Raw genomic sequence first — 72089 nt, 5'->3', positions numbered from 1 at the left:
CGCCCTGACGGGTCATTTGCGGGTGGTATGTTTGAATCTGCAAACATCTTACTTGATGCTCTGATGCCACAAGATGCACACACTGACGATGGAGACGAGGAGACGAGCCGGCTGCGAGCCCTTGCGGCATCGCCGCTGGACGTGCCCGACTCTCCGGAACCCAATATGATTGAGATATCGGACGTATTTGACCGCCTCCCGGATGGCAAAGCGCCGGGTATTGATTGCATAAATATTGAACTAGCAAAACGAGTATGGTCACTTGCATCCTATGAATTGACCAGGCTATATGCCGACTGCATGAATAGGGGGGTCTTCCCTAAATGTTGGAAAAGTGGCCTACTTACGATCATTCCAAAAGCTGGCCCACGTCCTCCCTATGACCCCAAGGCCTATCGACCTATTACCCTACTACCAATTCTCGGGAAAGTTTTGGAGAGGCTCATATCAGAAAGGATAGAGAATCACATAAGAGAACACTGCCCTATCTCTGTAAGACAGTTTGGGTTTAGACCTGGGAAATCTACCGAGGATGCGGTCAGATGCGTCCTACAGCATGTAAGAGATGATAAGAGCGAAGATATAATGGTTGGCATATTCCTTGACATTGCTGGCGCATTCGATAACGCATGGTGGCCTCTAATTCTGCATAAGCTAAGGCTTAGGCAAATCCCTGAGAATCTATATGCCCTTATTCAGAGTTACCTCTCTGATAGGAACATAACTACATATGGACCCAACCTGATACACAGGAAGACCACCATGGGCTGTCCCCAAGGCTCTGTTCTGGGCCCTCTGCTCTGGAACATTGTATTTGACGATGTTTTATCGTTGCCACTACCTCAGAGCTGCTCGCTTGTTGCGTACGCCGACGACCTACTTCTAATAGTGGAATCGTCGAGCCGTGCGGACCTCGAACGTGTAGCCACGGATGCCCTGGCTTGCATCCTCCGCTGGGGATATGAAAATAAACTTACCTTCGCGACTAACAAAACAGAAGCTGTCCTCCTCAAGGGCAGCAACAGAATAAACATCACCAGGAGGGCCCCCACAATTCGCTTCGGAGATGAGAACATTAAATTTTCACGCCAGGTCAAATACCTTGGAATAATTCTTGACGAAAAGTTGACTTTCCTAGAGCATGCTAAGACGAGCGTAGCAAAAGCTAATGCGGCCTATCAAAAGCTGGCGCGCATGGCCGGCAGCAATTGGGGCCTAAAGCCAAGAGCTTTAAAAATTGCTTACGGGGCTATCTTTGTGGGAATCGCCGGGTATGCTTCCGGCGTTTGGCACACGAGGGCGTCTTCCGCTCACGTTCAGAGGGCGCTACTAAGCGGTCAGCGTGCAGCTCTGATATCAATGACAAAGGCATACCGTTCAACGTCGACAGACGCACTGGCGGTGCTTGCGGGGGTTCTACCCCTCGACTTGCACGTCCAAGTTAGAGGCGCAATCACTCTTCTTCTAAGGGGATTGCAAACCGAACTCGGAGGTGTCATACTGACACCTCCACAGAGAATCGAGGGCGTAAAATACAGATCCACTGTATCAGAAATGGTTCATAAACATGCATATGCAATATGGCAAGCAAGATGGGTGGCCTCCCGCAAGGGCCGGCTTACTTTTGCTTATTTTCCAGATGTGGCAGTACGTTGTAACACCAGGAGACTGATGCCAGGACACTGTACCAGCCAATTTATAACTGGACATGGCGATTTCGCGGCCAAGCTGGTGGAGCTTGGTTTGGCGGATAGGGCGGAGTGTTCATGTGGGAATGCCATACAGGATGCTGAACACATTCTGTGGGAGTGCCCCAATATGAGCTCCGAACGAGCGGAACTGTTTGCCAGGGTTCGTCCCCATTCGGGCCCAATTGGACACGCGGATATAGTATCAACCGAGGCTAATTTTGAGGCCTTTAATAACTACACAAGAGCGTACGTGGAGCGGGCCTTGCCCGACTCCTCTTGCGACTCACAAAATTAAGATGATAAAATTACTTTGGTGCCATATTAACTGTCTAAGTTAACTAAGAATAGTTTAACTTTAACTTTCTTTCTGCACTGCGGTGCTTGGTTGAATCAGTCCCGTGCGGTTCCGCTCGGGACACCAAATGAGGGTGTAAACTCAGTAATTTGCTTGGCACGAAGAAGAGACATGCTTAGGCGACTGCGCTAAAACGCGGCCGCGTGGACTTGTCGGAGGTGGTGGGCGTAGTCAAGGTGTCCCTTGTCACTCGCAGTTTGTTCTTCAGGTTTCAGCGGAGCGGAGATCAGATCAGTAATCGCTGCAGAATAATAGTGTCGTGTTTCGTGTTACGGGCAGCGGGTGGTTCGAGTTTTTCTCACCCTCTGAAAACTTTTCATTTGAATTCTTTTATATTATTCCTTGTACTGTATAAAATTTAAATTAAAAAAAAACAATAGGACGTCTGAAATATTGCGAACAAAATGTGTCAATATATCGAAAATCTGTTTTGAAAAAATAATATTGCTAGTGGGATTGCCCGCGGTTCCTCGCTGAAACAGTGGAAGCGTTAAAAACTGTGAAAACAATAAACACAAACAATAAGTGCCTAAAATTAGTGAAAGTGATTTGAAGGCTTAATGCCACGAGCCATCGAAACCTGAGGACGATATCGCTCGCCTCCGGGCAGTTTGTGGGCTCACATTAAGTACACAAGGTGAAAAAAGACACAACTTAACATTATTATTAGGGACATTCTCGTTACACGGCCGGTGGTTCGCCACCGTTCCGTATTTACGCCGTACGGCGTTTAAAGCGAGCTTTTATTGAAGCTGCGTATTGTGACTTTTCGAACGCTTTGGTGCGTCTAAGTTCCACGGACCGCTAGACAAATAAACTATAGTTACAAGTGACAAGTGTAATGGGTAACCCTAAGGGTGCCCCATAGATGCGGGCGCTACCAGGGCTACGCTGAGAAAGCGGAAGTCTGACCTTGCCGAGGGGGCTGGCGACTCTAGTTCGGTCTCCAAGGCCAAGGGGAAAAAAAGCGACAAGAACAAGGAACCTTTCCTCAGATCGGCGTCCACCTCTCAAGAGGAGTTGAGTCCTGATGTAACCAGCATCCTCAGCGAGTCCCAAGAGGTGGCGTCGCGCATAACTCTGGCGATAAAGAGGGCTGTGGGTATTCTTACCCGGGATTCCCGCGTCCCTAGAGCCACCATCAACGAGGCATCAACTGAGCTTCAAAAGGCGATCACGGAGTCGTGGGCCATGGCAATTGACTTATAGGCACATAAGGCGATAGTCAAGGACCGAGCTTTGCTGACCAGGGCCATCACTCAAGCCCCCGCTGTGCCTTCCACATCTCTATGGAGTGATATCGCCCGGAGAAATGCTCAGCCCTTAAGAGCCCATAATCCATGGCCAACCGTTCCCCCGAAGACGGCAGCCAGACCGGGCGTCCTGTTTTTCCCCACTAAGGAAGGACAGGAGTCAATAACTACCAAAGAGGTCGTCAAAAAGGCGATCTCCCCTGAGGCACTGGGAGTTCACATCACGGGGGTCAGAATGATCCGAGGCGGTGGGGTCATTGTGCACCCCAAATCCGCTGAGGAAGCTTAGCGCCTAGTGGAGGCTCCTGGACTGATTCAGGCTGGACTTAAGGCGCAAGTTGCGACTAGAAAGATCCCGAGGGTCATTATTTTCAACACGCCTAGTAATACCTCAGAAAACGAGCTCCGACAAGCCATAGTGGACAACATCAGTGATACACTGAATCTGATACACTCCTTAAGTGTTCGAAGTGTCATCTCTATGGACATATGGCAAAACACTGCTCGGCAAAGGCTGCCACATGTGGACACTGCGCGGCTGAGGGACATGATCGAGCTGACTGTCCTAGTCTTGAGGCTCCACCTAAATGTCCTGCGTGCGCGCGATTTAAGAGACCCAGCCAGCATGCGGCTAACGACCCCGAGTGTCCTGCACGATTGCACGCGGTCACGCAGGAGAGAAGCCGGACTGACTACTCGCCCCAATGATCCTGTTTGGTCAGCTGAACGTGGGTAGGGGCAGGGCCGCTACGGCGGACCTCCTGCGTACGGCTAAGGACTTGAACCTTGACGTGCTGCTCATCCAGGAGCCGTATAATTACGGCCCCAACCGTGGCCTGAGCGGAGGGCGAATTGTGCAGGCCGGTTCTGGGGCCCATGCGTGCTTGTACGCACTGGACCCCGCGCTGGCTGTGTTGCATCTCTCCCACCTGTCCAGCGACCTCTTCGCGGTAGCGGAGATTGTCGATAACAGAGGACACTCCTATATAGTAATTTCAGTCTATTTTAAATTCAGCTCCTCCACTCTGTTATGTTCGGAGCAGCTGGAAAGGATTCTAATTGCTTGAGGCGGCAAGCAAATCATAATAGGGGCAGACGCAAATGTCCAATCCTGGCTCTGGGCCCCCTCGGGACCGAGAGCCGGGAGGGACAGCCCCGAGCCACTGGAGGAGCTCTTAGCGACTTACGATCTAACGGTACAGAACGACCCTAACGGGCCGGCCACTTTCTGGACCAACAATGGCCAGGCTCATATAGATGTCACTTTGACATCGAGTGGCGTTGACAGGCTCGCCGTGGACTGGGTGACCTATCTCGGGATTATACTGGACAACAAACTGAGCTTTGAGACGCACGCCACTGAGGCGGTCGCTAAGGCACGTGCAGCCTTCCAAAAGATGACTCGCATGGCTGGATGCGACTGGGGCCTCAAACCGCGGGCGCTGAAGATTGCATATGGTGCTGTCTTCATGGGCATTGCGGGCTATGCCTCCAGCGTTTGGCACACCCAAGCAGTGCGGCCTTGCGTTCGGAGAGCACTGCTTAGCGGCCAGAGGACGGCGCTGATCGGACTGACTAAGGCGTACCGAACGGTGAGTACTGACGCTCTGGCGGTCCTTGCGGGGGTCCTGCCGCTTGACATGCACGTCCAACTGAGAGGGTCGGTTTCCCTCCTTAAGAGGGGAATCAGCACTACACTCAACGGTGTCCCTCTGACACCGCCACTGAGAACCGAGGGCGTGACAAACTTAGTCTTTGAAGCCGTTTACACGGCGTGGCAGGCGAGATGGGTGGGCTCGACCAAGGGCCGCCAGACATACAAATTTTTTCCTAACGTTAAAGAAAGATTTATGACCAGGAGATTACTACCGGATCATTGGACCAGTCAATTCATGACTGGTCACGGAAATTTTGCGTCCAAGTTGCAGGAGTTTGGCTTAGCGGGACATGGCTCGGGGTGCACGTGTGGGCATTGGTGGCGGCCGAGGCTATTTTTGAGGCCTTTAGTAGATTCGCCAGAGCGTACGGAGAGCGGGACAACCCCGCTTCTTCTCACGACTCTTCTTAACTTCATTGATAGTTGCCAAGAACCATTTCAATTCATGTTTGCAAGCACTTCGGTGCCAGGCTGTATCACCAGTCCCGTGCGGCTCCGCTCGGGACAAATGAGGACTTAAAATCATTTTGAATGGCACACCGTAGTAGCATGGTAAGCAGTTGCGCATCATCGCAGCAGCATATCCATGTCGAGGTGGGAGGAGCGGAGTTTAAAACATGTCCCTTGTCACTGGTGCAAAGAATGTCGCCGATTTCATCAAGAAGGCGCTTGAAACAATTAAGAATGACAAAAGGTCTACAAACGCCACATACAACGCGGTCAATACCGAGCTCGAAAAGATCATGACCGAGACATGGGCTATGGCCATAGAATTAGAGGCTTGTAAGGCAGTAATTAAGGATAGAGCCTCGCCTTTAACGCAGCCCAATGGAAACATATCTAGACCAGCCCACTCTAACAACCAGAATAACGATAACATGAACCCCGAATCATGGAGCGTAGTAACACGCAAAGGCCTGCATCCAAAAACAACACACACCCAGGTGACACAACACACCAGGGCTCCACGTGAGTGGCCGGCCATTCCCACCTCTGCCCCCAGACCCGCGGTCCTTTTCTTCCCCACATCCGAAGAGCAAGACTCAGCCAAAACAAAGGAAATAATCAGAAAGACCATCGCACCGGACAAACTTAAAATTCAAATCACCGGAATTAGGAATATAAGAGGAGGCGGAGTAATCGTCCACCCGAAATCCGATAACGAAGCAAAAGTATTAATGGCCGCACCAGGACTATCCGAAGCCGGACTAAGAGCCCAGATTGCCGATAAAAAACAACCAAGAATAATAATATTCAGTGTGCCATCGGAAACCATCGAAACAGACCTTAAAGAGGCGATTGTTAACAATGTCAGCAACATCTGCCCAAATGAGGAAGAAAAAGCAAGCATAAAATTAAGCCATAAAACAGGCCCCAGAGCGACTACCTGTCACATGGTGATGACGGTTTCGCCCAGAATACGCGAGGCTCTTCTGGCAGAGGGGCGTCTCTACATGGGATGGGAGTCGTTCCCCTTGAGAGACTTTTGTGGCGTACTCAAATGTCACAAGAGTCACTTATACGGCCATATGGCCTCCAGATGCTCCGCCAAAGTGATAACATGTGACCATTGTGCCTCTGAGGGACATGATAGAGCAGCCTGTCCCAAAACTAATGATCCACCCAAGTGCCCGGCGTGCACCAGATTTAAGAAGGCTAGCAACCATTCCCTGAGCGACCCTGATTGCCCTGCCCGCCTACATGCTGTGGCTGTGGAACACAGTCGAACTAACTACCAAGCCACAAAATGATCCGTTTCTTAGCAACTTAGGGCCACTACGGCTCTACCGATTGATACGCCGAAATCCTCCAAGCCAACATCGGCTGAAATTGGCGACATATTCGACCGCCTCCCGGGTGGCAAAGCGCCGGGAATTGATTGTATTAACAATGAAATAGCCAAAAGGGTTTGGTCACTAGCATCCTTCGAATTGACCCGACTGTATGTCGACTGCTTGAGTGGGGGGGTCTTCCCCGATTGCTGGAAAAGTGGCCTCCTTATAATCATACCAAAATCTGGTCCACGTCCTCCTTGTGACCCTAAGGCCTATAGACCGATCAAGTCCTCGAGAGGCTCATATCCAGTAGGATAGAGAACCACATAATGGAACACTGCCCCATCTCGGACAAGCAGTTCGGCTTCAGACCGGGGAAGTCGACCGAGGACGCGGTCAGATATGTTTTAAACCAGGTGACGAATGCACGTGGGAATGTGATGGCCGGAATATTCCTTGATATAGCGGGTGCTTTTGACACCGCATGGTGGCCTCTTATTCTGTCCAAGCTTAGGCTTAGGCGAATCCCCGGGGACCTATATGCTATAATTCAGAGTTACTTTACTAACAGAAAGGTTACATACAACTATGGCCCCAGCCTGATACACAGAAAGACCACCATGGGGTGCCCTCAAGGCTCTGTTCTGGGCCCTCTGTTATGGAACCTTCTGTTCGACGACGTATTGGACTTACCATTACCTCAGGGCTGCTCGCTTGTGGCGTACGCCGACGATCTGCTTCTATTAGTGGACACGTCGAGCCGTGCGGACATCGAACGCGTAGCTACCGATGCTTTGGCTCGCATCCTCCGCTGGGGATCAGAGAATAAACTCACTTTCGCGCCCAATAAGACCGTAGCTGTCCTCCTCCAAGGCAGTGAAAGAATAAATATTACCAAGCGGCCCCCCACAATCCGCTTTGGGGATACGAACATTAAATTTGAGAAGTCTGTAACCTATCTTGGTAATAAACTCGACGAAAAATTAACCTTCCTTGAACATGCAAAGACGAGCGTAGCTAAGGCAAATGCGGCCTATCAGAAGCTGGCGCGCATGGCCGGCAGTAATTGGGGTCTTAAGCCTAGAGCTCTAAAAATTGCCTACGGGGCTATCTTTGTGGGAATCGCTGGATACGCTTCCAGCGTTTGGCACTCGAAGGCATCCAAGGCACACGTTATGAGGACGCTGCTTAGCGGTCAGCGTGCAGCCCTGATCTCATTGACAAAGGCTTACCGTACAACATCGACAGATGCACTGGCGGTTCTTGCGGGGGTGCTACCCCTCGACTTGCACGTCCAAGTTAGAGGCGCGATCACCCTCCTTCTGAGGGGTTTGCAAACTGAACTCGGAGGTGTCCTTCTGACGCCGCCACAGAGAATCGAGGGCGTGGCATACAGAGTTACTGTATCTGAGCTAGTGTACAAGCATGCATATGCAATATGGCAAGCGAGGTGGGTGGCCTCCCGCAAAGGCCGGCTTACTTTTTCCTACTTTCCAGATGTAGCAGAGCGCTGTAAAACGAGGAGACTGATGCCTGGACACTGTTCGAGTCAATTCCTAACAGGACATGGCGATTTCGCGGCCAAGCTGGTGGAGCTTGGTGTGGCGGATAGGGCGGAGTGTTCATGTGGGAATGCCTTACAGGATGCTGAACACATTCTGTGGGAGTGCCCCAATATGAGCTCCGAACGAGCGGAACTGTTTGCCAGGGTCCGTCCCCATTCGGGCCCGATTGGACACGCGGACATGATTTCAGCCGAGGCCAATTTTGAGGCCTTTAATAAATTCACAAGAGCGTACGTGGAGCGGGCATTGCCTGACTCTTCTTACGACTCACAAAATTTATTGCCAATGTTAACTGTCTAAGTTAACTAAGACTAGTTAATCCTTAACTTTTCTTCTGCACTGCGGTGCCTGGTTGTATCAGTCCCGTGCGGTTCCGCTCGGGACACCCAATGTGGGAAGTAAATTCAGTAATTTGCTTGGCACGAAGAAGAGACATGCTTAGGCGGCTGCGCTAAAACGCGGTTGCGTGGACTTGTCGGAGCTGGCGGGCGTAGTTACGGTGTCCCTTGTCACTTCGTGCGGGACTTGAACGTGTGGCGTCGGGTGCTCTGGCTAAGATCTCCGAGTGGGGCACCTTGAACAGATTAACATTTGCGCCCGCAAAAACTGAAGCTGTCCTCCTCAAGGGCAGTTCAAGGATCAACATCACCAGGCGACCGCCTTCTGTCTGCTTTAATAACACCCCGATCAGGTTTTCCCTCAGGGTGACCTATCTCGGGATTATACTGGACAACAAACTGAGCTTTGAGACACACGCTACTGAGGCGGTCGCTAAGGCACGTGCAGCCTTCCAAAAGATGACTCGCATGGCTGGATGCAGGTTGCAGTTGCAGGAGTTTGGCTTGGCGGGACATGGCTCGGGGTGCACGTGTGGGCATGACCAGCAGGACGTCGAGCATGTGCTGTGGGATTGTCCACTCTTGGAGACCGAGCGAGCGGAGCTGTTTGCCCGGGTCCGCCCCCATTCGGGCTTAGTGGGACACGCAGACTTGGTGGCGGCCGAGGCTAATTTTGAGACCTTTAGTAGATTCGCCAGAGCGTACGGAGAGCGGGACAACCCCGCTTCTTCTCACGACTCTTCTTAACTTCATTGATAGTTGCCAAGAACCATTTCAATTCATGTTTGCAAGCACTTCGGTGCCAGGCTGTATCACCAGTCCCGTGCGGCTCCGCTCGGGACAAATGAGGACTTAAAATCATTTTGAATGGCACACCGTAGTGGCATGGTAAGCAGTTGCGCATCATCGCAGCAGCATATCCATGTCGAGGTGGGAGGAGCGGAGTTTAAAACATGTCCCTTGTCACTATCTGCTTATTATAATTGATTGTATTTTCGTAGTAATTGAAAAGAGAAAGATTTAAAAACAAAAATATAAATATTATTATATGTATCTGAGTGCGAGTGGGATGCCCGCTGACCTCGCACGGTCTTAAGTGCCAAGCAATAACTATAAGTGAAAGTGCCAAAACAAAAATAAAGACAAAATAACTGTGGTAATAAGACGTGGTGTCGGTTCCTGACGCCACGCTAGCGCAAGTTTGTGCGCCTAACAGCATTATCAGTAAAAACAAAACAAAACAAAACAAAACAAAACAAAAAACAAACAATAACAGTAACAAGTGAAATCAAGCACATTATAAATCAGTGATATGGGCAACCCTAAGGGGGACCCCATGGATGTGGGCACATCCAGGGCTTCGCTAAGAAAGCGAAAATCCGACCTTGCCGAAGGGGCTGGGGATTCTAACTCAGTCCCTAAGGCCAAGGGGAAAAAAGCGGATAAGGATAAGGGGCCGAATCTTAGATCTGCCTCGACCTCCCAGGAGGAGCTGAGCCCTGCAACCAACAGCATACTGACCGAATCGCAGGATATCGCGTCAAGGATAACGATCGCTATTAAAAAGGAGGTGGGAATCTTGACCAACGACTCCCGCGTCCCTAGAGCCACCATCAACGAGGCTTCGACTGAACAACAAAAGGCGATCACGGAGTCATGGGCCATGGCAATTGACTTGGAGGCACACAAGGCGATAGTCAGAGACCGAGCTTCACTAACCAAGGCCATCGCTCAAGCCCCCCCCGCTGTGCCTTCTACATCATTATGGAGTGATATCGCTCGGAGGGATGCTCAGCCCACTAGAGCCCATAATGCGTGGCCAACTGTTCCCCCGAAGACGGCAGCCGAACCGGGTGTAATGTTCTTTCCCACCAAGGAGGGACAGGAATCCAAAACAACCAAAGACGTCGTCAAAAAGGCGATCTCCCCCGAGGCCCTGGGCGTTCACATAACTGGGGTCCGGATGATTCGAGGCGGCGGAGTTATAGTGCATCCCAAATCCGCTGAGGAAGCCAAGCGCTTCCTCGGGCCCCGGGACTCGCCCAAGCTGGCCTTAAGGCTCAAGCTGCAACCAAGAAGATTCCGAGGGTGATCATCTTTAATACTCCTAGTGACACCACTGAAGGCGAACTCCGCCAAGCAATTGTTGACAATACCTCTGACTCCCTCACTTTGACAGAGAGTGAGAAAAACGACATCAAGATTAGTCACAAAGCCGGCCCAAGGGGGGAGAAGTGCCATATGGTGCTGTACGTACCTGGTAAGGTGCACGAGGCGCTTCTGAAGGAGAGCAGGCTCTTTCACGGCTGGGAGTCTTTCCCTGTACGGGACTTTTGCGGCGTACTCAAGTGCGCGAAATGCCACCTCTATGGACACATGGCGAAACACTGTTCGGCGAAGGCTGTCACTTGCGGGCATTGCGCTGCGGAGGGACACGACAGGGCGGACTGTCCTGCTCTTGAGGCGCCACCTAAGTGTCCTGCTTGCTCCCGATTCAAGAGGCCCAGCCAGCATGCGGCTAATGACCCAGAGTGTCCGGCACGACTGCACGCTGTCACGCTGGAGAGAAGTCGGACCGACTACTCGCCCCAATGATCCTGTTCAGTCAACTTAACGTGGGTAGGGGCAGGGCCGCTACGGCGGACCTCCTGCGGACAGCTGAAGACATGAGACTTGACGTTCTGCTCATTCAGGAGCCGTATAATTACGGCCCCAACCGTGGCCTGAGTGGAGGGCGAATTGTCCAGAGCCAGTTCTGGGGCCATGCGTGCTTGTACGCACTGAACCCCGCGCTGGCTGTGTTACACCTCTCTCATCTTTCTAGCGACCTCTTCGCGGTGGCGGAGATTGTCGATAACAGAGGACACTCTTACATAATTATATCAGCTTATTTTAAACACAGCTCCTCTACTCTGTTATGTTCGGAGCAGCTGGAAAAGATCTTAATTGCTTGCCGCGGCAAACAAATCATACTGGGGGCAGACGCAAATGTCCAATCCTGGCTCTGGGCCCCCTCGGGACCGAGAGCTGGGAGGGACAGCCCCGAGCCACTCGAGGAGCTCCTGGCGACCTATGATCTCGCGGTCCAAAATGACCCTAACGGGCCGGCCACTTTCTGGACCAACAACGGCCAATCTTATATAGATGTCACTTTGACATCAAGTGGCGTTGGCGGGCTCGCCGTGGACTGGAAGGTCCACACTGACGCGTCCGCTAGCGATCACCGTCTGATCACATTTTCGTTACAGACTGAGAGAGGTGTCAACCCTGTGAGCCAACCCGAGGGCGCACTGCTTCCCAGGCGCTTTCGGCCGAGCGGAGGGAAATGGGATGGGTTTGATGCCGAAATGTGCAGAAGGCTCGATAAATTAGAGCCTGGTTACTCACTGCTGGACATTAACCATAGGGCTGATACAATCACCCAATGTATTACTGGCTCTGCGGAAGCCACCTTGGGACGGACCACCCTGAGACCGCCCAATTTGACCCCGTGGTGGACGCCCGGACTTTCTGAGCTCAAGCGCCTGATGAAGCGCGCCCTGAGGAAACTGCAGAAGGCGAGGAAGCCTCGACCTCACCCTGTTGGCGATGACCGGCTCCTGCTTTTGCAGGGTGCCCATAGATCCGCCAGAGCATTATTAAAAAGGCAAATAAATATCACTAAGAGGGACCACTGGAGAAATTTTGTCACGGACATGGGGGGACACGACCCGTGGGGGCCGCCTTTCCGGGTGATGAAGCGGAGCTCACGCTCCGGCGGAGTCGCCTCGGCTATGCGGCGCCCCGGGGGTGGATTTGCGACAGATTTCGCGGAATCCACTGCCATCCTGTTGGATGCTTTGATGCCGCAGGACCTGCTGGACAAGGAGGACGAGAGGACGACCCGGCTTCGCGCCGAGTCCCTTCTCCCCTTGGAAACCCCGAGATCACGACCACCAAACAGGGCAGAGATTGGAGACTTGTTTGACCGACTCCGAGGCGGTAAAGCGCCGGGACTGGATTTTATAAATAACGAAATTGCCAAGAGAACATGGCTCTGGGCGTCCCACGAGCTCACTAGTCTGTACGTTGACTGCATGAGAGAGGGCATATTCCCGGATTGCCGGAAACATGGTCTCCTTAAGATCATTCCGAAGGTGGGCTTGCGACCCCCTCATGATCCGAAGGCCTATAGGCCGATAACACTCCTCCCGGTCCTGGGGAAAATACTTGAGCGTTTCGTCTCCGTTAGATTGGAAATGCATTTGGTGGAGTCTTCCCCTCTCTCTGTGAGACAGTTTGGCTTTAGACCTGGGAGGTCGACTGAGGATGCGGTCAGACTCGTCCTTGATACTGTGAATGGTACAGAGGAGAGCCTCGTGGCGGGCATCTTCCTCGATATAGCTGCTGCATTTGACACCGCATGGTGGCCCCTCATTCTGGATAAGCTCCGGCTTAGACGAATTCCCGGGGACCTATTTGCCTTGATACAATCATACTTCAATAATAGATATATAACATATGACTCTGGCCCCAGCCTGGTCAACAGGAGGGCCACCATGGGATGTCCTCAGGGTTCTGTACTGGGCCGACTATTGTGGAATATCTTATTCGATGACATCCTTGATCTGCCGCTGCCTCGGTGCTGCACGCTCGTCGCGTACGCCGACGATCTCCTGCTTCTAGTGGATTCGTCGAGTCGGGCGGGACTTGAGCGTGTTGCATCGGGGCCCTGGCAAGGATTTCTGAGTGGGGCACCTTGAATCGATTAACCTTTGCGCCCGCAAAAACGGAGGCTGTCCTCCTCAAGGGCAGCTCCAGGATCAATGTCACCAGACGACCGCCTTCCATTAAATTCAATAATGTCCCGATCAGGTTCTCCCTCAGGGTGACCTATCTCGGATTGTCCTTGACCATAAATTGAACTTCGAGTCTCATGCGATTGGAATAGTCGCCGAGGCTCGTGCAGCCTTCCATAAGATGTCACGTATTGCCGGATGCGACTGGGGCCTGAAACCGCGGGCGCTGAAGATCGCCTATGCTGCCATTTTCATGGGCATTGCGGGCTATGCCTCCGGCGTGTGGCACACCAAAACGGTGCAGCTCCGCGTTCGGAGAGCACTGCTTAGCGGCCAGAGGACGGCGCTGATTGGTTTGACAAAAGCGTACCGAACGGTTAGTACTGACGCTCTGGCGGTCCTTGCGGGCACTCTCCCGCTCGATTTGCACGTCCAATTGAGAGGATCAGTTACCCTCCTTCTGAAGGGAACCAGTACCATACTCGCCGGCATCCATCTGATGCCGCCACCGAGAATCGAGGGCGTGAGTTACAGAACTACTGTAACAAACTTTGTCTATGAAGCCGCTTACACGGCATGGCAGACGAGATGGGCGTGCTCATCCAAGGGCCGCCAGACTTACAAATTTTTTCCTAATGTAAGAGAGAGATGTATGACAAGAAGACTATTACCGAACCATTGGACCAGCCAATTTTTAACTGGACATGGGAAATTCGCGGCCAAGTTGAACGAGTTTGGCTTGGCGGGACATGGCTCGGGCTGCTCGTGTGGACATGACCAGCAGGACGTCGAGCATGTGCTGTGGGATTGTCCGCTCTTGGGCCCCGAGCGAGCGGAGCTGTTTGCCAGGGTTCTCCCCCATTCGGGCCCAATAGGACACGCAGACTTGGTGGCAGCCGAGGCTAATTTTGAGGCCTTAAGTAGATTCGCCAGAGCGTACGGAGAGCGGGACGACCCCGCGTCTTCTCACGACTCTTCTTAAAATCATTGATAGTTGCCAAGAACATTCTCAATTCATGTTTGCAGCACTTCGGTGCTAGGCCGCATCACCAGTCCCGTGCGGCTCCGCTCGGGACAAATGAGGAGTAAAATCTTTTGAAAGGCACACCGTAGTGGCATGGGAAGCGGCAGCGCATCATCGCAGCCACATATCCATGTCGAGGTGGGAGGAGCGGAATTCACAACATGTCCCTTGTCACTTTTGACAAAATACTTACAGCTTGCAAAGGTCAACAAATTATTATAGGGGCAGATGCAAATGTCCAATCATGGCTCTGGTCCTATCTGGGACCGAGACCTGGGAAAGACAGCCCCGAGCCACTCGAGGAGCTTCTGGCGAAGTTTGATCTGTCGGAACTAAATGACCCCTTTGGGCCGACCACCATCTTCACAGTTAACGGAGAATCACATATTGATGTAACTCTAACATCAAGTGGCGTTACTACACGCGTCGTGGGCTGGAAAGTCCACATGGACGCGTCAACTAGCGACCACCGACTGATCACATTTTCGATTGGGCTTGAGAGAGGTGCTGCCCCCTTGGGTCAACTTGAAAGAGCCCTGCTTCCCAGGCGCTTTAAAAGGAGCGGTGTTTTATGGGATAACTTCGACCTGGCACTAAACAAAGGCCTCGATTCCATGGCAACTTCAAAACCCACCCAAGACATGAGCGTCAGAGCCGATAAATTCTCCCAACTCATTGTTGAAACGGCAGAAACCACAATTGGCAGAACCACTCAGGGACCTCCTAACCTGTCGCCCTGGTGGACTCCTAAGCTTACGCAGCTAAAACACAGCAACAGGAAAGCAAGACGGCGCCTTCAAAAACTCCGCCGCAGAGCTAATATACCTAACTTGGAACCTGCTGAAGTTGAGTACAGGAAAACAAGGCTCGCATTTAAAAATTGCCTTAACAAAACCAAAAAGCTACACTGGCGTGAATTCGTTTCCACAATGGGCGGACATGACCCTTGGGGTCCACCTTTCCGGGCGATGAAGTCCAGCCTTCGGCTGAACGGCGTCACCTCCGCAATGCGCCGCCCAGATGGCTCCTTTGCCACAAATGCCCTGGAGTCGGCTGAGATTTTACTAGATGCACTCATGCCGCAGGACAACCATGACAATGAAATTAGTCTAGAAATTAGTAATAGAAATCAGCTAAGGGCCAATACGGCTCTACCGTTGAACACGCCGAAATCCCCCAAGCCTACCTCGGCCGAAATTGGCGACATATTTGACCGCCTCCCGGGTGGCAAAGCCCCGGGAATTGATTGTATTAACAATGAAATAGCCAAAAGGGCATGGTCACTAGCATCCTTCGAGTTGACCCGACTGTATGTCGACTGCCTGAGTGGGGGGGTCTTCCCCGATTGCTGGAAGAGTGGCCTCCTGATAATCATACCAAAATCTGGCCCACGTCTTCCTTGTGACCCTAAGGCCTATAGACCGATCACTTTGCTCCCCATATTGGGGAAGGTCCTCGAGAGGCTCATATCCAGTAGGATAGAGAACCACATAATGGAACACTGCCCCATCTCAGACAGGCAGTTCGGCTTCAGACCGGGGAAGTCGACCGAGGATGCGGTCAGATATGTTTTAAACCAGGTGACGAATGCACGTGGAAATGTGATGGCCGGAATATTCCTTGATATAGCGGGTGCTTTTGACACCGCATGGTGGCCTCTTATTCTGTCTAAGCTTAGGCTTAGGCGAATCCCCGGGGACCTCTACGCTATAATTCAGAGCTATTTCACTAACAGAGATGTAACTTACAACTATGGCCCCAGCCTGATACACAGGAAAACCACCATGGGGTGCCCTCAAGGCTCTGTTCTGGGCCCTCTGCTATGGAACCTTCTGTTCGACGATGTATTGGACTTACCATTACCTCGGGGCTGCTCGCTTGTGGCGTACGCCGACGATCTGCTCCTATTAGTGGACACGTCGAGCCGTGCGGACCTCGAACGTGTAGCTACCGATGCTTTGGCTCGCATCCTCCGCTGGGGATCAGAGAATAAACTCACTTTTGCGCCCAATAAGACCGTAGCTGTCCTCCTCCAAGGCAGTAAAAGAATAAATATTACCAAGCGACCCCCCACAATCCGCTTTGGGGATACGAACATAAAATTTGAAAAGTCTGTGACCTATCTTGGCATTAAACTCGACGAAAAATTAACCTTCCTTGAACATGCAAAGACGAGCGTAGCTAAGGCAAATGCGGCCTATCAGAAGCTGGCGCGCATGGCCGGCAGTAATTGGGGTCTTAAGCCTAGAGCTCTAAAAATTGCCTACGGAGCTATCTTTGTGGGAATCGCTGGATATGCTTCCAGCGTTTGGCACTCGAAGGCATCCAAGGCACACGTTATGAGGACGCTGCTTAGCGGTCAGCGTGCAGCCCTGATTTCATTGACAAAGGCTTACCATACAACATCAACAGATGCACTGGCGGTTCTTGCGGGGGTGCTACCCCTTGACTTGCACGTCCAAGTTAGAGGCGCAATCACCCTCCTTCTGAGGGGTTTGCAAACTGAACTCGGAGGTGTCCTTCTGACGCCCCCACAGAGAATCGAGGGCGTGAAATACAGAGCTACTTTATCTGAGCTAGTATACAAGCATGCATATGCAATATGGCAAGCGAGATGGGTGGCCTCCCGCAAAGGCCGGCTCACTTTTTCTTATTTTTCAGACGTAGCGGAGCGTTGCAGAACGAGGAGACTGATGCCTGGACACTGTTCCAGTCAATTCCTGACAGGAAATGGCGATTTCGCGGCCAAGCTGGTGGAGCTTGGTGTGGCGGATAGGGCGGAATGTTCATGTGGGAATGCCTTACAGGATGCTGAACACATTCTGTGGGAGTGCCCCAATATGAGCTCCGAACGAGCGGAACTGTTTGCCAGGGTCCGTCCCCATTCGGGCCCGATTGGACACGCGGATATGATTTCAGCCGAGGCCAATTTTGAGGCCTTTAATAAATTCACAAGAGCGTACGTGGAGCGGGCATTGCCTGACTCTTCTTACGACTCACAAAATTTATAAGTTAGAAAAAATATTTGGTGCCACGTTAACTGTCTAAGTTAACCAAGACTAGTTAAAGCTTAACTTAACTTTTCTTTCTTTTTGCACTTCGGTGCCTGGTTGTATCAGTCCCGTGCGGTTCCGCTCGGGACACCCAATGAGGGAGTAAATTCAGTAATTTGCTTGGCACGAAGAAGAGACATGCTTAGGCGACTGCGCTAAAACGCGGCCGCGTGGACTTGTCGGAGGTGGCGGGCGTAGTTACGGTGTCCCTTGTCACGGATAGTCACGATACGTCATTACAATTTTTGTGACTCGGGTTTTTTTTTAATATTTTTACTCTGGAAATGGCGTTTTAAATTGACTTTCCTCATTTGGCATACACCCTTTGGAACGGACCAAGCCAAAGGATTTGAATAAATTATTGCGAGTGGGATTGCCCGCGGTTCCTCGCTGAAACAGTGTATAACAATAAAACTGTAAAAACAATAAACAATAAGTGCCAAATAGTGAAAGTGACTTGAAGGCTTAATGCCACGAGCTATTTGAAACCTGAGGACGATAATACTCGCCTCCGGGCAGTTAGTGGGTTTACACTAGGAAAGCAAAGTGAAAAAGGACATAAATTAACGTTATTCTTAGTGACTTTTTCGTTACGTGGCCGGTGGTTTGCCACCGTTCCATACTTACGCTATAAGCGTTACGGCGAACTTTTTTCGAAGTCGCGCATAGTGACTTTATTTTGAACTTTCTAGTGTGTCTAAGTTCCTATAGGCCACTAGATCATAGCGACAAGTGATAAGTGATGGGTAACCCTAAGGGTGACCCCGTTGATGTGGGCGCTTCCAGGGCTTTGCTGAGGAAGCGGAAGTCTGACCTTGCCGAGGGGGCTGGCGATTCTGGTTCAGTCCCCAAGGCCAAGGGAAAAAAGAGCGAGAAAAGCAGGGAACCTTTCCTGAGATCGGCGTCCACCTCTCAAGAGGAGCTGAGTCCTGACGCGACCAGCATCCTCAGCGAGTCCCAAGAGGTGGCGTCGCGAATTACGTTGGCCATCAAGAGGGCGGTGGGTATTCTTACCCGGGATTCCCGCGTCCCCAGAGCGATGATAAACGAGGCCTCCATTGATCTCCAGAAGGCCATCACGGAGTCCTGGGCCATGGCTATCGACCTCGAGGCCCACAAAGCAATCGTGAGGGACCGAGCAGCCTTGACCAGAGCCATCACACAGACCCCGAATGCGCCCACCAAGTCCCTGTAGAGTGACATCGCGCGTAAGGATGCCCAACCAGCAAGAGTCCCTGCTGCGTGGCCACCTGTCCCCCCCAACACAGCTGCTAGGCCTGGTGTCATGTTCTTCCCGACAAAAGAGGGTCAGGAGTCCAGCACTACTAAGGAGGTCGTCAAAAAGGCGATCTCTCCTGAGGCCTTGGGGATTCACATCACGGGGGTTCGAATGATCCGGGGTGGCGGAGTTATCGTCCACCCCAAATCTGCCGAAGAGGCCAATCGCCTTGTGGAGGCTCCCGGACTTGTTGAGGCTGGGCTCAAGGCACAAGTTGCTGCGAAAAAACTTCCGAGGGTAATCATTTTCAACACCCCGAGCAACATGTCTGAAAGCGAACTCCGTCAGGCAATTGTGAAAAACACCAAGGACACTGTCACCATGACTGAGGCGGAGCAAAGGGAGATCAGGCTCAGTCACAAAGCCGGACCCAGGGGCGAAAAATGCCATATGGTACTATATGTACCGGGCAAGATACACGAGAAACTCACGATCGAAAACCGATTGTTCTACGGATGGGAATTCTACCCCGTGAGAGACTTCTGCGGTGTATTGAAGTGTGCCAAGTGCCACCTCTTCGGGCACATGGCTAAACATTGTTCCGCTAAGACCGCCACATGCGGACACTGTGCCGCGGAGGGGCACGACAGGGCGGACTGTCCAAACATTGAGGCTACTAGCAAATGCCCTGCGTATACGCGCTTCAAGAAGCCTAACTCTCGCGCGGCTAACGACCCCGAATGTCCGGCACGACTACACGCCATCACGCAGGAAAGAAGCCGGACCGACTACTCGCCCCAATGATCTTGTTCGGTCAGTTGAACGTGGGTAGGGGCAGAGCCGCCACGGCGGACCTCCTGCGAACAGCTAAAGACTTGAACCTTGACGTGCTGCTCATCCAGGAGCCGTATAATTACGGCCCCAACCGTGGCTTGAGCGGAGGGCGAATCGTCCAGGCCAGTTCTGGGGCCCATGCGTGCTTATACGCGCTGAACCCCGCGCTGGCTGTGTTGCATCTCTCTCACCTGTCCAGCGACCTCTTCGCCGTGGCGGAGATTGTTGATAACAGAGGACATTCCTATATAGTAATTTCAGCCTATTTTAAATACAGCTCCTCTACTCTGTTATGTGCGGAACAGCTGGAACAAATATTAATTGCTTGCTGCGGCAAACAAATCATAATAGGGGCAACGCAAATGTCCAATCCTGGCTCTGGGCCCCCTCGAGACCGAGAGCTGGGAGGGACAGCCCCGAGCCACTGGAAGAGCTCCTAGCGACTTACGATCTAACGGTACAAAACGACCCTAACGGGCCGGCCACTTTCTGGACCAACAACGGCCAGGCTCATATAGATGTCACTTTGACATCGAGTGGCGTTAACAGGCTCGCCGTGGACTGGAAGGTCCACACTGACGCGTCTGTTAGCGATCACCGTCTGATCACATTTTCGTTACAGACTGAGAGAGTTGCCACCCATGTGAACCAACCCGAGAGCGCCCTGCTTCCCAGGCGCTTTCGACCGAGCGGAGGGAAATGAGATGGGTTTGACGCCGAGATATGCAGAAGGCTCGACCGTCTCGATCCGGGTTACTCTGGACTTGACGCTAACTGCAAGGCCGCTGCCATCACCAAATGCATCACTGACTCTGCGGAAGCTGCATTGGGACGGACCACCCTGAGACCGCCCAACTTGGCTTCGTGGTGGACGCCAAGGCTCTCCGAGCTGAAGCGTCTCATGAAGCGTGCCCTCAGGGCATTGCAGAAGGCGAGGAAACCCCGTCCTCATCCTGTTGACGCTGACCGGCTCTTGCTCTTGAAGATTGAGAGCACTGTTGGCGAAGCCTAAGCATCAATTGAGGCTTGGAGTAAACTAAATAGACTATCATTCGCACCTTCCAAGACAGAAGCCATTGTCCTCAAAGGACCGGGACGACTAAGCTGCTCGAGACCACCCACAGTCCGATTCAGTGACACGAGAGTGAAAGTGTCGAAGATCGTCACCTATGTAGGCGTCAAAATGGACACTTTATTAAATTTCCAACACCACGCTGAAACCCAAGTCTACAAGGCTGGGGTGGCCTTCCAGAGGGTCGGCCGCATGGCTGGTGAAGGATGGGGCTTAAGAGTAAGGGCGCTCAAGATCGCCTACGGCGCCATTTTTATGGGGATCGCAGCCTATGGCGCCAGTGCCTGGTGCCCGCGCATCCCCAAGAGTGTCAAACTTAGAGTCTCTCTTTTAAGAGGACAGCGCAGCGCGCTCCTGTCCATTACCAAGGCCTACCGTACAACCTCTACCGACGCGCTCCCGGTCCTGGCCGGTATTCTCCCACTTGACCTGCACATTCAGGTCAGCGGCGCCTCAATGTAGCTCCTCAAAGGCGAGGAGGCCGACGTTGGTGACTTTCATCTCGTCCCCCCCCCCCCCTCGACAAGCCGGCGAGGGATTAGCACTATTGAGGCGCAAAATTAGACTCATGTCGCTTGACGCGGCCATTAAGACCTGGCAGCGAAAGTGGGACGAATCCACCAAGGGCCGGCACACATACAGCTTTTTTCCAGACATCCAGTGGCGAATGGAGATAACCAAGTATTTGACTCCAGACCATTACACCAGTCAATTTGTGACTGGTCATGGTGGTTTCGCTGGCAGGCTCTTTGAGCTTAGACTTGCAAGCCATCCGACATGTCCATGCGGATGGGAGGTACAGGATGCCAATCACATCCTATGGGAGTGTCTGAGTATGTGCTCCGAACGGGAGGAAATGTTCAGGTCGGTCCAACCAGCTGTTGGACCCATCGGCCCGTCCGACCTGGTTGCTACTAAGGCCATCTTGCATTCAAAAAATTCTCGGCGTCTTACTACGGGCGTGAAGATCTCTTCACATAAATTTTGCTGCCTGTATGATTAGCTTCGTTCTTTGATATAATAAAATAGTAGCTTCTTTTTCTTTTAAGTAATTTCTATGTGCTTTTTCTCTCCCTGGCACTTTGCATTAGAGTAAACTCAGTAAACTCAGTCAGAGCTCACTTTGAGCGTAGCAACCTAAGTCTTGGGCATCTTCTCCCAGGACACTCCCAGGCCAATTTTTAGATGCTTCACATCACCAATTGATGGGTCCCGTGATACTCTCGATTAAGACCGAGTGTGGTGCGGGGCGGGTTTTGGTGGAGGGAATTTAAATTCAATGTCCCTTGTCACACCCCCATTCGGGCCCAGTGGGACACGCAGACTTGGTGGCGGCCGAGGCCAATTTTGCGGCATTCAGTAGATTCGCCAGAGCGGGATAACCCCGCGTCTTCTCACGACTCTTCTTAACTTCATTGATAGTTGCCAAGAACTTTTTCAATTCATGTTTGCAGCACTTCGGTGCTAGGCTGCATCACCAGTCCCGTGCGGCTCCGCTCGGGACAAATGAGGACTTAAAATCATTTTGAATGGCACACCGTAGTGGCATGGTAAGCAGTCGCGCATCATCGCAGCCGCATACCCATGTCGAGGTGGGAGGAACGGAGTTTACAACATGTCCCTTGTCACAGAGGGCCAAGATTCAGATAAAACTAGAGACGCCGTCAAAAAGGCAATAATTCCAGACCAACTGAAAGTACAGATCACGGGCCTTAGGAAAATAAGAGGGGGCGGTGTAATCGTCCACCCTCGAACTGAAAACGAAGCAAAATTATTGTTGACAGCTCCGGGCCTGAAAGAAGCTGGGTTAAAAGCACATGTTGCTGGCAAGAGATTACCCAGAATTATCGTATTCAACGTCACAGCCAACACAACCGAGGATGAATTGAAGGAAGCAATTCTTGCAAATAGCAGAAATGTGGAATTGTCTGAAGAAGACAAAAACTCGATAAAAATGAGCCACAAGGCAGGTCCAAGAACTTTAAGATGCCATATGGTAGTCACGGTCCCACCAAAAGCGCGCGACTCACTCATGAGAGAGGGTCGCCTATACATGGGATGGGAATCACACCCGATCAGGGACTTCTGTGGAGTGATAAAGTGCAACAAATGCCATACATATGGCCACATGGCAAGTAAATGTGCTTCTAAGCTTGCCACTTGGAGCCACTGCGCGACGGAAGGGCATGATAGAGCTGACTGCCCTAACGCAAATGAGCCAGCCAAATGTCCAGCGTGCACAAAATTCAGGAAGCCTAACAAGCACTCAGTCAACGATCCTGAATGCCCGGCACGTATGCACGCGGTGGCACAAGAGCAGAGTAGGATCAACTACTGTTCAGAATGATTCGTGTTGGGCAACTGAACGTGGCTAGGGGCAGAGCCATCACAGCCGAACTACTAAAAGTTGCCAGCGAAGAGCACCTGGACATGTTACTAATTCAAGAGCCTTACGCCTTTGGCCCTAACAGGGGCCTCAGCGGGGGACTTATCGTCCAGCATAACCCGGAAGCCATGTCATGTATATACTGCGTCAGTCCTGCGCTGAGTGTGCTGGGTCTCTCCCACCTTTCGAGTGAGCTCTTTGCAGTGGCAGAGATTGCCGATAACAGGGGGCACTGTTTCGTAGTGATTTCTGCTTACTTTAAATATAGCTTCTCTACCCTGTTTTGCACAGAGCAGCTAGCATTAATATTAAAGGCTTGCCGTGGCAAGCAAATTTTAATAGGGGCAGACGTAAATGTCCAATCTTTGCTCTGGGCTCCAATGGGGCCGAGACGGGGAAGGACAGCCCCGAGCCATTGGAGGAGCTCCTTGCGGAATTTGACTTGACGGTGTTAAACGACCCTTACGGGCTGGCCACCTTCTCAACCTCAAATGGTGAATCACATGTCGATGTCACTCTGACAACAAGTGGCGTTACTCGGCGCGTCGTGGACTGGAAAGTCCACACCGACGCGACGTCTAGCGACCACCGTCTGATTACTTTCTCGATTAGTGTCGGGGGGGACACTGCCTCGGCGCCCGGACATGGGCCTGGTTTGCTTCCTAGACGATTTAGGACGAGGGGTGCTAACTGGGATGACTTTGACGAAGAGTTTGGTAGAGGACTTGATAAGCTGGCTAATGCCAAATCTCCCCAGGCTGACTTGCATGACAGGGCTGAAGGGCTTACCTCGCTCATCACCCAATCAGCTGAGTTATCAATTGGCAGGACCTCACAGAGGCCGCCTAACTTAGCGCCATGGTGGACTCCTCTACTTACAAGACTCAGACACGAAAAGAGGAAAGCGAGAAGAATGCTCCAGGCACTACGAAGAAGAGATGGAACTTCAGAAAGATGTCACCCGAACCCAGAGTCAACACTTGCTCTTTCAATATACAATAAAGCAAGGCTTAAACTGAAAAAAGAAATTAACAAAAGCAAAAAGAAACACTGGCGTGACTTTGTCTCCAGTATGGGAGGACATGATCCCTGGGGCCCGCCTTTTCGGGCGATGAAACTGAGCTCTCGGCCCGGTAGACTCGCTTCGGCTATGCGACGCCCGGACGGGTCATTTGCGGGTGGTATGTTTGAATCTGCAAACATCTTACTCGATGCTCTGACGATGGAGACGAGGAGACGAGCCGGCTGCGAGCCCTTGTGGCATCGCCGCTGGACGTGCCCGACTCTCCGGAACTCACTATGAGCGAGATATCGGACGTATTGGACCGCCTCCCGGATGGCAAAGCGCCGGGTATTGATTGCATAAATAATGAATTAGCAAAACGAGTATGGTCACTTGCATCCTATGAATTGACCAGGCTATATGCCGACTGCATGAATAGGGGGGTCTTCCCTAAATGTTGGAAAAGTGGCTTACTTACGATCATTCCAAAAGCTGGCCCACGTCCTCCCTATGACCCCAAGGCCTATCGACCTATTACCCTACTACCAATTCTCGGGAAAGTTTTGGAGAGGCTCATATCTGTAAGGATAGAGAATCACATGAGAGAACACTGCCCTATCTCTGTAAGACAGTTTGGGTTTAGACCTGGAAAATCTACCGAGGATGCGGTCAGATGCGTCCTACAGCATGTAAGAGATGATAAGAGTGAAGATATAATGGTTGGCATATTCCTTGATATTGCTGGCGCATTCGATAACGCATGGTGGCCTCTAATTCTGCATAAGCTTAGGTTTAGGCAAATCCCTGGAAATCTATATGCCCTTATTCAGAGTTACCTCTCCGATAGAAACATAACTTATAACTATGGACCCAACCTAATACACAGGGAGACCACCATGGGCTGTCCCCAAGGCTCTGTTCTGGGCCCTCTGCTCTGGAACATTGTATTTGATGATGTTCTATCGTTGCCACTACCTCAAAGCTGCTCGCTTGTTGCGTACGCCGACGACCTACTTCTAATAGTGGAATCGTCGAGCCGTGCGGACCTCGAACGTGTAGCCACGGATGCCCTGGCTCGCATGCTCCGCTGGGGATATGAAAATAAACTTACCTTCGCGACCAACAAAACAGAAGCTGTCCTCCTCAAGGGCAGCAACAGAATAAACATCACCAGGCGGGCCCCCACAATCCGCTTCGGAGATGAGAACATTAAATTTTCACGCCAGGTCAAGTACCTTGGAATAATTCTTGACGAAAAGTTGACTTTCCTAGAGCATGCTAAGACGAGCGTAGCAAAAGCTAATGCGGCCTATCAAAAGCTGGCGCGCATGGCCGGCAGCAATTGGGGCCTAAAGCCAAGAGCTTTAAAAATTGCTTACGGGGCTATCTTTGTGGGAATCGCCGGGTATGGTTCCGGCGTTTGGCACACGAGGGCGTCTTCGGCTCACGTTCAGAGGGCGCTACTAAGCGGTCAACGTGCAGCTCTGATATCAATGACAAAGGCATACCGTTCAACGTCGACAGACGCACTGGCGGTACTTGCGGGGTTCTACCCCTCGACTTGCACGTCCAAGTTAGAGGCGCAATCACTCTTCTTCTAAGGGGATTGCAAACCGAACTCGGAGGTGTCATACTGACACCTCCACAGAGAATCGAGGGCGTAAAATACAGATCCACTGTATCAGAAATGGTTCATGAATATGCATATGCAATATGGCAGGCGAGATGGGTGGCCTCCCGCAAAGGCCGGCTTACTTTTGCTTATTTTCCAGATGTGGCAGTACGTTGTAATACCAGGAGACTGATGCCAGGACACTGTACCAGCCAATTTATAACCGGACATGGCGATTTCGCGGCCAAGCTGGTGGAGCTTGGTTTGGCGGATAGGGCGGAGTGTTCATGTGGGAATGCCATACAGGATGCTGAACACATTCTGTGGGAGTGCCCCAATATGAGCTCCAAACGAGCGGAACTGTTTGCCAGGGTTCGTCCCCATTCGGGCCCAATTGGACACGCGGACATGGTATCAGCCGAGGCTAATTTTGAGGCCTTTAATAACTTCACAAGAGCGTACGTGGAGCGGGCCTTGCCCGACTCCTCTTGCGACTCACAAAATTAAGATGATAAAATTATTTGGTGCCATGTTAACTGTCTAAATTAACTTAGAATAGTTAAACTTTCTTTTTGCACTGCGGTGCTTGGTTGAATCAGTCCCGTGCGGTTCCGCTCGGGACACCAAATGAGGGTGTAAACTCAGTAATTTGCTTGGCACGAAGAAGAGACATGCTTAGGCGACTGCGCTAAAACGCGGCCGCGTGGACTTGTCGGAGGTGGCGGGCGTAGTCAAGGTGTCTCTTGTAGAGTGCAGACGTGTTTCGCCTCGCTCCGCAAACTTTTTACGCCGTCACACCGCTTACTATCAATATCTTATTTCTGACCCTGCTTTCTACTGTTTTCGATCCCGTTTTCACGTTACTACCCGCGCCTGCCCCTGGACTTCAACCTGATACCTTTTTCGAGTGCTTTTTCCCGGGAATTTCCCGGGATTTGTGACTATTTGTGACTTTCGTTTTAGTGCTCGTAATCCGCTCTTTGTGTACGAACCAGACGCTCAAACCAGCTTAAAAAGTCGCACAGTGAACTAACAACCGTCTGCTTAACATAGCAACGGTTTTCATATGTGAATAGTGAAAAACCACAGTGACTTTTCACGACTTCTTAAGTGAATTGCTGTCACAAGTTGCATTAAATTGAACTTTGTACCCGCCGTCAGCTGCCATCGCAGCTACATCAAGATTCGATTAGCAAGAATTCTCCAATCAACACTGAAGACCAAAGTTAATCACCATCATCAGTCTTGCTTAACGACCCAGCAGCCAACTGTCTTCTCGTAAACAGTTCTATTAAGCCCCCTCCACTCTAAATCCACACTCCCAAATCCACGCCCATTTTTTAAATTTTTGGCGTCAGTCGCATTTCGACGGCCGTCCATAGCGGGCGGTCATTCTGCCCTACCCGCATCGATAATTTTTGAATATAAATTCTTTTCATAACTTAATTATACCTTTCTCCTCTTTTCCATATTATACCTACATCCAACACATATTGGACTTGTAATTTTTTCACGTTTTGTCCTTTTTGCATATTATACCTACATCCAACATATTTTGGACTTGTAATTTTTTCACGTTTTTGTCTTTCTCCCTCTTCTCAGTATTTTTACTTATACAGTATATACTTAAGCCAATTCCGCCAAAACATCGCATCTGTGGCCTGCTGTACCCCCCCTCGTGTCCCTGTCCAACTTTGGATAGGGACCTTTTTTGGACCGCGGGCCCAACTTGACCTCCCCTGACCAAAAGTCAAGGGACCCATTTGGACCCCGACCCTTCACTTGAGTACCCCTGGTAGTCAAATAGGTATCCACTTGGCTACATAACCACTACTTCGCTTTGGCCGCCCCATAAAAGTGTTTAAACACTACCACTTCTTAAACGCCACACTACCGGCCGCGTAACGGACCAAATCCAATACAAACACCGCCCGTTTCTTTCTCTCTCACATCACGCGACTGCATGCCCAACATGATGCGTACTCCTCCCCAGGAGGGTCCTGATCCTCCCGATCCAAACAACTCCTCAACCCTCGCGGCATCCACCTCGGGGTCCACCGCATACGCCCCATCATCAGCCAGGACCAGCAAAACAAAACAACGTTCGCCTAAAACTCCAACCAAAAAAACAACGAAAAACACTTCTCCGAACTCAATCGAAGAACCTGAGGCAAAAAAATCAAAATCCAGAAACCACCAGCCGCCCCCCCTCACAAGTAGATGAAGACTCTTCCTCCTCTGGCGAGGATTACGAAGTGGACGTCTCCCGAATAGACCCGGACCAATATGAGGACATCTACACCGACGTTTCAACCTGCCTTAATGAGGTCATTACGGCTTTCCGCGGCAAACAGGCAGGTGCCAAGGAACGCATAACAAATGCCCTCCTGAGTCTGTCTGAAGCCCAAAGCCGAAAAAATCTGGCCATGGCCAAACTGGAGCGGAAAGCAATCGTCCAAGAGGCTAGGATCCTGCACCTCGAAGGACTGCTGAAGGACAGAACCTCCGGCCTAAACATCCAAAAAAAAGCCATCAAGGACCTACACGCCCAGTCCAAAATACTCAAAACCATCCAGCCACAAGCGGCCACAAACGTCATACCCACTGTAACCACTCCTGCAATGTCATGGGCCACAGCACTGGGAAGGAAAAGCCGCCCACCCGCGGCGAATGCAGCAACACTTGCTCCACCCTCCACCTCAACTTCCGCCAACCAGTTTCCGTCCCTACTTCCCCTCGCCCCCAGACCGGGAGTTCTCTTCTTCCCGACCGGTTCTGGGGAGAAGAAGTCGGATACCACGAAGGAAATACTCAAAAAGGCCTTCGACCCCAGGTCTCTTGGAGTACAAATTACGGGTATCCGTAACATAAGGAACGGAGGTGTCATTGTTCACCCCCGTTCTGAAGTCGAGGCCAAGGCTCTCATGAAAGCCCTGGAGACCTCGGAGGCTGCCCTGCGAGCCGAACTCGCCGGGAAAAAAGAGCCTCGCGTCATAATTTTCAACCTTCCATCGACCCTTACTGAATCACAACTCCGGGAAGCCATATTCACCTCCACCAGGGAACAGACCGGCCTGCCAGAAAAGGCATACAAAGACATCAGACTGAGCCACAAAGCCGGGCCAAGAACCGGCAGATGCCACTTCGTGGTCTTCGCCCCGGCGGCTATCTGGTCTGCCCTAATTGCAGAGGACAGACTCTACATGGGGTGGGAATCCTTCCCCCTTAGGGATTACGTTGGGGTAGTTAAGTGCAATATTTGCCACCTATTCGGTCACATCACCCCGATTAGCACAATTGACGCGGCCATTAAGACCTGGCAGCGAAAGTGGGACGAATCCACCAAGGGCCGGCACACATACAGCTTTTTTCCAGACATCCAGTGGCGAATGGAGATAACCAAGTATTTGACTCCAGACCATTACAACAGTCAATTTGTGACTGGTCATGGTGGTTTCGCTGGCAGGCTCTTTGAGCTTGGACTTGCAAGCCATCCGACATGTCCATGCGGATGGGAGGTACAGGATGCCAATCACATCCTATGGGAGTGTCTGAGTATGTGCTTCGAACGGGAGGAAATGCTCAGGTCGGTCCAACCAGCTGTTGGACCCATCGGCCCGTCCGACCTGGTTGCTACTAAGGCCAACTATCTTGCATTTAAAAAATTTGCGACGTCTTACTACGGGCGTGAAGATCTCTTCACATAAATTTTTGCTGCCTGTATGATTAGCTTCGTTCTTTGATATAATAAAATAGTAGCTTCTTTTTCTTTCAAGTAAATTCCATGTGCTTTTTCTCTCCCTGGCACTTTGCATTAGAGTAAACCCAGTCAGAGCTCTCTTTGAGCGTAGCAACCTAAGTCTTGGGCATCTTCTCCCAGGACACTCCCAGGCCAATTTTTAGATACTTCACATCACCAATTGACGGGTCCCGTGATACTCTCGATTAAGACCGATTGTGGTACGGGGCGGGTTTTGGTGGAGGGAATTTAACTTCAATTGTCCCTATACATTGCATGTTTGCTGTGCGTCTGATTTGGTCTGATTCGATCTCTTGTCTAATTGTCGCGAAATATCAATGCAATCAATTGCATTCTTTTAAACACGAATTATATTCATTAAACTAGCAAAAGCTCTCTTATTTTACGAACAAAATATTCCATCACCACGATTGTCTGAAGAAAGGAGGGCGATTGTATTTGTGTTGAATTGCTAACTGGCCGAAGAAATTTGCAACACTGCCTTCCAGTCAAATTAAAAAAGCGTCCCTTTCAGAAATATGTGACGACCTTACGGAAGTCATTAGCACGGAGTTTCATCGGTCCAGCCAACGTTATTCACTTCGATTAAGCAGCTCTCAACTATTATCGGGTCTACTAAGGATATACAAAGTTCAACTTGATCTATTGAAATCTAATCTGACTCCATGGAAAGAGTATTTAACCCTCAGAATCCCATATTACCAAAAAGCCGTTCTTATTTTATGCTGAATAAAATTTTAAAATCACGAGTGGGATTGCACGCGGTTCCTCGATGATGCAATATTATGCGAGTGGGATTGCACGCAGTTCCTCGCAACAGTAACAGTGACAAAGACAATAAGTGCAATGCACTGAATCAAAGACAATAAGTGCGCAAAGTGTTGAAAAGAAAGCTACTAAGCTACGAGTCCTCATGAACAATCAAGTTCAATTTAAAAATCAAAAGTAAAAATTTCAAAAACTCAAAAATTCAAAAACTTTTTTAAATTTAAGTGGAAGTGCTAGAAGCGATCAAATTGATCGTTTAGACAATAAAATGCATTGTGCAGCATAGTAAAAGGACACGAAAACAAAAACTTTTTTTTTTTTTTAAATAATAGTGAAACCGTTACAAGGCCGGTAGTCTGCCCATGTACGGTATATAACGATGTTTGGTGAAGTCGGCGCGAGGAACTCCTGGCGACCTATGATCTCGCGGTCCAGAACGACCCTAACGGGCCGGCCACTTTCTAGACCAACAATGGCCAATCTTATATAGATGTCACTTTGACATCGAGTGGCGTTGGCAGGCTCGCCATGGACTGGAAGATCCACACCGACGCGTCTGTTAGCGATCACCATCTGATCACATTTTCGTTACAGACTGAGAGAGGTGCCACCCTTGTGAGCCAACCCGAGAGCGCTCTGCTTCCCAGGCGCTTTCGACCGAGCGGAGGGAAATGGGATGGGTTTGACGCCGAGATGTGCAGAAGGCTTGACCATCTCGAGCCGGACTACTCGGGACTTGATGCTAACCACAAGGCCATTGCCATCACAAAATATGAAGGACCACCCTGAGACCGCCCAATTTGGCCCCGTGGTGGACGCCAAGGCTCTCAGAGCTAAACCGCCTCATGAAACGCGCCCTCAAGAAATTGCAGAAGGCGAGGAAACCCCGTCCTCATCCTGTTGACGCCGACCGGCTTTTGCTTTTGCAAAGCGCCCACAGGACCGCCAGAACCCTGTTCAAAAAACAGGTTAATACAACCAAAAGGGATCACTGGAGGAGCTTTGTCTCGGACATGGGAGGACACGACCCGTGGGGGCCGCCTTTCCGGTGATGAAGCGGGGCTTACGCCCCGTCGGAGTCGCCGCGTACTACTGAGCGGTCAGCGACTTGCGCTGATCTCACTCACAAAAGCCTATCGTACAACTTCCGGATGCGCTTGCCGTGCTCGCCCTCGATCTGCACGTCCAAGTGAGAGGATCGATCACCCTCCTTCTGAGGGGAATCAGCACCACACTCGCCAGCGTCCAACTGACGCACGCCGCCGCAGAGATCCGAGGACGTTCCTTACAGGGAGACTGTAAGTAAGCTGGTCTACAATACCGCATTTGCGGCATGGCAGACGAGGTGGACGGCTTCCTTCAAGGGGCGGCACACATTTCGATTTTTTCCAGACGTATTCTGTAGGCACCAAATGAGAAGACTTCAACCTTCTCACTGGACGAGCCAGTTCCTAACCGGCCATGGCAATTTCGCCGCCAGGCTCCACGAGCTTGACTTGATAGTAGATGGCCGGGTTGCACCTGTGGGCATGACCACCAAGACGTTGAACAAGTCCTATTTGATTGCCCGCTTATGCCACCCGAACGAGCGGAGCTGTTTGCCAGGGTCCGTCCTCACACAGGCCCAATTGGCCACGCGGACTTGATTTCAACCGAGGCAAACTTTGCGGCATTTGAAAAATTTGCAGCGTCATATGGGGAGCGGGATTGTCCCGACTCCTCCGTAGATTCCAATTCGAGCCAAGTAACTCAGTACACGGGTACACAGGGCGCTTAACGCTGAGGAACAGCAGGGCTGGGACTAGATTCTTTAAGCACTTAGGTGCATGTTTGTAATATAATCAGTCCCGTGCAGCTCCGCATCGGGACGGAATGAGCATTTAAAATCACTTCTTTCAGACACGTACTAAGCCTTATGGGAGACAGTCGTGCACAATTCACGGAAGTACAAACATTAGGGGTGGAGATGGGGGAAAATACAAAATGTCCCGTCTGTCTGTCCCGACTTTGCTTTTGCCGAGTGCAGACGTGTTTTCGCTTCGCTCCGCAATCATTTTACGCCAACTCATCGCTTTACGCTCTTATTTTACTTTTGACTCCGTTTTCTACTGTTTTTTGTTCCCGTTTTTACATTACTACCCGTGTCTGCCCCTGGACTCCGACCTGTTAAGTTTCCAAGTGTTTCCTCCCGGAATTTTCAAAACCGTGACCGTGTCACCAATACTGTCCACCAACTAAACTCATCACCGCTCACTACCAGTACTAACCGGAGCTTTGCGCCATGCAACGCACCCCACCGCCTCCTCGGGAAGGTCCTGATCCTCCAATCACCCCATCCCTACTGGCGTCCACATCTGGTCATGCTCCGACCTCAATATCCCGCCCGGCGAAGAATAAGCCGCGCTCCCCCAAATCACCCGGACAGAAATCGCTGCCACATCTTTCCCCGGACGCAATAAACGAGCCAGAACCGAAAAAGAATAAAATTAAATGCCACCAACCCGATCCGCGAGACATTGACGAAGCTTCCTCCTCAATCTCAGGCAATGATTACGAGGAGGCCGGCAACTTTGGAGAAATACAAACAGACCAATACGACTCGATCTACCAAGAAGTATCCAATAATATGAACGAACTGATTGTGGCCTTCACAGGAAAACAGGCCGGGGCTAAGGAGCGCATCAGCAACGCTCTCCTTAACCTCTCGGAGGCACAAGGCCGGCTCAACCTCGCCATGTCAAAACTTGAGAAAAAAGCCATTGCTCTGGAGGCCAAAAACAAGCATTTGTTATGTTCAAAATGAACATAACCAACATTTCATACCTCTGGCAACCCCGACGATGATCTATGGTAACGTCGATGGAGCAACGCGATTAATAACAGATGTCGCTGTTGGAATTTCCGGCCGCAACGGAGGTCGCAAGGTGCGAACGCAGCAACAAGGCTTTTTGATTCTGTCTGTCATCCAGGATAGTCGTGCTCTGCTTTGGTTTTACCCAACATTTATAATGGACGTCACTTAAAGCAGCACGATTGCAGCCGCAGTACTTCAAGCCTCTGTGTCGTTCCAAGTTTGGTATTTTAAAACTATTATTATTTGATTCACTTATCTTCCAATGTTTCTTTTAAAACTTAGCTGCTTGCCGTTATTATAGTATTTCCTTAATAACCTTTTAATGTAATATTCTTGTTTTTGCTATAATATAGTTTCGGTCAAGTACATAAATTGCTCTTTCATTTATTATTCCCCCTTTCTTCCTCACTGCTATATAATTATAATCTTTCACGGTATCAAGACCGTGTGGCGTCCAGGACTTTAATAAGTACATCTTTAATCACAGATTGCACGTGCCTTCAGCCGTGCAATTCCTTTTTGTATTCTTATTTAATTTTTACAGTTGTCAGTTGCGAGGTTACGGAAGTAATTATTGTTCAGCTTGAAAAGGATGCACGTAACCCATGGCCTTTGCTTATGTCTCATGCTCTTTGCTATTTAACTAAACTTTACTTCAATCCTACTCAGAAACATCTTTCCATTTATTTTGTAGTTGTGACGATAAGGATCACAACTACAAAATATTAATATATCACATTTGGAGGGGCTTCTAAAGGATAGAACGATCGTGCTCAAGATCCAGAAGAAGGCCATCTCCGATCTACATACACAAACCAAGACGCTCAAGACTATACATCATACCGCACCGAACAACAATGCGGCGACATCCACTTCAGCGACCACATCATGGGCCACAGCCTTTGGCCGAAAAAGTCGCCCCCTCATCGCCACCTCTGTCCCTGAAGCCGCCGCTCTAGGCAACACCGACAACCATTTCCCGTCCCTCTTACCTCTTGCCCCCAGACCGGGCGTTTTTTTCTTCCCGACCGGCTTCTGGGGAGAAGAAATCTGACACCACCAAGGAGATCCTTAAGAAGGCCTTCGACCCCAGGTCTCTTGGGGTCCAAATAACCAGGATCAGAAATGTAAGGAACGGGGGCATTATTGTTCACCCCCGTTCTGAAGTCGAGGCCAAGGCTCTTGTAAAAACCATGTAGACCTCGGAGGTTGCCCTACGAGCCGAGCTCGCCGGGAAGAAGCAACCTCGAGTAATAATTTTTAACCTCCCATCAATTCTCACCGATATTCAACTCCGAGAAGATATATACGAACATACTGGCCTCCCAGAGTCCGCTTATAAGGACATCAGGCTAAGCCACAAAGCCGGGCCTAGAACAGGCAGATGCCACTTTGTGGTTTTCGCCCCGGCGGCCATCTGGTCCGCTCTCATATCAGAAAACAGGCTGTACATGGGATGGGAATCCTTCCTTCTGAGGGACTACGTTGGGGTGGTTAAATGCAATATATGCCACCTCTACGGACATATGGCCAAAGGGTGTGCAAACAAGACCCCGACGTGCAGCCACTGCGCCATTTCCGGCCACGACCGAGAGGACTGTCCCAACAAAGGAAACCCACCCAAATGCGTGGCCTGCCACAAACATAAGCAGCCGTTTGACCATTCCACCGGCAGTCTCGAGTGCCCAGCAGGCTACACGCTGAGAATTGTCTTTCACCTGTACTAGCAGAGTTCTATATGGACCCTTTAAAATCTATTATATTTGAAAACAAAACTGAAACCAGGGATATCACATATTGGTTTCGATATGTGGATGATATACTATGTTTCTTTAATGGTACAGATCGACAACTGACCAAATTCCATAATTTCTTAAATTTTCTAGATGACAATATTAAATTTACGTTAGAAGTTGGTGTTAAGAAAATTAATTTTCTCGATCTCAATATTAATATAGAAACGAACAAGCATGAGTTTAACATTTATAGAAAGGCGGCATATTCGGATTGCATTATTCATACTTCTTCGAATCATCCACCTGCACATTAACGGGCCGCATTTCGTTCGGATATACATAGACTTGTAACTGTTCCCTTGAATGAAACAAATTTCAAAACGAATTCCTAACGTTTAAACAATTTGCTACTAACAACGGATGTAGGAGTCTTTTAATAAAAAAGTAAATAAAATAGGTATCTAAATTATTATATACAGGTGACATCCAGTAAGCGGTCATGTTGCAAGTTGTTATACTTCACCATCGCTTCTTACCAACAGCGTGACTCAAAAGGAGTTAGATCGACACAGCGGACTCGTGTAGGTTTCTAATAGCCTTCCGTCGCTTAGTGATTGACTCAATAATAGACTGATTCAGAAGTTGTTAGTCGGCTTGATATAGTGGGACCGTCGGATACTTCTGAATACCTTGCGAGTCGTGATACCGGCTATCATCCTTTATACAACCTGCCATCATCATTCATATATCATATCATCCAAAAAACTGTGTACTGTTAAGTGCCGCGCACCGGGTGATCCAAAACAAACAATACCGCGCGAGTGACAGTGAAACCAGACCACGGAGTCATCATAAATCATAATAAAGGCCAGTGTTTGGCATTCTTTTAAATCGCCCCCACCCCTAGATCCGGATTCCACACCATCCTTCTAATTACAGTTCACTTGCTTAAGCGCCACCACCAGTGAAAACGGTAAAAAACATCTTTCGAAAAATAATGTCAAACCGGCATTTTATTGTAACAACACATTTGGCAGATTATTGATAAACAATCAAGACCCCATAGAAATTAAAAATAAATTCGGTATTTATAAATTACAGTGTAACAATTTCCCACAATTTTAGGTACGTTGGTAAAACTAAATATTAGAATTACAGAACACTTAGAAAATCGATCGAAATAAGAATCAAGAAGAAAAATAAATATAGATTTGCGAACCATTTATTAAATGAAAAACATACGTTTGACATTGAAAATGGTGCTAACTTACTTCACATGGATCAACCTCATAATTATATCATCCATCCAAAAGTGTATCGTCCGTTTACTAGTGCGTGAGTGAGTGAACACCAACCCAGTTTTGGCGCACCAGCCCTTTCAACATCAAAAGTAAGTGCCTGGTATTCTCTTGTAATTCTCCCCCCCCCCTCTCCCCCAAATCCGGAATCCACAAGCATCCTTCCAAATTACAGCCCACAAAAGCTCAACCATTAACTTTTGAGAAAGGCCTCTGCAATGAGCTCAAAACATCGAGGAAAGAAGGAGAAGAGCACGCGGTAAAAGCCAAAAATCTATCACGATAACAAATAGAATGATAATAATAAAATCCATTAACTGTGTACTAAGTGGCGCGAACAATGTGACCCAAAACAAACAATACCGCGCGAGTGAAAGTGAAACCAGACCACAGAGCCACCATCTCAATCATCAAAAAGGTCAGTGTCTGGCATTCAGTGAAATCGCCCCGACCCCTAGATCCGGACTCCTCATCATCCCTCGAAATTATACAGTTCACTGAAAAAAGCGCCACCAATATTATGTAATGAATGCTCTGCAATGAATGTAATGTTAAAGATATTGTATACATAACGGTATAATTGCCGAAAATTTAAACGACAAAGTAGAGCTGCGACTTGTAGATATCTTTGAGAAGGTATTATCAAAAGACATAAAACATAATATAATCGGGCACTAAGATAAGAGAGAAGAGCTCGTTATAATTGTAAAGTATTTTTATACGATTGGAGAGTCTAAATAATCGATTGGTTGGGCCATTTATATTCCCATTTCCATCCTTAGTTCCCCACCCACCTCATTAATCCAGTAGTGTTGTCACAAGAGCAATTACGGGTAAAAGACTACCGTAATTGCAAAGAGACAAGCAGTTACGATCAACCAGCCGACGCGAGCTGGCTTCTGACAGCTTACCGTGGCTAGTAATTGATTGAAAACTCAGGAGTAACTCAAAACATATCTGAAAGATATTCGTTCAATCATACATACAAATCATTATCATTCATCAAGATCATAGTCATCCATAAACTGTGAAATAAGTGCGCGAACAGGGTGACCCAAAACAACCAGTGCGTGTGTATGACCTGGGACAAGTGCCAGTGCACGCCAGCCCTCATCACGTCAAAAGGTCAGTGCCACGTCTTCTTGTTTATCACCCCTTTCCCCTATATCCGGAATTCTCAGCTTCATCACCCACCAATTAATACAGTCCACTACGAAAAGCTCAACCATCGATCCTTACTCAGAGGATAAGAGGCTGTATTATGAAAGTGAATTGCGATCAAAACCTCGTAGCCAAGTGTAAATTGTATTTTTTGTAAATTTAAATTGTAATAGGTACCTACTACATGATTGGGCTCTATGTTACGACCGTACTCCCTGGATAAACGTCAGATTTCTATAGTCAATACTTGAAAGCATCTAAGCGTCACTTTTTGAGCATAGACAATCATCGGAAAAATTGCTATTATATGGCTTAGGCGCTATTATAAGCGTAGACAATAAGAACAAATATAAAAATCTTTTACAACGAATAAAATTCAAACATTTTCAATTACCTAATAAAATTCGCCGTTTACAAAAATCAGTATAGTATATTAGAGTTCGCCAATGCATTTCATAAAATTTTAATAATTATAAAGTAATCTTTGACACAAAGACACTCGTGCTTAAACTTCGTCTAAAAACGCTCTGAAAAGGTAGGTAAAGCCTCAATTACATTGAGCTTCTTTACGAGCTGTTTATTGGCGAATTTACAGGCAGATTATAAATTCGCCAACAAACAACTAGTAAAGAAGCTCAATGTAATTGAGGCTTAAGTATGCGAAAATAAGGAACATTTTTCAAAATAACGTTATAGATAACAATATTTTTTGTATAAAAATTTTCCGTGTTACATAACTAAACGATATTGTTATTATTTCAGATAATTTCGACTCAAATTTAATCAATAAAATAAGAAATACGAGTGAAAATGGCTTGAATTGTTCTTATTTACACTTTGATTAGTGATTGTTTTTATAAGATAATAATATTTATCCATAGTCAGTATTCCGTATTTAATTTATATTCATTTAATTAAATGTATAATAAATAAAACAGGCTCCAGTTTATGATATTTATTATTTCGCTTCCACAAACAAATGGCCCGGTAAAATAGCCTCGATAAAACGGCTCACACTGATTGAAATTAAACGTCACTGGTTTTCATTAAAATGCCACTTTTCCTACTTAAAACTTACCTTTCGGCATAATATACATATCATAAATATGCATGAAGCGTGTTATCTTTCATATTAAATATTATACCAAAATTACCTCGTATTTTTTTTAATCTTAATTTTCTCGGTAATGCGTTAATACGGAATACTGATTATGGATATTAATATTACAATCTTATATAAACAATCACTAATCAAAGAGTAAATAAAAGCCAGTGAAGAAATTATAACAATGTCGTTTAGTTAACACGGCTCAATTTTATATATCAAATATTGTTTTCTATAACGTTATTTTGAAAAATGTTCCTTATTTTCGCATACCTACTTATCTATTTAGAGCGTTTTTATGTGAAGGTTAAGGCTCGCACAAACCAGCGCGAATATTCACCAAATACCCCGTCAAAATATCCCAAAAAAAGCACCCGCCATCGGTACGGAAGGTCCGGTCAAAAGAGTCTCAAAAAAAGCCTATGCCGCTGTAATGCTCTCTACTTACCTGTTGTTAATGAACAAACGTGACATTTATTCACGCAGGGGATCAAAAGATACAATGAAAGCTATCAATTTGTCATATATTTGGCTATTTTTTGAGACTCTTTTGACCGGACCTTCCATATCGATGCGGGTGCTTTTTTCGGGTTATTTTGACGTGGTAAATGCGAATGGATGGCAGTGTCAGAGCAAATAATTGTATCAATGATAATATAAAATTATTGATATATTATTTGAATGCTCGATACCGAAACGTCAAACAATCGCAGCGCTCCATATTGAACTTTGTAAGATAATAACTTAATTCCCTTCCGAAATCTGAACGTCGCGTTCTCTTTCCCGTAAGCCAATACGAGCTTGATTGGCGAATAATTCGCTTTGGTGTGTGCACGAATGTTTTAGGTTTCTTTATAATTATTTAAATTTTATGAAATGCATTGGCGAACTCTATTATGCTATACTGATTTTTGAAAACGGCGAATTTTGTTAATTTAAAATGTTTGAATTTTATACTTACATTGTAAATTATTTTTATATTTTTACTTATTGTCTACGCTTATAATAGCGTTTTCGCCATATAATAGCGATTTTTTCGATGATTGTCTATGCTCAAAAAATCTCGCTTAGATGCTTTCAAGTATTGAATATAAAAATCTGACGTTTATCCAGGGAGTACGGTCGTAACATAGAGCCGACCCACCTCTTAGCTAAATATTGGTAATGCTCAGATTCCCTAGTGGCGAGTCGTGGAACTACTTAATGCGGTCTTATTTGTTCTAATTGAAATAAAAAAAATATTTATTATATGTGTTACCAATATGAATGAAAGACTGTTGAAATAAGAAACACAACTTAAATAAAAAAAATTATTACTTAATACCTACACCTGCAAGGTTTTTTTACAAAGTTATTTCAATGGGAAGGATGTATTTGTTTCTTATTTTTCTTCATTACAGTTTTAGCATAAACTTCAACTTTAGTTACTTTTAATCGCAGTGAGTTTGATATATCCAATTTATGTCGGTATTTAGTTTTAATGTTAACCATAGCCGAAAATCCGACCTCACATAGATATGAGGTAGTAGAGGAGGACTTTCATAGCTTCATCGAACAGGCAAGGATACTTATCAGCAACTGAGAGCCAGAATTTCGTTAACTGTTCACGATTAAAACTATTTTTCAGTGACGTATCTTCTGATAAATCAATGAGTTCTTCACTTGCTTTTGTTGACATACTAGTTGGTAAGTCGTCTTGAAATGGGTTACAAATCCAACGCAACGAATCAAACTTTTTCATCTCTTCCCCAAAACATCTGTAGTGCATTGGCAATTCAAATTATTATTATTTTATCACAATATTTTCAGTAACTTAAGTTTATTTAAATTTTTAGGAATTATAAATAGCTCAATGAAATATCAAATTTATCACTTCCTATTTTTTTAAATTCATGTATACAGTGGCGAGGGCCCACTCAATATTCGCTCGCGACCCACTGGTGGGTTGCGACACATAGTTTGGGAAACCATGCTCTAATATGTAGATTTTGAGAATGAGTTCCCTGGAAACGAATTTCCAAACTCAGTACACACTATTCCTATGTTCTTTGTGACGGCGTACCATACATAAACTATCCGCCTATTTTTGATGTAGGAAAAATATCAATAATTGGTGGAAGTCCCCCTGAAGGAGATAATGAAGACTGCCGTGCCAATGATTATAGCGAGTGGAACAATGAAAAGAGTAAATTATATATGCCATAATTGACAACCCATAAACACGACGCAGCCAAATGAAAATATAACCATTCGGAATGACTTAATAGAGACAACCGACTAGGCATTTAATTTGCCTGTTCTAGATCAAAAGTGAAGACGAGAACACACATAAAAAATTCAACTGCGAGCAAGTCACCTATCGCATCCAGCGTTGTGGAAAAAGTTGACGTAGTAGCAGACCAGCCTATTGTCTAAATGTTTTAGCACAAGATCGTGATGGACAATGGTCAACTAATGAGCATAATAAATGTATAACTTATGGGGTTTCCTATAAGCTTGTTTTAGAGCGTGTTCTGAAGAAATTTCGTCGACATCTTTGTTTTAATGTATATAAATATTTTCCTTTTGACATTCTCAAACGAGTATTTTCCGACTAGATAAGGATATCAAGTTTCTTGGATCAACAAACTGGTGGCATTAAATTCACAATGGCTAGCATCTCTATGAATAAAGACGATTCTGATAATGAGTATACTATAATTTCATTGATATTGTGACTATGATAATTACAGAGTTGCCAACACTACAGGGATTGAAATGAACCGGAGCGCACTGGAGCGCCGTACTGGTTTATAAAATCCCTAAAATTATCGTTCCGTCTCGTGGAAAAATTAATTTGACCGTTTGACCTAGATAGACCATATTATAACAGAAAATCAAACACACATTTTTTGGAAATTACACATAAAATTAGATAACTACGTTAATATTTTCGTAAAATCATCGAGCGCTCCGGTTCGTGAAATTCTTCATTTCTACCGCTGCAACACTATTCTAAAAGGATGTAACGCCCTTTTGTCTCATTTTTAAAATTGTACATTCTGTTTGCACCAAATCCCTAAATCCGAACTTTATTTTAACATTCACGATTGTATGATAATAACATTCACAAGTAAACATGAATTAATTTAGTGCAGTAATAAAAGCAATGACTTAAAAGCCAATATGGTGATTAAAATTCAGTTTCACGATGCACAATATAACAATTCTTGTTCAAATCAGTGGACGTGGTGAGATTAGGACAATTTACAAAACTTCAACGTTGATGACATTGGAATTAACCCCATAATTACTGCCGTCCAACCTTATCATACAGTCCATTTAAAATACCACCACCTTCGTTTGTTTCACATAGATATTATTTGTTCAATGTTTTGACATTTATATTCACATAACAAATGTAATCTTGAAATATTTAAATCCTAATCAAACAATATTGAGCAGTAATAATAAACCTAAATATTAAAACATGTTGATTTACATAATACACTTTATAAGAAACAAGTTTTTCATATAAAAATTTTCTTCAAGTTGTAAAATATTGAGGACACTCCATGATGATAATTCAGTATGGCGATAGAAAGAAAGTCGAAGCACTAATGCAATGATAAGCAATTTGAGGTCCGTGGGGCACACGTGCCGACAGTATGATTTTCAACATTCCAGCAAAGATTTCTTCAAAAAGTTTTTCGTTTTATTTGGTCCTCGTGAAAAGAAAGATTGCTAATCACTGCACTAATGGGAACAGACACAAAATAGGAGCAAAAACTAGTTGAGCACCCTTTGATCGAATCACTGACTGTAGTCACTAACCTTGCATGACGTGTCTATGCGCAGCTTTACCAGGGCACTTAAATTAAATAGCATAATAGCTAAGAATTCACAAGCAACACTGGATTGTGGCGAAATATGTTTGGTCCATTTTCCATGTAATCTTCTTTGGTGTGGCAAACAGTTTGAAATTCCGCCTAAAACAAAAGAAAAAAAGAAAATTATAACATGGTAACAAAATTAGCAACATAGCATGGTAACAAAATTAACTCAATTTAACCCGGAGCATAAAATTATTATTTTGTGTTGTATGAAATATGTGTAATAATCGCTGATAATCAGTTATTATAAGGGCCAATAGTTAAAATTTGTCATAATTAGTATGTCACCTAGTGGCATAGTAGACAATGCGCACGGGGCGTAAACCCAAGAGATGCTGGTTCGATTCCTGCCGGGTGTCTTAAGTTTTTAAAAAAGATTTTTTCTATTGTTTATAATATATTTTCTCAGAAGTGTTTTTCAAAATTATGTATGTTCAATAATCCTATGCATTTAGGTATATACAGAAATATTGGAAATTTCATAGAGAATCGATTGATGTAAAAAAAAAACGTATTTCGAAAAATTGGCGTTTAGGATAGTTTAGAATTGAATAGACGAGATGCCGTCCAATTTCATTTACTTGTCATAAATTATAAATGCTATGTCATAAATTGCAATGTACATTGCAAACAGAGTGCGCCGCATTACAAACAAAAGAGATATATCTAAAAGTATACATGCGAAAATGATAGATATGGCCCCCACATCCTGAAGCGGGGCTCAAGGCTAAGATCGTTGATGGGGCCCTCTACCTATCGCTAAGGTTAAAGGCAGTGTGATGCTCTACAGCAGGGGTAGTCAACCTGGTCTCTACCGCCCACTAGTGGGCGTTTCAGCTTTCATGGTGGGCGGTGGAGGCATCAGCCTCAAGGATCTAATTAATAATTTAATTAATTAAAATGTAATTTCATCAGACTTTATGCTTCTATGTATGCAAAGTATAAATAAAAAAGATAAACAGTAAGTTGTTTTATAAAGATTTATTCTGCAAAACTTGCTTTGCAAAACTGCAAAAAAGCGAAAGTCTGACATAAAGTACCTATTTGGTAAGTAATTATTATTATATGATTTAACTTGGCGTGCTGTAACTCAAAGTTAAGTTACTTCCCTACTTTAAAAATCAACATTACTATGGAACCCTGCTGGGCGGTTACAAAATTTTACTACTAACAGATATACAAAATTGGGCGGTAGGTATAAAAAGTTTGACTACCCCTGCTCTACAGTAGCGTTTTCCAAATGGTGTTCACGATAAAAATTAAGGGTGTTTATTATATTTTTAATACCAATAACCACTTGAATTATGGAATTATCGAGTAACGATACATAATTAAAAATTGCATCACACAACCATATATTTTAAAATTTAACCATGATTGAAAGAAAATAGCGCCGCAAAAAAGTCGCCTTTTTCAATATAAGGGAAATTTTGTGATGTGTGTTTATCTCACTTATCCGGTCGACTCGCCATGCCGGGCCTCCCATGAGCCCGGGACCCCAGGTTAGAGCCCTGTCAGCTCAATTATTGTGAGCATGAGGTATAAAACTAAGAGGGCTCGCACATCAGAACTCGCCGCATGCGTCTTACGACGAATTCGTCGATGTGACGTCATCGTAAACCAAGAAACAAACGTTATCAAATGGACCTTCGCAGATTGGCCGTTGCAACTGCGACGCGAGACGATCTGCAGATGCAACATGTCGAATTAGCTACAGCCTGCATGTCGTATCTAAAAAAAGTCGACTCTGCGCAAGCGCACAATTGACGGATCGGTCATTTCTCTCCAGACTGTCGCCGAGTTTGACCGTTCGATAAAAATGGCAGACGAAAGAAACAACATCGCGTTCGTGCAAGAAATTGAAAAATATAAATGTATTTACGATTATAAACGGCGAGATCACTCCAATAGGGATGTGATCGAAAAGGCGTGGACCGAAATAGCTAATCGTTTCAATATTACCGGTAAGTCAAACCAATTATCTACCTTATTTTGTGTTGGGACCGCGTGAAATGATTTTACATATTATGACCATAATTGCAAAGATAGTACGTTATCGTTATGGTTATCAAACATGTCTTCAGCAATCAGTGTACCCGCGTGTTTCAAGGAATTTGATATAATTCATGCTATTTTTACCCACGTGTTTAAAGGAATTTGAATACACAAGTATGTAGCCAGTTAGTAGTGTGTATAATATTCGAAAGTGAATGCAGATTAGGTACTTGGATTCATAACAATGTGACACCATATATTATTATATCTACATTATTCTTTTCTTTTATAACCTTTCAGCGTATATACTATTAATATACAATAGTTAGCAGATATGTGTAGTGTACCTAGGTACCTAGTATGAAGTAAAATTGGTCTAGTCTACACGTACCTGCCTACATAATATTTGAGACTGTATCGTAATAAGATTTTTGGGTTGTCACACCACAAATTCTTCCTCCTTCCCTTGACGTTTTGAGCAATATATTGAAATATAATATCTTTATATTTCAGTTTCAGAATCGAAGGAGAAATGGAGGAATTTGCGGTCTTGCTTGTCCCGCAACATGAAAAAGCCTCCATCAGGGAGTGGGACGAGCAAGGCCAAACGGTATTATCTCCAGGACGCCATGCAGTTCGTCCTGCCCTTTATGAAGTCTCGACCCGGGTGCGGCAACTTACCGCCGCTACCTGCAGAGCCTCTGGTCGAGATTGGCGATGAGAACGAGGCGTGCTCTTCTGCCCCAGAGGCTCCTGTATCCGTGGCTGCTTCACCTGGGGTGATTAGGCGCACATCAGACTGCGCAAGCCAACCACCCCCAGCCAAGCGTCCGAGGAGGCCATTGACGCTGTCGCAACGGGTTGACGAAGGTTTTTTGGCATATATGGAGAGTCAATCTTCAAAGCAAGAAAGGGTGGCGACGGACGCACATACCAGTTTTTTGGTGAGCTTCCAACCAGATATGGCAGCCATGTTGCCACACCAAAGGCGACGATTCCGGGCTCTAGTTGTGGCTGCCGTTGACGAGGCGTTTGCGACGGAACCAACGTCTTATCCACCAATACACCCTAGTGTAATTATGGACTTGAGTATGGTGGATAACGACGAAGAAGATTTTGAGGAGATTTCTTTTGTTCGTCATTAAATAAAATTAGTACCTATTTGGTTATTTTTTAAATGTAGTTATATATTTTCAATATTTATTTTTTTATATATGCAATTGTCAGTGATAAGTAAATGACGCTTAATAGAAATCTCATCATAATTTTATATTAAATTATGGCTAATGACGTTCTCCAATAAGTTTGTTATGTGTAAAGTTGTCTTCAATAGAAATAATCTATTGCTCATTTTTTATTATATTTATGTGATTTTTATTTGTGAATATATCTTGTAGCTTATCTCGTTAACATTCTGGAAAAAAACTTTGGACTGGGTGGTATTCAAACACATATTTAACTAACCAGACAATTGATCGTAAGCGAAATGTGTGTTGGGATCCCGTTCGTTCCGATGTTGTCTTCTCCGATAAGTGTGTTCTAACCTTTTATCTTACTCTAGCGCGTGTCGCAGAGATTATAAGGGTGCCGAATACTTTCTCACTCGCACTTATGCATCGTTTTTGTTCAGGCCTTGGTTCTAGCCTCGCTTTATACGTTTATGTGATTTTTATTTGTGATTATGTATTTAAACTTTTTGTCCATCGCTTATAGCCCTTTTTGTGTAAAGTGTCTTCATTGTAATACTTACTTTTTTATATGTTTATGTGATTTTTATTTGTGAATATGTATTTAAACTTTTTGTCCATCGCTGTTTTAAAAAAAAACAATAAATATTACTTTTTACAAAGAATATATTGACTATTTCAATTCAAAATTAGGTGTGAATTCTGGGGATGATAAATGTAAAAAAAAATTATAAGGGTTAATAGTAGGTATTTATTGACAAATCATTTACACAGAATTTTATGAAAATAAATATGAATACGTAGCTTAACAATACATATGAAGGGTTTTATATGACATAATATCTTACAAAGCTATAACTTTTTGGTTGAATTCCATACAAAAGTACATGGAAAATATTTCAAAATAACATTTGCGTTACCACAGATAAATATATGTTGTCTTATAGATGACAACTTCATCTGGCGACAGGTAAATGACCGCCTGCTCGATAATTTCCAAACGATAATCTTAAATCACACTACACGTAGGTAAGAACCAAACTATTGAAAGATTGGTAACGTTATACGTAGCTTTAAAATGTATATTACGAGTAACGATATTCATCAATAAACATATTGAGATCAAAAACTTAACGATACAAATTATGAAGGGTTTTATGACATAATATCTTACAGAGCTATTAACTTTTTGGTTGAATTCGATGGAAAAGGTTTGACAAAACGATAATATTAAATTTACTTATTAAATAATGCAGCTTTCTTGCCGCAGTATGGGGTTGTTGATGAAATGCGTTTGCAGTTCATCTCTTAATGCATAAGCTGTTTTATTAATAATTACTTCTGCATCAGTTTCCGGCACATCTACACATGTAGACTTAAACACCGCAGGTGTTGTGAATTTGCCTTCATTGATTCTGATGAAATTGTGCAGAACACAGGCAGCTTTAATAATAGAAACAGCAACTGTCTCTTGACACCTTATTGGTGTATCTAAAATTGAAAATTTCGCACATAATATACCAAAAGCACATTCTACGCTTTTCCTCCCTCGAGACAATCGGTAGTTAAACACCCTCCGTTCATTCGTCAGGACCCTTTGAGGGAATGGCCTCATAATATTTTTTTTTAAAGGGAATGCCTCATCCCCTACAAAATAATACGGAAAAGGATTTTCCGGATTACCATTTGGTAATCGGGTGGCATTCGGTATGTCCAACCGATCTCTTTCCGAGTTGGGATGACCGAAACACTGCACCGTCACTGTTCCGTCCAATGTCTCCCACATCGATTGTTATGAACAAATTGTCTGCATCGGCACTGGCCATCAGGACGACAGAAAAAAAGCCTTTGTAATTAAAATTGCTGGACCCGCTATTGTAAATTTTTTTGATACGCACATGTTTCCCATCTACTGAACCAATGCAGTTGGGTAAATCCCACAGCTCGTAATACCGCTTGGCAATGGATTTCCACATTCCTCTGTTGGGAATGGGCATATATTCCGGTTGAAGGCATTCCCAAATTGCGTTGGTACAATCCTTAACAATTATCCCGATGCTGTTGTCTCCTCTCATAAATATGTGGGAACTTAAGCCAGTCGCCAAATATCTGCAAAATACAATTTTATTACATTTTCATAAAAATATGCACTATTTTCATATCAGGATTTGCTTGACAATCAATGAATTGTAAACAGAGTATGTACTATATTCAACATGCACAATGTCAGTGGTAAGGCAATAAATTTATAAGGAAATGTAAGTCATGAGTTACGAAATACCTAGGTAATTATAAACATGGTGCAGTAGATAATTATTGTATGTATCACTATATGTAATAAAATGACTTTTATTCTTTATTTAAACCCCAATCTGTTGGTTACACTTAATATTAATAATAATAATCTTACCTTAAGGTAATCAGCAGTTTTTCTTCTGGTTTGATGGCTTTCCTAAAATGCGTGTCGTTTTTCGTTAACTGTTAACTTCAACAGAACCTTGAAACAGTCCGGACTCATTCTATAACAATTTTGGAATCTATCCGGATGCTGGATGAGTTCTGCTGCGATAAAGGATGCACTGTGTATCGATATATGCTTAATTGACGGATGAATCCAGTATTTTCGCCTTCTATTTAAATGTCTGCGGTACCAATACATAATAATCGCTGTTTCCGCGTCTGATGACATATTTGCACAATGCGTTGTCTAGCTAGAGATTTTGACGTTTCGGGGTACGCGCGAATGCGGCAGCGGCAAACGTTGAATTTCGAGTCGACGCCGCTAGGCAGATGTGCGAGGTTGTGCTAAGCAACATTCGTCGGCAGTATCATAAAATTTGATTTATGGCGGTAAGGCACACGAGGCGAGTTGTGATGTGCGAGCCGGCTAAGGGATGATATCGTTATAGTATGCTCTATGTAGTAGGCTCTAAGAATGTATAAAAATATGCATATGATTATAATTAGGTTTTGATGCCTTTTGGTCATTGAATAGATAAACCTCTGATAGTTGAGTGTACCCACTACTGGTTGCCACATTACAAGTCAAAGATGCAACCTTGATATTCGCAGTGACGTCCCGTGGTGGTAGGAAGATTGAGCGTCGCTTGGGGGCGTTACTCGAAGGGTGGCAAATCGAGGATAATTATTTGGTATACCGACATAGAAATGGCTACCTAAACTGAGTACGTAATAACGAATATATCTTGCCTTTAAAAAATTCAGCTCACTGGTTGGAAACAAAATGTATTCATAAAAGGTTTTCAGGACTGTATTTTTTTTGGTTCGCGATGTCTAGTGTACTTCCGTTGCCTTTCGACGTTCTTGGTGACCAGAAATGACACGAGCACGGATAATAAAAAATATTGTATACAAAAATGGGGCGGCATTTTATCTAGGGACGTCACTGGATATTCGCTTCAGAGCATCTAGTGTTTGCGGGTGAGTCTGTCAGTAGTCGAAACAAGAAGGTATGGTAAGGTAAGGTAATAATTGAATATTAATAATTTAGGCTTACCGATGATGCCAGCATACTGCTTCCAAACCAAACTGCGATTCTCTGCATGCGATGGGAGATAACTTGCACGTCGATGGGCTTCGGCTAAACATGAGAAGAAAAAATCAAAAATCAATATAATGCGATATGCCTATTATGTCAAATTCATTCAAATACAATGTCAACTTGAGTTACATGGTTAACTAGTTATTTACATAACTATATTTATCTTTCTATTTTAAGCATTATTATTAAGGATGGTGACCAATGATATTAGTAACACTACTCAGTAAGATTAAATTTATATTATAGAATACCCGCCTATTATAGGTCAGAAATAAGATTATAATTAATTTGTAAACAATATTTTACTTTACAGGTCAATGTAGTTATCTGAATTCTGTGGGTCTATTCTATGCTTATCGACCGCTAAAGTAATAAAGTGAAAAATATTATCAAACTTAGGGTAGGTTTGTATCAAAATATTACCACTTATTGTAACAATTACACGAAGCCGGTTTTTATTGTTGCAATAAGTGCTATATTTTAACAGCACCTATCTTGCTGCTGTTAAAATATCGCACTTATTGCAACAATAAAAACCGGCTTCGTGTAATTGTTACAATACGTGCTAATATTTTGATACAAACCTACCCTAAGTTTGATACTATTTATCAATTTAGTGTTCGATAAGTATAGAATAGACCCACTGAAGTATAATATACAATAGATAATTTTTAATTCATTAGAAATGAAATAATTAATATTTTGTTTATTTTTTTAATTTTTTAAGCGACCGTGCGAATAAATATTTAACATTTTGTTTTCAATAATTTGACGTAGTATCAGAGTCCAGTTTGATATTGTAACTGTATACATTTTACATACTTAATTTAAAATATATATTTTTTCGGAATTTCAACTTTGAAGATATCAAATTTCGGGATTTTGGTCATTCGGCATTTTGGCCATTCGGGATTTCGGTGTTCGGGATTTTGGCTTTCGAGATTTTGACTCAAACTCATATTTCAGGTCGGCCTAAAAGAGTATTTATAAAATAAGGGTGCAGTGAACCGAAAAAGTTTGGAAGCCACTGCATAGGACGCGGAAGAGATATTCTAAAAAAAATGTTGGCGAATCAAACTAGCAAAGACTCCCGTACGCTTGACTTAAACTTAAAAACTAATTACAATTTCGTGATACACTGGTTGAGAAACACTGCTGTATCCCGGTTGCCACGTTTCTAGTGATGGTTATTTGGAGACAAATAAACTATAACTTTTATAATATAGATATATACATCATTATTTATAATTATTATGTGAAAACAGTGTTGCCAACCGTACTATAATTATAGTAGGTACAATACGAATTTCTAATCCGCGAAAAATGTAAAATACTATAATTTTACGCAAATATGTCAAATTTGAAGGATTCGAGACGAAAAATGTTCATGTTTTTTCAAAAATACTTCTTATAAATTTTACCCTTTTGTATTATAAACAACATAGAAAAATATAGCAACACTGTGTGAATACAACTTCAAACTTACAACAATTCTCATTTTGGAAACAATTTCTGATGTCCTCTGTCTGGTGTCCACCGTCCTCCGAACGTCCCTGTGCAGTCTCCGACCAAAGTCTTTGAACATCGTGGATCCTCCGGATAGGACAATGTTTCGGTACAGCCACCTCCTTACGTCGATTGGACAGTTTTGGATGACATCATCTACCATCTGACTGAGTGGTATTGTGAAATCGGGGCTGCAGAATTCAGGGTCGAAGAATATTTCGGGGCCTACGAAAGAAAATTAATAATAGAACATTACGTTATTTTTTACAGCTACTTTTTTAAAAACTATTAGTGCATGGATGTAGTAAATAAATTGATGGGTTTTTGGTTGTAACTTGTTGTAAAATGTTTTTTTTTATTCAACGAATAATTCACAAGATTTAAGAATGTAACATTCTAATTATTAAACATACCTACATCATTTTGAAAACACTTCTGAGAAAATATATTATAACCAATAGAAAAAAACTCTTTAAAAAAAAGTAAGAACCCGCATCTCTCGGGTATCGCGCCCACTCACATTGACCACAATGCTAAAGGAGTCATACTTAATTACGACAAATTTTAACTGATGGCTTTTAAGAGTAGGTATAACAGAAACCAATGTGATTCATATGTTAGTCGAGCAGAGTCCACGGAGCGAGCAGCACGTCATTTTAAATCTAATTTACAACAAAATATCTGGTCATCGAAGATTTTATTTTAAAAACATAATAATAATTATTATCGGTAGAGCAATTCTTTGCAATGATTTATTAGGTTTCGTCAACGCTGTCGCCGGCCGGCCGAATGAAAACAATGTGAAAAATAATAAAAGTATATGGGGTACCTGCACGATATTTATTTTTAGGCGTTATAAATTATTTCGTGCATTGGCTTTACTCAACCAACAAAATACAATAATGGTACCTACCTATTGTTTCACTAGTACATATTATAAAAGTAAATTTGCATTACTAGTTTGTAAAAGTGTCAGACTAAACTCGGGTACATCACTAGATATTATATTCTACGTTTATTTTTATATATGCATTAGAATTAAACAATATTTACCTATTTTTTTTAATAATTATGTAGGTCTTACACATTGAAAATAAATACTATTCATTAATAATGTTTTTTGGATACCACATGAAATAAAAATGTAGGTTTCCTTTAAAATCCTTCGTATGTTTAGTTCTCGTACAATTTCAGATTGAAAAGTTATTAATCTATTTCTAAGTTTCTAAACCACTAAACTAATCTTAAAGTTTAAAAACGTCACAATATCCACCACATTGGTTGCAAAACTTCCCACCCACAGAACAGATAATAAATAGAATACCGATCGGCTATATTCAATACGCCGCACGTTGAAGCAGGGTTTTTGAATGTCTGAGTGTCCTACGAAAATGAAGCTCGCATTACGCACGTGCAATAGTGTGTGTAATACACCAACATTAAATGAGCGTAAATGCATAAACCGAGAGCAGTTTTCAGTATTAGACGTACAACGTATTTTTGTCACGAGTGTAAGCTTAACACGGATTCATCCTTACTCGAGACGGTTACCTGCTATCGCCTTACCCGTTGGGTATTTCAGTTCCCATTATTTCTGAGTTCCCTGTTCCCACCAAACAGCTGATTAACATATTGAATTTAGTAACATTTAAGTATATTAAAAGATACTATTTTTTGGTCACCCCATACTCGCTTAGTTGGAAAGAGTTGGTTTGTTTTAAATTTAATTTAGTGACCATTACTTTTGAGGGACGTATCGGCGGCGACTTTTTATATTACTAGTAGACCAACTATTTCGGACCACATATAAAAATATCATTTTTTCATTTCTCAAGGGCATTTCTGTAGAGCGTCCCCTTAATACTCACTGAAGCGCTTTCTAAATTGAGCTACGTTGGCGATTGGCTTTTGTATTTTAAATCAAAGTTGGTATTACTTTCATTACTAACCGACGTCACGGATCATTCCAAGATTGTTTGTTGTAATTTACTTGAACTTGCTAATAAATTTTAATTAACTATTTTTTTTATTCAACGAATGATTCACAAGATTAAAGAATGTAACATTCTAATTATTGAACATACATAATTTTGAAAACACTTCTGAGAAAATATATTATACCCAATAGAAAAAATCTTTTTGAAAAGTGTTTCCAAAATTATGTATGTTCAATAATTAGAATGTTACATTCTTAAATCTTGTAAATTATTCGTTGAATAAAAAAAACAGTTAATTAAAAATTGATGGAGTATTTATAATATAGGTATACAAAATTTCTACGAAATAGTTGGTCATGAAATCAATCGATTTGTAACACTACTATGCCAATCAATTCAATTGGCGTACTAAAACTTGCCTCACTTTCAATTATAAAATATATTTTCAACATCACGTAAACTGGGGTATTGGTATTATTGTACATCAGTATTTCTACGTATTGTACCATATTGTGTTCGCATTGTTGATTCTTCAAAATTGGTTTAAATTCTCTGGCAAACTATTTATGTATACAAACAAGCTTAGATTATAGAAAAATATAGATAGAGCTATTGCAAGTGTTTGTCCCTCAAAACATGACGAACTTTTTCACGCACTTGCCTCGCCCTCTTCACGCTTCCCCCGCGACCCTTTCCTGGGTTATTCTAAAATATGTCTGACTGTGTGCGTGTCGTAGTGTTGCCAGATATCGAATATTTATTCTAATGTTATAATTTTACAAGCGATGTTTTTATAGATTATGTTATGGCAACACTGGCGTGTTGGCTGTGCACTTGGTAAAACATTACTCACTAAAATCGGCTCTTGCGGAGGGCCTGCAAACAAGCCAATCTACAAAGCCCGAAGGAAATTAATATAACGTGATAAAAACAGTTTTTCATTTGTATCTTAATTGCTAGTAAAAAAATTAAATAAAAGCTCACCAAGAAATCTTTCATAGCCCACATCGATACTGAACGCCTTCGTTGAAACGTCATTTGCATCAGAATGTCTTTTGAACCATTTTCCCGGCTGAGAATCATATTTTGAAAACTCGCTTAGTATATCGGGATAAATGTAGCAATACCTGAAAAAAAAACATTAGATTAGTGTTATTAGATATTATTACCTACAACAGTTTTTCAGTTCTACTCTGTCAACCGTGTGTACTGCTAACACAAAATTTAGCACGTATACATAATATTGCAACAGTAATAAAAATAACGCCCACGGTGGCCGCGCGGCCTAAGCGTTGGACTATAACGACGTGGGTCCCAGGCTCGAATCCTGGGTCTGGCAAGTACACATATTGTTTTTCAATTTGTGTGTGTCAGGGTATGGACCTAATAGGTTGAGCAAGTGACTGACATCCATTTCTCGTAAAAAAAAAAACAAAATCTGTCAAAACCTCTACTCTGTGAAGGCCCATAATATGATCCTATTAGGATCAGACATGGTCGAAAGAAAAAAAAAATAATAAGGGAAAATTGCGTCACAAACTGTAAGGCTGCCTGCAAACATGAACCTACGAACGCTGAGTTCGACCCCCCGCTCACCTGTCGACCCTTCCGCCGTAGGAAATATAGAAACTAGTCGGCGCTGTGTGCTGCGCGAGGTATAGAGGTGTTCATATATATATATTTTATATATAAAAACGTAACCACCAGGCGGCGTTAATGGGTACTGAGCCTAAACGTGACTACTTTAATAGCGCTACAAGAATAAAGGGAAATAGGCCACCTTCTAGATATAGCTGCAAGAAAGAACAATTTTCTATTGTGGAGTAATATGACAATACGTCTTAAAGAATAATGTAGTAAGTATTTTAAATATTTACGTATTATCATAATAATATGAACGAGAGTTCGTCATGTAAACGAAACTCGCATTAAATATTGGTAATATTTGAGGATATTCATGGGGCTTTGTATTTTTTGTGTTTGACGAGATGAATTTGATATTATTGAAAATGAAAAGCATTCTTCTTCTTTTGTATCCGCTTTCAAGGGCCTTTGGTCCTGAAGATATCCATGCACTTCAAATTATTCTTATATTTTCGTCACTCTGCAGGCCAACTAGCGTAACCCTCAAATATCAAATTGTTCAGGAAGTGAAAGAAAATGTAGGTCATTGGATTTACTTATTTTATATAATATTTATTTATTATTTTATATAGGTAGGTATCTACCTAAGTAGGTATATTATTTTATTACAAATTATGTGGCTTACTCAGTACATGCCCTGTGGTTTACGTTGAGAGGGTTACAGCATTTGGCTGGAATATTTTGTGTTAAGTTACAAATGGCTTAAAAAAATAGTTTTGAATTATTTTGATATGAAATATTTTTTTGGGATTTATGATACTTGGCCAGGGTATGCAGTAAGTTCATTACAATCAAAATGTAAATTTGGTGAAAAGTGAGGGTTACGGCAATTGTCCTGTATGATGACGTTTTATTCGTGATTGGTCATGTTAGTGATTTTGCGACGCCTATCTGTCCATCGAACTTATAGATAGATATAAACCAGTGGCGAAGGGTGACTTTTTGAAAGAGGTAGGCTGTGGAAGTAACCCCATGCATGTCAGATATATTTGCGGGAAATAAGAAGATAACCCAATATTTTTTTTTTTTTTTAGTATTATTAATAACCATGTCCTTGCTTTTTCGTACAAGGTGGTTGTTAGTAATTTTGAACAGTCACAAACACCCAGGCTTTGAGAAAAACACATAAATGTTTTTGTCATGACCGGGAATCGAACCCAGGAACTCTCGGGTGGAAGGCGAGCGCCTTACCAACTGCACCACGAGAGCCGCCTGATAACCCAATATTACTACTGATGAACAAGTACGCTAAAACAAAGAAATTTCAAAAGCTTAAATGGTTTGTTATAATTAGTTCATAAAAATAAGCAATTAGCTTGAATTACTTATGTATTTTCCTAAATATTTATAAACGTAACATACGCTCAAAATATATTACCTATCATCTATGAAAATACCCGTTGTTGTATATGTATTATGTTCCATAACAATTCATAATTTAACCCGTAAAACTAGACATTTTAAAATACTTCTCTATTTAAAACACAGACTTAGGTAGGTACAATATCAGATATCCAAATTGTCTAACGAGTGAACTAATGAATAAATAAAAATCACGAGATAAATTATTTTATATTTTTAACAACAATCAATACATATTTATGTGATTTAATGCCATAGAAATTATTTTTTTAAATTATCTTTTTATAAATTATTTTGAATAAATGCGCTCTCGCGACGCAAGCGCTAACGAAACAGCTTGTACATTTTTATGCGGGAAGGCAGACATTTTGAAATTATGGGAAAAAACTTCATATTGAAAAACCCGTTGATTAACGCAAAAATAGTCCTATACAATATGTGAAGCAAAACGCGGCGTGTTTTATTTTTTTAAACTTTCAAGAGATGCCATAGATGGTGCTTATTGAAATATGGGAAAAGATCGTAAAATTATGATAATTATACGATAGATGTCTTTGGGGTATATTGAATATATTATTATTTGTGATTATATAAATACGTTAATATGAAAATAAAAACTATTTTTCTTAAGAAGGTAGGCTTTAAATATTCGCCTAGTATGGAGTCTTCGCCACTGATATAAACAATTAATATTACTATAATATGCATAACTTACTTTTCTTTAATGGCCTTGGCTATTTGAAGACTGCTCTCAGGGGGCACGGATGGCTCCCGATGGCTCCCTCTCGCGAAGAATGGACTGGATGAATGAGGTGACACTCCTTCCAGCAATAGGCATTTGCTGGATGCACGATCCAATAACATATCCGTCAGCCTATGACAAAAATAAAATATACTTATTAGTAAAGTAGAACTTCAAATGGCCAGTTGATGTTATTATGTAAGCAAAAACAACAATTTTTAATAACAAACGGCTTTTTAAAATGTTTAGTCATGCGTCAATTACATTGCGCTACTTTACGAGCTGTTTGTTGGCGAATTTAAAAGCGGGCGATTCAGCTACCGCGGTTGGGATGATGACACAACAAATTTTCCATTCTCTAAGAAGCCAACAAGCTAGCGACTATTTTGACACAACGAAGTTCGTTTTTTAACGGGAGGTCGCTACTACGCTCTACTGCGCAGACGCAGTAGGCCCACACGCCGGCGTGTAGCGTGTAAAGTTGACCGGCTTTCAACTTTTCTCGGTAGATTTTTTACAATATGCTTGTTAGCTTGTTCGATGATGACACTGGGCGACTTTACAGGCAGATTGTAAATTTACCAATAAGCAGCTCGTAAAGTAGCTCAATGTAATTGACGCATTAGGTATAAAGGTGAGTAAAGATTGGGAACACGCCACGCCATGCGACTAAATGCCACCTGTCGAGTGACATCATAATAAATATAAAACTTATAATGTAGGTAGGTACCTCCTAAAAACCTCTCAGAACTATCTCATTATTTAAGTGTGCACATCATCATAGTGATAGAGAGAAGCCCTTTTGCTTTTAACCTATTCGATAATTATAATATTTATAATATACTTACCCTAGACCGGTTTATTCCTGACGGACATTATCAATATTGGTAATGTGTTATGAAATTTGCTAAATTTTCTTTATTTTAAAATTCATACCTACTTATTCTTTTAGCTGCAATTTTACTAAAAAGACAAGTAAACAACAAAAACTATTGCACATTGATTAACTCTGATAACACGTTTTTTTAATATTATCTATTCATTAATTTTACAAAAAAAAAGTTTCCAATTCGATTCTGAAGAGAAAATTTTCAATTTGTTCTAAGAGCGCGATAAAATATCAAAAGTTATGTAGGTATGATTTAATTGCATAACTTTAGATATTTTATAGATACTTTTAAGAGTATTATTGACTATTATCCATTATGGCTTGGTTTCGCAGGGTTTAATTGAATTTTAAAAAATTACTAACATCATCAATAAATTTCATTGCAGTATTATTTCAATGAAAACAAATACGTAAGACGTAATACAAAGTTTAGTGTGCACTATTTATGGCGGATCTTAACAGCCTACCTCCACCTTTCGCCACTGCCATGCCGTTATATTCATAATAATATTTATTATTTATTATTAATAATAAATACACGAATACCTACATTAATAAGTGAATGATTCATACTAAATATTTCTCTGAAATACTTTTGTTATGTGTTCATTGTTCTAAGTTAGTTATGTTTCCTGATTTTAATACCCGCTTTTAGTAGCCCAAGTCGGTTACAAACAAAACAGCACTCCAGCATTTTTTTGCATGTACATAATAATATAATATATTATATTAGCGAATGTATGATTGATACTCCACTATTCCACAAGTAATAATTTAGCTGCTGTATTTAGTAGAGCAGGCATATCCAACTTCAGTAGTAGGCTCAGTGGTGCCAACTGTACTATAATTATAGTACAGTACTATAATTTTGATTTCGCGAAAAATGTAAAATACTATAATTTTAAAGGATTTAAGACGAAAAATGTTCCTGTACTATATATTTTTCAGAAATACTATAATTTTTACGCCTTTGTACTATGATCAGCATAGATAAATATGGCAACACTGAGTAGGCTACGATATCCAATATCAAAACTGACAGTGATATTATATGTACATCAGTCACTGATATTAGTGATATTCTGATATACATACCACATTCGCCTATAGTTAATTATTCAATATACCTAATGATACTTTGAATTTTGTAGGAAAAAAAAAACCGACACCTGACGGGACTTGAACTTGTATCCGCTGGATGAGCTTTTGCAATTAAGTCATGAGCAGGTTACTTAAGGCTATACTTCAGTTGAGGCATGGTCTAAAAAGATCGTGGCTAGGCGATGCGCGGATTGTGCAAATGACGCGTGAAGAACGAAATATATTTTGTCATAAAAATCCAACATGCATCCATTTAATGTTCTGTTTATTGTTCTATTAGTAACAATAATAATATATTCATTGATATGTTTTCTTTTTCAAGTAAAAGGGTAACGTTTTTTAGTAATCTTTACACGATTTAAGGCCATACCTCAGCTGAGGCATGGTCTAAAAAGATCGTGACTAGGCGATGCGCGGTTTGTGCAAATGACGCGAGGTGAACGAAATATAATTTGTCATAAAAATTCAACATGCGTCTTTTTAATGTTATGTTTATTATTATATTCGTAATAATAATAGTATATTCATTGACATGCTTTCTTTTTCAAGTACATGCGGAACATTTTTTAGTCATCTTCACACGATTCAAGAATATTTTCATCCGACTCCGTGACAAAACAAATCAACGTGCGGACACTTCGACTGTCGGTCTCCGATTGGCGACGAGTGAGAAATTTCGTCGCACCTACTGTTGAAAATTATTTGCCGAGCGTACGCTCTTAATTACGACGATTTCAACAAGCAGTTCTTACATGAAATGCTTATCTAATTGCGTTACAATGTTTGCAATCGGTTTTTGTATATTAAATCAATGTAGGTATCAATTAAATGCTTTAATTACTAACCGATGTCACGGATCACACCAATATTTAGTTTTTATAACGTACTTAGACTTGCTAGTAATTTTATAACCCAAATTTCTTTTATTCATCGAATAATTTACAAGATTCGAGAATGTAACAATTTATATATTGAGCATACATACCTAAGTATTTGATGTAACAATTACTACCTAGTTAAAATCGTCGTAATTAAGTAGCATATATGTAGCTTAATTAAAAAAGCACACTGGAGCGAATCCAGCGGATACAGGTTCAAGTGCCGTCGGGTGTCGTATTTTTTTTTTACGAAAAGATTTTTTCTAGTGTGTATATTTTATGCTTGAGATTGATGAATAATTATTACAGGTAAAAGCTGCTCATTCAGATTGCGACGGATACGGGCTCAAGATACATTCGGTATATTTGTTTCTGTAGTTCGAAGAATGTGATTTTATTTTAGTCTTGTATGTTATTCAGTTTTGAATAATACATAATCTAATACTCGTAAAACACGAAAAATGTTTTAAGAAAAGGTTATGTACGACTAATGATTAGCTCGAGCCATTTAACCCATCTTATTCTCCAAAGCAAAACGGTGGTTCATTAGTAGGTACCAAACAAAATGACCGTGAATTAACGTCTAAATACCTATGTCGGTTTTCGTATCGACCCAGTTAACTTCTCGTTATACAGGTAATGGAATTATTATCTGAGAGAAAATTTATGTGATATATATATATTTACCTGCCATGTAAGCCTTGTTCTCGGGAAAGTTGAGCGGAGCTTCAGTCATCAAGAAATAGTGGTCTTCGGGTTCAACCCTCAAGTATTTAAAGATGCAGTGCTGCATGAATTTCTCCATGTAGTCCCAGTTCTCAACTATCCCATTGCGAACGGGATACTGTAACAAAAAAAAACTATTAACGATATGGGTATAGGTATTATAGAATATAGATAACATTTACAATTTAAATCTCAAAAAAATGCCTAACATTTTTTCAACGTATAAACTTATTCAAAAGGTCTGTCTGACTACTAAAAACAGTTTTAAAAACATTATATTGGAATGACAGGTGGGTACTATATTTTATAATAGCTGACAACAGTATGAGACAATAACAAATATAAGAACAATAGAACCTCCAAAACCTCATCATTGTTAATGAGTTCGGGTTCCGGTTCAGGTTCAAGGTTTCCGGTCCCGGGTCGAGTTCCAAGGTTTGACTCCGGTTCCAATTCCATCTCCTCTTAAAATTACATTGGTAGGAAGGTAGTATTGCATGCATTATTTGTACTTAAATAAAATAAAAATTAATTCGACTAGGTAGGTACTTTTTCTTTCGACCATGTCCGATCCTAATAGGTTCATATGGGCCTCCACAGGGTGGAGGTTTGTATTGACAATTTTTATTTTTACGAGAAAAGGATGTTAGCCACTTGCTCAACCTATTAAGTTCATACTCTGATTCCAAACACAAATTGAAAAACAATAATATGCGTATTTGCTAGACCCAGGATTCGAACCTGACACCGATGACATTATAACGATAACCCAACGCGTAAGCCGCTCAGCGATCGGTGGCCCATCGTCCAGGGCGTCAAACTTCGATTACTTACGTACTTGTTATTTGGGATTTTATCTGGTTGCTTAGGTAAGCATCGATTTAAAAAAATATATAAGTAATATGTATTATTGTATAAGAAAAACTTTTTCTATGCTTGCAATACTAATGCAAGGCGTTTTTTTTATCACAGTGGAAATATAATATGTAAAATAAATCGCACAAGTGTGAAGCTTGTTACAAATAAAAATGCAACGTGAAATCACTTGCAGATAATTTAATCATTCTTGTTTTTTCGAATTTCAGTATGATGAAAAAATATGTAAAACATAAATAGAAGAAAAATTTTCTTCAAAATCGTCGATTAAATAGAAAATGATCTAATTAAATACTAAATTATCATGGCATAATATGAGCATTCACACTTCGGATGTGGGACTGATTGTTAGCCACTTACCCTACCTTGTATTGAATCAAGCACAAATTTAAAAACAGTTAAGTACTGAGTATTTTTGGAACCTAGGTATCATGAAATGCTGTGAATTCACTGACAAAGAAATAACCAAATTACTCACTAATATTTATAAAGAAAGTAAAATACGTACTATGTTTCTAAGCGGGGGGGGGGGATATGACGTCGCAGACTCGAGTTTAAAAATAAATAATATTAACAAACCTCGTTCAATACAACATAATTTATTACAAACTTGTACCTAACGATAATAAAAATCCTTACCTATTTTTGGTAAAGAGTTTAAAACAAATTAACATGACGTGCACCTTACCTTGACAAGACAATCCTGACGATACCGCTTCGTCGCCAATACTGAAACCCAGATCGTTGATTCCTTTGGTGATCCAATTCGATCCCTGGTCTCCGACTCCCGAGGATGTCTTCGAAGTCACAGTCGTGGGGATTATCATCTGAGGTTCTCTGTTGCCTGCGAACCCAAGCTTGGTATATCTGAAAAAATAATAGAATTTAACTGGTTTATAGGCTTATAGTTATGGGTTAAGTCTACTTTGCTAGATGGCAATAATTACACAAGAATCTAAGTTATGCGAGTATAGTGACATACACGTCAGAGCACTGAGTACACAGAGTACTAGGGACTGAAAAGAGTGGAGAGAGCTAGGGGAGGTCTTCATCCAGCAGCGGACCTACTCCGGCTCATGATGATGATAATGGAACATAACTATATTTTTCCAAAACCTCCCTATTTAAATAATTCAGTAACTACCTAACTAAATACATAATTATAAAGTTATCTACTAAACATTGTAATGTGATTTGTAAAGACTTTTAGAAGAAAGAAGTTTAGTTGTTCCACTGTAAAAGGGTATATTATAGTACAAAACTTTAATCAATCAGAATTTAATAGTACGTATATATAAATATGGCACACAAAAATCATTTGGTATTTCATTTTTGGCAACAAAAAGGTTGCCGAACACTTGGTAGATTATCTTTTCAAACCTACCATTTTATTAACTTGTTAATAATAGGTAAGTATGTTCAAATAATATTATTGCAATGTGATAGCTTTAATTGGAATTGTTTTCGTAGACTTAAATTAGGTAGGTACTTATGTAAATTTTATTATAATTTATATTTATTTGTGGCTGAAATAAAAAATTAGCTTTAGAAGGCAATAAAAAAATAATGATGAATAAATAATTAGGTAAGTAGGTAGCTAGTCAATCGAAACCAAACTTTTTGACGATCATAAATTTGTAATATTTTGGAGTGCAATAATATGAAATAGTTTGAGAAACATTGAGTGGTTGAGTGCTGCAGCGCATTTATTATATACACAAGCTGCTATAGACGCTATCGGCAGCAATCGGGGGTAATTTTTCATTTTTTGTATCGAACTATTAGCACTTATTGTAACAATTACAATAAGCTAGCCAAACTGTATATAGTCGGCCGCTGCGGCAGCTATCTAGGGTAGCTTTGTATCGAAGTATTAGCACTCATTGAATCAATTACAATAAGATAGTTGTAAATGTTACAATAAGTGCTATGTTCAGCACCTCTTTTGGCTATCGTAAATTTTAGAGCCAGTTAAGCGTCAATTACATTGAGCTTCTTTACGAGCTGTTAATTGGCGAATTTAAAAGCGGGCGATTCAGCTACTGTGATTTGATGATTACAAACAAAGCTTTCCATTCGCTGAGAAGCCACAAGCCAGCGACTATTTTGACGGAACGTAGTTCGTTTTTTTACCGGGAGGTTGGTACTGCGCTCTACTGTGCAGACGCAGTAGGCCCACACGCCGGCGTGTAGCGTGTAAAGTTGACCGGCTTGCAACTTTTCTCGGTAGAGTGTTTACAACCTGCTTATTAGCTTATTCGATGATTACACTGGGCGACTTTACAGGCAGATTGTAAATTCGCCAATAAACAGCTCGTAAAGAAGCTCAATGTAATTGAGGCTTAATCATCGAACAAGCTAACAAGCAGGTTGTAAACACTCTACCGAGAAAAGTTGAAAGCCGGTCAACTTTACAAGCTACACGCCGGCGTGTGGGCCTACTGCGTCTGCGCAGTAGCAACATCCCGGTAAAAAAAAAAACGAACTACGTTCTGTCAAAATAGTCGCTGGCTTGTGGCTTCTCAGTGAATGGAAAGTTTTATGTGTCGCAGTAGCTGAATCGCCCGCTTTTAAATTCGCCAACAAACAGCTCGTAAAGAAGCTCAATGTAATTGACGCTTATCTCGCTCTAAAATTTACGATAGCCAAAAGAGGTGCTGAACATAGCACTTATTGTAACAATTACAACTATCTTATTGTAATTGATTCAATGAGTGCTAATACTTCGATACAAAGCTACCCTAGATAGCTGCCGCAGCGGCCGACAGCAGTCTTGTGTATAGAATAGATGCGCACGCGGTGTACACTTTTTTATTATTGTCACCTACCTAAATGTTGAATAATCAGTAGGTAGTGGTTCCGAATTCAAAACATTCTATACTTATAGTAAATCATTTAGTCACCAAATTCAATTATATAGTACGCTTTACGAGAAATTATAGTGATTGAACAACATGTACCTAGTGGACTCTGGATAGATAGATGATAATAATAAATAAATATAAAACAAATCCGAGTGAGTATGTCCGTTCAGAATCAAAGTAGGTAGAGAGATTTTTTTAGCTTACCTGCATACCGACCAATGTTAATTATTGTTTAGTATTACATAATCGGCGTATTATTATAGTAGATGCCTGTACTGTAATTTTTGACGCGTAATACAATATCAAAAAGGAATTAAAGTGTAGGTAGGAAGTCAAAAATACTAAAGTTAAAGTAGGGCTAGATTGGCTGAAAGAACAAAAAAAAAGATCTGGACTTCAATCCAAATGGATACCTATCTTGATTTCGTTTCCAAAGATTTTAAGAATACCCGGAAATATTTACATTAACATCGAAATACCTACTCTATGTACCTATTATTTCTCTGACAGCGTGTTATATTTTGGCGACAAACAATGCAACACTGTAATATACACATCGCAGTACAAATTATAATAATAAAGGTATTTACCATATATTTTTTATCGATTTATAAAATAAATAATATGAACAATATTATAATATAAAAAATGATGACTAACCCGCTACCCAACTCGATGACACAGGCAGGTCCCAAAGTGGCCATTGCAAAAATATAATAATGTTACACTGCACGAAACTCAACAATGAATTTATTATTTTCAGAACAACGTCCCTTCGGGACGGGTGACGAAATGCAACTGAAAAAAAAATCGATAAGTAAAACCGTGATGTGCAATAATGAATGGTTTACACATGTATATTTGCTGGCGACATGCTAACTTAAGTAAACAGAGTGTTAACATAACATATAAAATTTATTCGAATAATCCTAAGTAGGTACACTCTGTATACAAATGTTTTTTATAATAAATAGTTATTGATGTTTTTAAAATCTATGATTCATTTTTATAAAAAAAAAACTATTGATTTAGGTATGTGAGTAATTCAAACCACGAAAGCCAATTGTCCAAATTCGCATTTATAATAATTTAGTCGTGATTGGGTATGGCTGGAATTCAATGAAAGTGGGTTCGATTCCCGCTCGGTAACATTATTTTTCTAATAATATGTGCGTTGTTGAGGTGCGCCAAAATAATGTTTCTCAACCGTTTTTGCAAACATGAGAAACGTTTTACGGACCGCTAACGCAGAAATATTTTTATATTTATTTATATTGCAACGTATAATGACGTCCGATCGCGGTTGATTTCGTCACGTAAAACCATTAATCTATTTTAAGAATAAAAACACAATGCACAAACACTTGTAGGTGCACGGGTTTTGAAGAATTTATTGGAATTTTAGAATATGCAATCGGACGTTAAAAATTCGCGGACCAGAAGAAAAATTCTACGGACCACCGGTAAAGAATCACTGCAGACTAAATTATCTTTATTTGTCTCTTGTCTGTTTTTATAAGGATAAAAAATCGTATTTAAAAAATTGCACGTAAGCAGCTGGATGTATCATAGTTTAACGTGAGATATTGTATTGGAAACCGATGGCCGTATAGCATTGAGATCGAATTCATGTCTAAATAAAAACGATCGGAATACAAGGGAAAACAGAAGAAAATATTATTGGTAAGTAAATAGGAAATATGATATATATATCGTATATGACGTAATTCTGAATAAAGTAATAACTCGTGAACATCAAGTTATGTAGTCAATATGAATTTTTAATTATTCTTATTGAATCGAATATAATTGGAACATAACTGTCTGCAATGAATGATCCACGAACAACGCGCGATCTTTTGATCTCAATGATATACGGCCATCTCATTTTCACGCGATAGCTCTCGGTAAACTGTGATACGGTGAAATGTAATACGTACAATTTACATGTAACGTTGTAACGAGAAAAAAGTGGATTTTATATGAAAAAAGTCGCCAAGGAAAAATTCAAAACATTATTTTTTTGAATTTTTCAAATGCGATTGCCTGAAAGCTTGCTTCTGAGAAGAATGTTATTTTCACACAATATTTATTTTTTTAGATTATTTAGGAACTTGTATATTTTTTAAATTCTGAATGATTGATTATCTTCTCAACCGATGGAATTTCATAAAATTCGCGTGTTATGGAAAAATTAGCCTGGCAAAATAAACAAACATTTTATATAGGTACGAACCTGTATTTCTGTAAAATTCAACTATCGTCAGACTTGCGCCACTAAAAGTGCGTGTGTAAATGCGGCACATTTATTAATACCTTCGTACTTAGAAATAAAAACAATTTAAATAAATTTGCAACAATGCTAGATATTTGAAAGGTGGGTAGTAGGTATGTTAATTTTAAAACTGATAATAATATCAATTCACGAACACCAAATTAATACTGAATAATTTGTAAGTAATGAATAATACCTAAATACCTACACTTATAATATTCTTGACTCTGGGAGTAATATTAATATTATTATATCATTATAGCCTATCATTGTCACATAATGTACACTATTATGTGTACATTTTCATTATAATAAAGTAGGTATTTATTGTAGGATGGCCGAGCGAGCAACATGTCGGTGTGTAATGTCAGGGTCCCCGTTTTGATTACCGGGTCTGGCGAAAAAATCACGTGTTTTTTCAATGACCTAATAGGTTGACCAAGTTACTAACATAAGTACATTTCTTGTAAAAACAAAAATTGTTAATAAGTACAATATCCACACTTGAAATGCATCTTTCACAAAATACCAATTCGACCAGTTGTCATAACGTATGGTTTAGAAACCTTGTATATGATCAAAAATATAGAAAAGTATTGGTCTCATTTGGGTGGTCGATCAACTTGGGTCACTTGTCTTGGATGGCTGGGTCATGTACACAGGATGGAAGAGTCACACGTCTAAAGTAACTGTCATTCGGAGTAAGGGCCATTCCAGACGGGACACCGGTGTTGCGCTCGTATATAATAAGGAGGTCTTTGTATTCGAATAAAGGGGTCTTTGTATTATGTTTATGAACTACCCAGAGCTAATGAGTCAACGCGTGTCCGGTACACTTTTCCGTCGGCCGCTACATTCTCAAGCTGCCGATACACTTGTATTTATTACCGCATGCAGTTTTATGTTCTAATTTATAACGCGAAATAATGCGTTGACTCATTAGCTCTGGGGCGTTCATAAACATAATACAAAGGCCCCTCTATTCGAATTCAAAGGCCTCCTATATTATATACGAGCGCGACACCGCTGTCCCGTCTGAAACGGGCCTAAGACTTAATCAACCTCGTAAAAGATGAAAGGATAGTTTCGGAGTTGGATTTAAAGTCCCTGGGCGTTGTTTCAGGGTGAACACTGTTTTGGTAAAATTGATTTAAGCATGTTGGTTTTTAGTACAATTTGGTACAAAGTACTATTTCGCTCATTATAGGTACAATGCGTATACGGGAGAAAAGTACCTATCAATAATTATTTGATTGATAATAAATATGAAAATCACTGTTTAAATCGGTGGAGGGGACATTATTGTTCCATCCAGGGTACGCATCGTAAGCCAAAATGTATGACAAATCGGCTTTACGAGAGACAGAGGGGATTGAAATGCCTCCATAGAGGTGGTGCCATAAAAAGACGATATCAGTTCCTGAGTACGGAGAATAGATTGATTGAAAATACTGGTAGTCTTTTGAGGAATTGATTTACGTTATAAAAGTGTGAACATTACGCGTTTTGACCTGCTCAGCATTACGATTTTTGAAATCGATATCAACACTGGCTTCAAACAAAATCGTTGCATTTTGGTATAGAAACACTTAATCTTGCCGATTTTTTGAATAATAAAATGCCTAATTCTTGTCAAATTTGGGATTACAGAGATTATCAATATAATTTTTTATCGTAAATATTTCACTATAATAATGTCGATATAAATTATACTGATGGTTTTATAAATGCGTTTAAAAATTAATAAATGTAAAAAATCTTAACACCACTGCACATTTATGTAATTACTGAAATATGACTATATTCTAAAACATTAGAGCGAGAGGTTTAAAAGAATACTATTTTATGTAATAAAAATACTTTATGCAGTCATCAAATGTTTAAAATAAATATAAAGGATAATAAGGCTTCAAAATTATATAAATAGATTATCTACAACGTTTAAGGTATGTCCAGGATCATGCTTTGAAAATAGAACAAAAGCTCCATTTTGACCTACGACGAGCACGTGGGCCGTTAAAATATGTGGTTTGTACCGTTTAAAAAAAATAAAAAAAAAACGGTTAGGTACATGTTCAAACACGCGCGTTAACATAATTTTACTCCCTACTTTAATTATAGTTTGTCAATTTATGGCTACGGCCGTATGTTGTAGCTTAACCACTAGGGAATGACAAAAGAAATGGCGTATTTCAAAAAAACACTACCTTATTCTTAGGTCAATAATTATTATAAAGCAATCATTATTCATAAGATTTTTATCACACTTGAATGGTCAAAGACATATCTTATAATAAATGTCTTTAGAATCATCTTCAAATGTGTTAATCTTGCCGATTTTTTGAATAATAAAATGCCTAATTCTTGTAAAATTTGGGATCACAGAGATTATCAATATAATTTTTTATCGTGAATATTTTACAAAAATTATCTCGTAATAAATTATACTAATGGTTTCATAAATGCGTTTAAAAATTAATAAATGTAAAAAATCTTAACACCACTGCACAGTTATGTACCGAAATATGACTATATTCGAAAACATTAGAGCGAGAGGTTTAAAAGAATACTATTTTATGTAACAAAAATACTTTATGCAGTCATCAAATGTTTAAAATAACTATAAAGGATAATAAGGCTTCAAAATTATATACATAGATTATCTACAACGTTTAAGGAGTGTCCAGGATCATGGTTTGAAAATACAATAAAAACTCAATTTTGACCTTCGACGAGCATGTCCCCCCAATGTATTTCAAAATTAACAACAAATACCTACTTATATTGTGTCAACGGCATTTAAATTTCGTTTCATGTTTGAAGAACAGACATACCTTTTAGTTTAGATGAATAATTGTTAAATTATTATTTTATATGGGTACCTACGCGGAAATTCGGAGTAATATACAAAAACATTAAAATTAATGCATGCAATTGTTTCATGGTGTTTTATTTCTCTGGTGAGAAATTGTTTGCGCATGAAAATAAGTAAACTAAGAAGGTACTTAATTAAAAAAAAAAATACACTTAGGATTGACCGACAAAGTATACACTATTTTTTTCGGATATCCATAGCCTACCTTTTATTTAGTGCAGTGGTTCATGTGCGGTCACCGGAGGGTTTTGCGGCGGCCCCCAACATTATGTTCAGTATTTAATTTAATTAACTGGTCTAACGTTAAATATGCGTTATTGGAAAGAGTCATGACTAAGTACTTAAAAATCATTTTAATAATACCACGATTGAAAAAATTTGGACGAAGTTATACTTTGACCAAGAATCAAATCAATTCATACAATTGGTAACAATTGCATTATTAATATTGTTGATTTTTCTTACTACTGTATACTGTGAAAGATCATTCAGTATAATGCACTTCATAAAAAACTAATATCGAAGCCAGTTGACAGATATAAACTTAGAAGCAGCCATGCGACTTGCATTGGAAAAAAGGAGTATGTAGGAATTTCCATTTGCATTACTTATTTATAAATACATAGATATGTACTAAAATGTTCAAATGTCTTTTATTAAATGGACTTGTCTATAAATAAATTGATCCATTTTTTAGTAAATAAAATTTAGCTTTAATTTTTTTAATTTTCAATTCTTGAAATTTGGTGCGGCCACCAGACTTTTCCATAGAAATATCAATGTCAATTGTGCGGCCACGGTTAAATTTCACGTGAGAACCACTGCTCTAGTGTTATGGTTTCCCCCTAGGCAGGATTCAATTACATTTTAGAAGTGACCAACACCATCTGCAATTTGTATTATTAGTTCAATGAAAACAAATAATTATTATGACTAAGTTTAGTGTGCACTATTTATGCCGGATCTCCACAGCCTACCCCTACCCTTCGCCACTGCAAGGTCGGATCGCACGATGTTGAACAATAGCTGGTTGGACCAGCTTGAGTAATTACGTAAGTCTCCCTTCTCTGTGATGTCGTTTGTATCATCACATTGTGATTCTTCGCCAACTTCATTTGGGGATATTGGCTTTGAACGCATATTGAATTTGACCTGCCGATCGGAGATCAACCATTTAGTAGACAAGATTCTACGTTGTTTTCCCACCACCACCCATCATGTATGTACAGCCGTGGATATGCACGGCCACCTTCCATGACGCTATAAACGTGTCTGAAAGAAGTGATTTTAAGTGCTCATTTCATCCCGAAACGGAGCCGCACGAGATTGATGCTACAGCCATACACCGTAGTGCTTAAGAGCCCGATGAACAGGAACAAGGTCATTCATAGTTCATTCAGAGAATGATCTCAGAGTCGAAAGGACGTCATTTTAATTCAGTCTAACCTCAAAAACCTCTAACCATCGGGGATTTATTTTAAGAAACGCAATAATTATTAATTACAATTCTCGGGCGAATGAATATCATTATTATTATTATAATTCCCTTCAAACATAACATGTATGCGACGTAACCTGAAGCCAGCCGAACGAATACAGGGCTGTCAAAATAATATCAATCTAATTTTACGTTTTAAAAAGTTACAAATTTAAAGTTAAAAATGGCTTACTGAACAGATGGAATAATTACATAATTCCAAGCGTCAAACGGCATACAACATTTATCTAAAATAATTATGAAAAGACTGGCTGATTATGTTATGTTATTTTTGTATTGTTCTTATTTTTTTGCTTATCAAAATATTTCACATATTATCTGATGATGTGTATTTTGGATATATCGTAATATGTATCTCTCATTAAAATTGATATTAAGTTGATATAGCATAGGAAAATCTGTAAATCATTAAAATGTTAATTTTGTTATAGTTTTTAATTAAACCTGTACAATTACATATTAGATTTAAACACTGTTGTACTATGTAACTTTTATAATATCAGATATCCTTACGTGAGATGGGCAAGATAAAAAAATAAAACTGTAGGATGTCTGCAAAAGATTAAACAAAACCCAGCTCATTAGATAACCGAATGGTAAGCAACTGTATCTATATATTATATTTTTCCGCCAAATTGCACACAATTAAAAACACATCATAAAAATAAGTAATTAGTCTTCGACAGCCCTGGTCGGTAACTTTGCTATCTTCTCAGCGACGCTAGCTTTGAATAAAAAAATGTGTGGGTGTCTCTACGTTAATAATATTTTTTTATATAAATTATTTCTTGCAGTGGCTTTACTTACCAACAATAATTATTGTACCTACCTATTTTTATAAAAGTAAAATTGCGTTACTTGTTTGTAAAAGTGTCAGACTAAATTAATTAAACTAATCGGGTAAGTAATAAAAAGTCATTAATTGAGTTAGCAGTAGTAACCAAGTAAATGGTAGAATTCCATTTTAAAATAAATGAAAATATAATTAATTATATTTTCATTTCTTTTAATAAAAAGTCACTTTCTTTTTATAATAAACAGACATCACTATATTACACTTTTTTTTAAAATATGCATTAGAATTAAACAATGTGTACCTATTTTTTTAATAATTATGTAATAGGTCTTACACATTCAAAATAAATATTATTCAATAATAATGTTTTTTGGATAGCACATGAAATAAAAATGTAGGTAGATATGTATTTCAACATCCTTCGTATGTTTAGCTCTCGGACAATTTCTGGTTAAGTAGGATAACATCTGTGTGGACTTGCGTTATCACGTTCACCACATAAAATAATAGTTATAATTTTGCAATATCGATTCCCTATATAATTTTAAAACACTGTGATCTTATTGTATCATGTTATTAAGTATTTTTAAAAATCGTATTTTAAAACACATTAAAATAATATACTTACATAAGAACAATTAAACAAGAAAAATACTCCGATTGATCGTATAGTTTCCACTAAATATATTTTAATATCATGTTTCTTATGCTGAAATAATACACATTAATAAATATAAATCACTACGCTACTTGAACTTATACGCACGTATTAAGTCTGTACCTCTAAGACTATAGATATATCTTACCTACTTTTAGATAATTTCCCTAGTATAACCTAGTATATAAAAAAAATACTTATAATTTTGCAATATCTATTCCCTGATTATAATCTATAATATAAAAATCAATATTTGTTAGTTTGTTTGTTCGTATTTTATGCGCTGCCATACCGTTCATCCGATTGCGATAAAACTTTGTCAACTTATTGCTTGCACTTGCGCGCAGATTAAAGACTATATCTTATACATAAAAATGAAATTCTGTCTGTCTGTCTGACCTATGTGTGCCTATACCATTCATCCGATTGCGATGAAATTTTGGTGAATTGATGTGTGCACTACGGGTGCGAGTCATGGACGCTAAATGTGAAAGCAGCTAAAATGGTGGATTGCTTTGAGAGAAAGATCCTTAGGCGGATATACGGACC

At 42.2% G+C, this 72089-nt stretch overlaps 3 protein-coding genes across 3 annotated transcripts; 1 reads left to right on the top strand and 2 right to left on the bottom strand.

The window, feature by feature from the left end:
* The first annotated feature begins 21682 nt into the window (after nucleotides 1-21682).
* Nucleotides 21683-29408, top strand: LOC147079266 (uncharacterized). Its single transcript, XM_085954923.1, has 2 exons — nucleotides 21683-26703; nucleotides 26859-29408. Exon 2 carries the CDS (start codon nucleotides 28042-28044, stop codon nucleotides 29320-29322), a length of 1281 nt encoding a protein of 426 aa, XP_085811049.1. The 5' UTR covers nucleotides 21683-26703; nucleotides 26859-28041; the 3' UTR covers nucleotides 29323-29408.
* A 10281-nt stretch (nucleotides 29409-39689) lies between these two features.
* LOC147079265 (actin-related protein 3-like) lies at nucleotides 39690-59799 on the bottom strand. The gene is made up of 6 exons (XM_085954936.1): nucleotides 59660-59799; nucleotides 56078-56236; nucleotides 53341-53483; nucleotides 50400-50644; nucleotides 48869-48952; nucleotides 39690-42265 (listed from the first exon to the last, which is right to left on the bottom strand). Exons 2-6 carry the CDS (start codon nucleotides 56224-56226, stop codon nucleotides 42170-42172), a joined length of 717 nt encoding a protein of 238 aa, XP_085811062.1. The 5' UTR covers nucleotides 56227-56236; nucleotides 59660-59799; the 3' UTR covers nucleotides 39690-42169.
* LOC147079264 (actin-related protein 3-like) lies at nucleotides 59681-64238 on the bottom strand. The gene is made up of 3 exons (XM_085954971.1): nucleotides 64099-64238; nucleotides 61263-61441; nucleotides 59681-59816 (listed from the first exon to the last, which is right to left on the bottom strand). The coding sequence occupies exons 1-3, from the start codon at nucleotides 64140-64142 to the stop codon at nucleotides 59791-59793; spliced, it is 249 nt and encodes an 82-aa protein (XP_085811097.1). The 5' UTR covers nucleotides 64143-64238; the 3' UTR covers nucleotides 59681-59790.
* Between the last annotated feature and the right edge of the window lie 7851 nt (nucleotides 64239-72089).

Source organism: Rhyacophila brunnea, unplaced genomic scaffold (genome assembly GCF_057557595.1).
Source record: "Rhyacophila brunnea isolate RB1 unplaced genomic scaffold, BYU_Rbru_1.0 scaffold_10, whole genome shotgun sequence".
Classification (NCBI taxonomy): domain Eukaryota; kingdom Metazoa; phylum Arthropoda; class Insecta; order Trichoptera; family Rhyacophilidae; genus Rhyacophila; species Rhyacophila brunnea.
Note: the sequence above shows the minus strand (reverse complement) of the source record. Positions and strands in the feature narration are given on the sequence as shown.

Excerpts from the sequence above, each read along its gene's own strand:
- LOC147079266 (XM_085954923.1), top strand. The coding sequence starts at position 28,042 with ATGGCCAAACTGGAGCGGAAAGCAATCGTCCAAGAGGCTAGGATCCTG.
- LOC147079265 (XM_085954936.1), bottom strand. The coding sequence starts at position 56,226 with ATGTTATTGGATCGTGCATCCAGCAAATGCCTATTGCTGGAAGGAGTG. Across the intron at positions 53,484-56,077 it reads GCCAAGGCCATTAAAGAAAA|GTATTGCTACATTTATCCCG; the intron begins GTAAGTTATGCA and ends TTTTTTTTTCAG. Across the intron at positions 42,266-48,868 it reads GCAGTATGCTGGCATCATCG|GCGGAATTTCAAACTGTTTG; the intron begins GTAAGCCTAAAT and ends CTTTTGTTTTAG.
- LOC147079264 (XM_085954971.1), bottom strand. The coding sequence starts at position 64,142 with ATGGCCACTTTGGGACCTGCCTGTGTCATCGAGTTGGGTAGCGG. Across the intron at positions 61,442-64,098 it reads GTCATCGAGTTGGGTAGCGG|ATATACCAAGCTTGGGTTCG; the intron begins GTTAGTCATCAT and ends TTATTTTTTCAG. Across the intron at positions 59,817-61,262 it reads GTCAGGATTGTCTTGTCAAG|TATCCCGTTCGCAATGGGAT; the intron begins GTAAGGTGCACG and ends TTTTTGTTACAG.